Source organism: Bidens hawaiensis, unplaced genomic scaffold, assembly GCF_021521415.1.
Source record: "Bidens hawaiensis isolate Kalapana, Puna unplaced genomic scaffold, B.hawaiensis_p1.1 tig00030915_1, whole genome shotgun sequence".
NCBI lineage: Eukaryota > Viridiplantae > Streptophyta > Magnoliopsida > Asterales > Asteraceae > Bidens > Bidens hawaiensis.
In genome coordinates this window covers 211,338-271,839 of record NW_027495183.1, presented here as the reverse complement: position 1 = coordinate 271,839, position 60,502 = coordinate 211,338, and the positions used below count along the sequence as shown (strand labels likewise).

The 60,502-nt window shown below is 37.5% G+C and overlaps 2 protein-coding genes and 1 pseudogene across 4 annotated transcripts; all 3 read left to right on the top strand.

Annotated features, from left to right (window-relative positions):
• Positions 1 to 3,742: 3,742 nt before the first annotated feature.
• Positions 3,743 to 9,314, top strand: LOC143581413 (protease Do-like 7). Of its 2 annotated transcripts, none has more exons than XM_077064207.1 (22): positions 3,743 to 4,114; positions 4,226 to 4,296; positions 4,409 to 4,602; positions 5,126 to 5,162; positions 5,259 to 5,384; positions 5,468 to 5,557; positions 5,646 to 5,711; positions 5,795 to 5,851; positions 5,938 to 6,003; positions 6,079 to 6,186; positions 6,277 to 6,407; positions 6,504 to 6,669; positions 6,747 to 7,028; positions 7,133 to 7,315; positions 7,385 to 7,490; positions 7,556 to 7,726; positions 7,815 to 7,894; positions 8,004 to 8,228; positions 8,306 to 8,521; positions 8,595 to 8,752; positions 8,841 to 8,952; positions 9,044 to 9,314. In XM_077064207.1, the coding sequence occupies exons 1-22, from the start codon at positions 3,832 to 3,834 to the stop codon at positions 9,221 to 9,223; spliced, it is 3,108 nt and encodes a 1,035-aa protein (XP_076920322.1). In that variant the 5' UTR covers positions 3,743 to 3,831; the 3' UTR covers positions 9,224 to 9,314. The 2 variants fall into 2 exon arrangements, with proteins under 2 accessions (XP_076920322.1, XP_076920321.1); XM_077064206.1 differs by having other exon boundaries at positions 7,815 to 7,930.
• Positions 9,315 to 30,270: 20,956 nt separating this feature from the next.
• LOC143581414 (protease Do-like 7) lies at positions 30,271 to 37,176 on the top strand (annotated as a pseudogene). The gene is made up of 22 exons (XR_013143815.1): positions 30,271 to 30,581; positions 30,689 to 30,759; positions 32,205 to 32,405; positions 33,066 to 33,095; positions 33,198 to 33,323; positions 33,407 to 33,500; positions 33,590 to 33,654; positions 33,745 to 33,800; positions 33,888 to 33,957; positions 34,018 to 34,136; positions 34,227 to 34,357; positions 34,453 to 34,618; positions 34,695 to 34,976; positions 35,079 to 35,261; positions 35,331 to 35,436; positions 35,503 to 35,673; positions 35,759 to 35,838; positions 35,946 to 36,170; positions 36,249 to 36,464; positions 36,538 to 36,695; positions 36,791 to 36,902; positions 36,997 to 37,176. The product of XR_013143815.1 is annotated as a protease Do-like 7 (transcript).
• Positions 37,177 to 46,596: 9,420 nt separating this feature from the next.
• On the top strand, positions 46,597 to 47,807 carry LOC143581422 (uncharacterized). The gene is made up of 4 exons (XM_077064214.1): positions 46,597 to 46,650; positions 46,964 to 47,085; positions 47,290 to 47,366; positions 47,623 to 47,807. Exons 2-4 carry the CDS (start codon positions 46,985 to 46,987, stop codon positions 47,748 to 47,750), a joined length of 306 nt encoding a protein of 101 aa, XP_076920329.1. The 5' UTR covers positions 46,597 to 46,650; positions 46,964 to 46,984; the 3' UTR covers positions 47,751 to 47,807.
• Positions 47,808 to 60,502: the final 12,695 nt, after the last annotated feature.

Here is a 60,502-nt window from a genome sequence, read left to right as displayed (position 1 = left end):
AACGGCGGAAAGAAAGAGAGAGAAAGAGGCGGAAAGGAAAATATATTATTATTATTAAAAGTAAAATATTAGTATAAATAAATATTAAATCATAAAAGAAAGAGATCGGGTCAGAGAAACGGGTACCTGGGTCGGGTCGGATCGGGCAGATGTCACATGACATTATTTGATGAAACGCAATTAGTGATTCTTTTTGTTGGATGGCTTTCTCAAACATATCACAAGTCGAGTTCCATCTTGTTGGACAATCCCAATTGGGCCCCAACCATTGACAATTAGCTTCATCACAAAATTTTTTGTATCTTGAAAATGTTTTATTGTTGCTAAAAAACATCTCGTAACATTCTTTTAAAATTGTTTCTTTGCGTTTCGATCACGTTTAAACCCATCTTGCACGGCCAAGTTGATAATATGTGCAATGCATCGGCTATGAAAAAACGCTCCATCACAAATAGGTTTATACTTTAATTTTAAATGGCCAACCGCGGCCGTATTGTTGGACGCGTTATCAAACGAAATTGAAAAGATTTTATCTTCAATCTTGTATTGTCGAATGACTTTATCCAAGAGTTTAAAAATATTTCTACCCGTGTGCGGGTAATCAAACAATTGAAACGCAACGGTTCGTTTCATCATTTGCCACGACCCGGGGTCAACCCTATGAGCCGTCACACAAATGTATGAGTCGGGCGAACCATTAGGTACCGACCACACATCCGTTGTTAAGTTTACCACCAGTTTGTAAGTTTGAAAAGTATGAAATTAGTTCGGATTTAGCGTTTTTCCAAGCTTTAAGACAATCTCTTCTAAGGGTCGAACGACTTACGTGTTGGTAGCGTGGTTGAACATACTTTTGCATCATCTCCGTGAATTGAGGGTTGTCGAAGTGGTTGAAAAGGAAGTGTATTTTGAATCACAAAGTTTGAAAACTTTTGACGTACCGCTTCAAGGTCGTACGTAAACACCATTCCTTGATTCGTCATCTCCGGCTGCGAACTACTTCCCGATTCGTCCTTCAAGGCCTTGCAAAAGGGCCTTTGTACATGCGCTCTTAAAGTGGAGTTTGCATCTTTGCCATAAAACTTCAAACAATGTTTGCATCGAGCTTTTTGGGTACCGTTAGACATTTCGCATAGGTCGAAATGTTGCCAAACATCTTGGTTTCGTTTCGTGGGGATGACCCGAACGACCGTTTCTCTCCCGTGTTCGAGGCACCCATGTTGACGGATGAAGTAGCACTTTGGGAGGCCATGATAATCGACTACGAAATAAGAGCGTATGGAGTGGTAATGTGGTATAATTGAGCGTGAGATAACAAAATAATCGCGTATGTAATAAACGTTTAGAGCGTTTGGAGTTGTATAATCGAGTGTGATCTAACCAATACCCAACCTAAGCTATATATAGATGTTTGTGGGGGTAAAATGGGGAAAAAAAAAAACGGTCAAAAATTATAAAAAAACGGCTATATGGCCGTTACTCAACGGGAAAAAACCGGTTTTTAACCGGTTAACAACCGGTTTTTTTATAACGGTCAAAAACCGGTTTATAAAAAAAACCGGTTATTAAAAAAAACCGGTTTTTTAATAACCGGTTATTAAAAAAAACCAGTTTTTTTTATAACCGGTTATAAAACCGGTTTTGGCTCCAAATTGTGTAACCGATATATAAACCGCCGGTTTGTAAACCGGTCAAACCGGTTTACAAAAAACCGGTTTTCTTAAAAACCGGTTTCCGGTTTAAAACCGGCAAAACCGGTTCGAGGACCGGTTTTTTTGACCACCTCTAGCGCCAGACTCAAGTTCTGGTCTTTTCGAGAGGGCGTGGGTTCAAATCCCACTTCTGACAATGTTTTTTTTATTTCCGGTTAGCCAATGATGTTTGCCAAATTTCACTTCTGCCCCTCGTATTGCAAAACTTAATGGTAGTTACGTAAACATTCTGATTCATATAACATACTTTAAAATCAAAGAGGGACTATTTTTGTTTATTTAAAATTTATTTTTTCATTTGTGATAAATTATATATTCATTTCATAAGTAGTATTAAAATGCTTTTCAAAACAAAGATTGTGTGAGTATTTGCTTTCTTATAAACTTTGTAACACTTCATTATAATATAATACCATAAACAATAATTAAAGGTTGCTACAAACAAAATTCAATATGTTTGTAAAACGATCTTGTTAACGGAATGAATGCAATAATCATCTATTCTCGTCTTAGTGGTCGTCCATAATATAATATATGTTCATACGTATATAAAGTAATAACGAACACGTAGGACAGTCGTTACCAAATTCATATATATATATATATATATCCAACGAATTATGCTAGTTGAATAAAATAATATTCTTTGTCGGCTATGTAGGCCAATTGGGATTTTGTTTATTCATCCGTATTCAAACTACTCGGACCATATTTTGAATCAATGGTGGGACCAAACCAAACCACACTCCATCCACGACCCACCCACCTAGAAAACAAAGAAGCAAACAAACTTTCATGTAATTTCAATTAAAGATCTTTATATCTTTTATCAAATACTAAAAGGCACACATTTCTTGGCAGTTTTGCTTTTACCTAATTTTGTTTTAATAACCGGACTGCTGTCGAATTTTCAACTTAACATTTTATTCTTTCTTCTTAAAAAGTCTCATATTTAGCACTCTAGTAGTGTTTTATAATATACGAAGTAAATTATATTAAATCAACTAATTTATATGATATTATCTAGCACCGGTTTCATAAATAAATCAATAAAAACACTACCTTTTTATCCAATTTGGTATCATGAATTAACTCATGTGACTAGGGGTTTTTCGCTAATAGATTTCCTTTTGAGGAGGTTCCCGTACAGTTCCTACTAAGTGTAAATTCTATAAATATGGGCAAGCATCACAGAGAAAGATTCGAACTTTGGTTAAGGAGAGTTTGACAAGTGTTATAACACTTTGGAAAAGATATCACTGCCATTAAGTTAACACCGTTAAGAAAAATGGTACCAAGCGAACATTTGTTATATATGTTTTGTAATTATAATTTGTCTTTTTCATATGTATCTTCTAGTCTATTAGCAAACATGTTGTATTTATATTGTATGGTTGTTAATATAAAAGTATCAAATATTGTATGGCTTTTTAATAGAAAAGTATTACATAATCCTAAGATACATGTGTATTTTGTAACTATAATTTGTATCTTTTCATATTTATTTTCTGAACAACTAATATTGAACCCACAACATTTAAAAAGTTTTGATTAAAAGTCATACACATTTACTACCAGATCAAGCAATGATTCCGCTCCATATTTAAAATACAGTTCGTGAAAAAATCTTTTTTATATTATAGTATAGTATATATAATATTGTCTTTTTTATATTATAGTATAGTATATATAATATTGACAGGCATGACAGGTGCCGCAAGCTATTTTTCAGTTTCTGGTTTCTTTTATTTGGTTTTTACATTTTTGAAATTTTTATTATTTTTTTTTATCCATAACAAACCAAATTAATACCGATCAAATTTAGGTAGATGTTTCGACTCAACATGATACATCTATTTCGCATGATTCTAAAGTAGAAAAGGAAAGTAGAATTTTGAAATATACTACTGGTAAAAGGATCGGTTACACCAACTTCACATAAAAAGCTCACACCTAATTGTCAATAACTTTAACAGTTGACCAATAGTTTGACTCCAACAGCCATTTGTAACTGTTTATAACTATTTTACTCTTCACCTTCGATCTCTCAAAAACCTCTGTAATCACCACCGTAACCGTCACCGGAGTTTCATTTCACCACCATACACAGTCACCGGATATGGACGACTCACTGGAAGCATCACAATCGGAGTCATTGGATGTTATTAATCCTCCCGATGATGATCTGTCCATGGAAATCGATCCTCCGTCAGGAGACAACCACGCGACGGCTGAGGATTGGCGTAAAGCGCTGCACAAGGTCGTTCCGGCGGTGGTTGTGCTCCGTACGACGGCGTGTAGAGCCTTTGATACCGAGTCCGCTGCTGCAAGCCACGCCACGGGGTTCGTTGTTGATAAGCGTCGTGGAATTATTTTAACTAATCGCCACGTCGTTAAACCAGGTAATTATGTTTCCGTTTCGATGTAAAAACATTACTTTTTAACTGTGATAATATAAGTTGACTTTTATAGTAATTGAGTTGACTTTTAATTTGAGTGTGTGTGTTTTGTAGGTCCGGTGACAGCTGAAGCTATGTTTGTGAACCGGGAAGAGATTCCGGTGTATCCGATATACCGAGACCCTGTGAGTTGGTTTGTTAATACTTGATAAGATAATTGATGTGTGTGAGTGTGTGACAGTTTGTGGTGATATATAAATTATAATATTGTGATTGACTGATTGTGCAATTTTTTAGGTTCATGATTTTGGATTCTTTCGGTATGATCCTGCCGCGGTGAAGTTTCTGAGCTATGAGGAGATACCTTTGGCTCCTGAAGCGGCTTCTGTTGGACTGGAAATTAGAGTTGTTGGGAATGATAGTGGAGAGAAGATCTCTATTTTGGCGGGTACTCTTGCGCGTCTAGACAGAGATGCACCGCATTATAGGAAGTATGCTGCTTCACAGTGTTTTCTTTGTTTATATTCTTGGTTTGATAAAGTTGTAACAAGAATGCTCTTGATAAGAAAATTGATATAATATTGAATCTTAAAACTGGAAATAACTAAAGATTTATGCGTATTTACAATGTAAAGTAAGTTATTCTAGTTTGCTAAAACTGGGGAAACTTGTTAAGAGATTGAAATCCGGGGCCCATTGAGATTTTTCATCCATTAGTAATGGGTCCCGTAACTCTAAAGGAGCAAAAGTTATGCCATTTCGAACCTTTTCTAGCACATTTTGAATTGGTCCAAGTATGAGTATGCTAGCTCTTGGATTAACTTCGTGCCAAAGATGATTAAAATCCTTGCAGCTTACATTATATTTGGTTGATTTACTACACCTATATGCCTGATTTGTTCTGCTTTCATATGTGTTCTTTGAATTATATCATATGTAATAATAGTGAAAAAGATGAATAAAAGATCACCGCTATGCATCACTTGTTAACAATGAGATATTTTCTTGCTGCAGAGATGGCTACAATGATTTCAATACATTCTACATACAGGTGAACTTCCAACTACTAATGCTACTATTTTTGGGTTATTCTAGACTTTGACCAAGTAGCTTGTATTTCTTATATTATTTTGATTTCCCACAACAGGCAGCTTCAGGTACTAAAGGCGGTTCGAGTGGGTCCCCAGTCGTTGATTGGAAAGGACGTGCGGTTGCATTAAACGCTGGCAGCAACTCTTCTAGTGCCTCGGCATTTTACTTTCCTTTAGAACGAGTAAGTACAATATTATATGTTGGAACAAGAAATGTTATGTTTTCTAAGGAATCATGCATAAACTCTGAAGTTTGCATTTGCAGGTTGTTAGGGCATTAAATTTCTTGCAAGAAGGAAGAGATTCTAGTCAAGATAAGTGGCAGGCTGTTACAGTACCTCGCGGTACATTCCAGGTTTGTTGGTTACATTAGCTGAAAGTTAATTTCATTATTAAACTTAATGTTGTTATTATAATTATTATCAGTCTCTTGTTTCTGTTAGGCAACCTTTGTCCACAAAGGATTTGATGAAACACGCAGGCTCGGTTTACAAAGTGAAACAGAGCAGGTCTGTTAGTTTTTATTCAACTTTATTTGTTGATTTGTAAAACAATTTTGAATGTTCTGGTATTTGATTTGTTTTTGGGTTAGTTGGTTCGCCATGCATCTCCACTAACTGAAACCGGGATGCTTGTAGTTGACTCTGTGGTAAGTTTTTCAGATTCTGTTGTGAAATTGCTATCTACAGATTCAGCTGAGCAAATATGTCTGACATCGTCACGGGTATGCTGTAGGTGCCAGGTGGCCCAGCTTGTAAACATTTGGAACCGGGTGATGTTCTTGTTCGCATGAATGGGGAGGTATGTGCTATATGAATATAGTTTCTTAAACTATCATTTGTAAAACTATGCTTAAATGAACTAGAGTTTACGCAGGTGATTACTCAGTTTCTGAAGATGGAGACTTTACTTGATGACAGTGTGGGCCAAAATGTTGAGCTAGAGTTTGAAAGGGGTGGCACATCTTTGACCGTTCAGTTAGTGGTGAGTGATGGTTGACCGGTCTCTTACATCCATGTTTTGTGCTTTACAAAAATTTAGTGTTGGAAAATTCAATATTGTGTTTTGTTTCAGGTTGAGGATTTACACTCCATAACTCCAAACTACTTTTTGGAAGTTAGTGGGGGGATTATACACCCGCTCTCATATCAACAAGCTAGGAATTTTCGTTTTAAATGTGGTCTTGTATATGTAGCAGAACCCGGGTAAATATGTGTGCAGTTAACATGGTTTCTCTTTGGTCTACTTCTGAAAATGAAATGTTCAAACCATTTGTTTTTGTATCTTTTTTTCATTTGCAGTTACATGCTTTATCGAGCCGGGGTCCCACGGCATGCCATTATCAAAAGATTAGCCAATGAAGACATTTCAAATGTTGAAGACTTCATTAATGTTCTATCCAATCTCTCTAAAGGAGCTCGGGTTCCATTAGAATACATAAACTACAAAGATCGACACAGGAGGAAGGTATTTTAATAATAATATTGCTAAAGTATATTTTTTGGATGTTTTGGTGGATAATATTGACTTTCTTTTGTTCGCAGTCTGTTCTTGTTACAGTTAACCGCCAAGAGTGGTATGCTTCACCTAGCATATATACACGCAACGACACTTCTGGTATTTGGATAAGAAAGACGGCTTTGCCCTCAAATTCCCAAGTACCTAATGGTGTTGCCAGCATGGACACTAGTAGCTCCGCACATGTTCAAGAGGAATCCACCGATAAAGATTCATCTGCGGATATGGAAGATCAAGACACATCAGCAGGCTCTGGTAATGCTTCTGTTGCTGAGCGTGTGATAGAGCCTACTCTGGTCATGTTTTCGGTAACATCTTCAAAATCAAATCATCGTTCATTTATTATTACTATTTGATGGGATTTGTGTACAACTTTTGGAATATTTATATTTACTGGTGTATGACGTGTCAGGTTCATGTACCATCATCATGTATGGTTGATGGTGTTTATGCACAGCATTTTTTTGGAACTGGTGTCATTATCTATCATTCAGAAGAAATGGGGTTAGTTGCAGTTGACAAGAATACTGTTGCCGTATCAGCATCTGACGTCATGCTTTCTTTTGCCGCCTTTCCAATCGAAATTCCTGGGGAGGTATGAAACAGATATTAAAAAAATTAAGAAGCCGGCCGTTTATTTTTGTCACAAGTTTTGATTTTTCAGGTGGTCTTTCTCCATCCTGTTCATAACTATGCAATTATTGCATATGACCCTTCTGCCCTTGGACCCGCTGGTAGTTCAGTAGTCCGAGCTGCCCAACTTCTTCCAGGTAGAAAAACTTGTACCAGATCAATGGTTGAGATGTTTTCTCATTTTTATTTCATTTTGTGATAGAACCTGCATTGAGGCGTGGAGAGGATGTGTATCTTGTGGGATTAAATAAGAGTTTACAAGCAACATCTAGAAAATCTGTTGTAACCAATCCGTATGCACCTCTAAAGATAAGTTCAGCTGATTCACCGCGTTATAGAGCAACCAACATGGAAGTTATAGAGCTTGATACTGGTAAATACCATTATCCATTTTTTTAATGAATTTTAAAAACATATTTAGATACATCAATTAGTTAATGATGTTGGTTGCTTTTTTGTAGATTTTGGTAGCAGTTTTTCAGGAGTACTAACTGATGAGAATGGAAGAGTTAAAGCTATATGGGGAAGTTTTTCAACTCAGGTTTGTACTAATCATCGATCAAAAAAGAAAAGGAAGGTTGGTTCTCTTAGTTCTTTATTAGTCAACCGTACGGTTGACTAAGATTCTGATGATGAAATCTTGGTTGCAGATCAAATATGGTGCGAATTCATCTGAAGATCATTTTGCAAGAGGCATTCATATACATTCAATCAGTCAAGTTCTTGACAAAATAATATTAGGTGTGAAAGGACCGTCACTTCTAATAAATGGTGTTAAAAGACCAATGCCTCTAGTTAGGGTTTTAGAGGTCGAGTTTACTCGTACTTTACTCTCCAAAGCGAGAAGTTTTGGGCTCAGCAACAACTGGATCCAGGTATGCAATATGTTTCTCACTTTCTTTATGTGTAATATATGCAGGAATTGATATTTTTATAAATTGTTGTTTTGCAGGCTCTTGTAAAGAAAGATCCTGTTAGACGTCAGGTCCTACGAGTTAAAGGTTGTTTAGCAGGATCTAAAGCTGAGAATCTATTAGAACAAGGTGATATGGTTCTTGCAATTAATAAGAAGCCGGTTACATGTTTTAATGATATTGAAGATGCATGCCATGCCTTGGATATGTATGATGACATGGTTGCAAAACTTGAATTCACCGTCTTTCGACAGGTTAATCATATTAATGAATCTTCGTTTAATGTGAGAAATATTAATGAATCTTGTTTTATGGTTTGCTCTTCAGGGGCGAGAAATGGATGTTCAAGTGGGAACAGATATAAGAGATGGAAACGGCACAACACGTGTAATTAACTGGTGTGGATGTTTAGTACAAGATCCTCATCCGGAAGTACGTGCTCTCGGGTTTCTTCCGCAAGAGGGCCATGGTGTATATGTCACAAGGTACGGATTTGACCTGTTTTTGTCCAGTCAGCATCGGTGTCTACTTGATGTGTGTAAAGGCTAAAGAATATAATTTACACTGTTGCAGGTGTTCCTCTGGGAGCCCGGTGCATAGATACGGTTTATATGCTCAACAATGGATTGTGGAAGTTAATGGAAAACCAACTCCTGATTTGGATGCTTTTGTTAATGTCACAAAGGTACAAATGTTCATTTATTCTTTGTTTGTGTTTTTCAATAAATTACACTTTCGTTTATTAAACTTAAAACAATGCATGCTACTGCATACAGGAAATTGAAGACGAAGAATTTGTTCGTGTACGGACAGTGCACTTGAATGGGAAGCCACGGGTCCTGACACTGAAACAGGACCTGCACTACTGGCCTACATGGGAGCTCAGGTTCGATCCTGAAACCGCCATGTGGCACAGAAAGATTATTAAATCATTGGAAGCTAGAGATAGCATATGAACACTGAATTCGTATCAAATCATTGTGATATATTTATTTCTTAGATATATACATTGTAGCATGTACATGTAACTTCATATATTTGGCGCAGAATAAATGTTTTGTATTTTGAGGTTTTCTGGCATTTTATAATCGAAAGACTGAACTATGAACTATAGAACTATGTATCATAAAATTGCATTATAAACATTTAAAACAATCCAGTTATTTCACACTAATCAATAAACTGATAAGTGATAACAGACATTTGTAATACATCATATATGTAATCTGAGCTTTAACAAAAATTACACTTGCAAGAACTCCGAAGGTGAATTAGCATCTTATCATGATCATCCAATCCACCTGGAACCGGATGCTGCAAAACCTGCAGAACCAAAGCACCCAACCCATCACTCGTTGACCCAAAAAACTGACAAAAACCCGTGCCATAACTCCAAGAATCTGCATCTGGTTCTGACACGCGTTTGCATGCAGCTGCATCATCTGTTACTGATGCTCAATCTGCATCCGCACCATCTTCTCCCGCCACTTCATCTCCTCCTCCTCCCACCTCTCCTCCACCGCCATCCTTCGCCTCCTCTCCTCATCAAACTCCATTTCCAACCTCATCCTGCTCTCAGCCTCCCGTTTCGCCATCACCATCCGCCTCTCTTCAAACTCCAACTCGTTCCGAGAATCACTCTCGGCCTTCTTCTCTTCTCATTTCCACTCCCTCTCCTTCCGCTTCTCCTCTCTCCTCATCATAACATCTCTCAGCTCCAACATTTGAGCTCCCACCAACCCCAACATCCTCCCATTCACCCCCTTCCTCGATTTCTTCACACGAACCGAACCCGAATCATCCGTTTCCTCATTCTGATCACTCCCATCCTCCTCCTCATGTTTTGAATCTATGGTGGGACCAAACCAAACGACACTTCATCCATGACCCACCCACCTAGAAAACAAAGAAGCGTAATTTCAATGGTTCTTTATACCTTTTATCAAATATAGGGGTTATGTTGGACACCCCCATACGCCCCTTAATATGGGGGCGTATAGTGCAAGACGTCTCATATTAAGAGGTGTTTGTCCTATATGATGTACCTTATATGCGACGTATTGTATAATACGCCCCATACTAAGGGATATACGCCGCGTATTGTACAATACGCGGTGTAAGGGTACGACTGACAACCTAGGACTACTTTGACAGTCATAGGTTGTTATATTGTACCCTATATGCCGCGTATAGCACAATACAGAGCATATAGGTTCAGTTTGAATAATTGAGTCATCCGACTCCCCCTTTCTTCTCTTTATTATATATATATATATATATATATATCTATCTGTGTGTGTGTTACCATACACAAATACATGCACACACAATTCACTATCCCCTTTCGAGAATCGAAACCAAAAAAATAAAATGTGGTGGTTCGACAATATGTTTCTTGACAACGAGGAGGAGTCGGGATACGCGCCTAACGATCAGCCTAACGCGTTGGGATTACCTGATTTGAACCAGGTTTCGTTGTATATTGATATAATATAAATTTGTTAGTTTGTTTATAGTTAAAATATGTTGCCATTACGTTTGTTAGGAGTATCACCGTTACGATAGGCGGGCTGAATAGTCTTATGATCAGCCTAGCACGCTCGGGTTACCAAATTTAAACCAGGTAATATATGTTAAATATAAAGTCGTTATTTGATTTTTAACTAATACATGTTACCATCACGTTTTTCAGGAGTACTTCGCTTACGAGAGTCAACCTGAACAATTTTACAGTTAGCCAATATACGCGAGCCGATGGTTTCGTATAAAACAAATAATGTAAGACACCATTATTTTTTGTTATAATATTTATTATGATTATTTAAATATTATATTTATTATTATTATTTAATTATTATATTTATTAATATAAATATTAGATTTATTATTGTAGTATTATTGTTAGGATTATTAATTTAATTTTATTATTATCATTATTTAATTATTATATTTATTACTAGTTTTTATCCCCGTATTACGGAGGTTGTGTTTGATTTTCGTGTCTATTATTTATATTTTTTGGATTTTATTTTTTTTTATTTTAATAAAGTTAATAATATACTTAGAGTACAAATAAATGAGATGTTATAACCCATTTAAAAGTTATGTGTTTGGTAAGACCCATGACCCGCTTATTTTTTTTACTATAAAATTGTTAATATAAATAATATTTTTTTCTAAGAAAAATTGGATACTAATTTTCAGTTTATCTTTATTTTATAAGATTTCATATCAAGGTGAGATTATTTTTTAATATAATGAGATGTTATAACGAGTTTAATGTTATCTGGGTTTAGCGAGACCCATACCCGTGAATTGGGGTCAAATGGCATGAGAAACTTTTATTTATAAATAAAACAATCTGGTGGCTTAAGAGAATGTAAGAAGCAACCATAGAGCTTTTAAGGATTTCGTTTATATATATATTTAAGATTAAGATTCTTTGTTCTATAGTTTTTCTTTCATTTTCCTTTTTTTATTTGCGCGCAACATGTATTGTAATTTATTTTCATCCTCGTATGTTGTTTTACATTATTCGTTTATAATACTTATATATATTTTTTAATTTTATTTTTATTTATTGTAAGAAAGTTAATAATATATTGATGATAAAAGGGTTTCACAAATAAATGAGCATTATTTATTGTAAGAAAGTTAATGATATACTTATGATTTGATGATAAAAGGGTTTCACAAATAAATAAGATGTTATACCCGGTTTAAAAGTTATATGGGTTTAGTGAGACCCATGACCCACTTATTTTTTTTTCATCATAAAATTGTTTCTTAATTATAAATATTTTTTTTAAATGGATATTGGTTTTTAGTTCCCTGTTTTATATGATTTTTCATATCAAATATTTGATGAGATTAATTTTTAATAATGAGATGTTATAACCCGTTTAAGGGCTATATGGATTTGGTGAGACCCATACCCATTAATTCGGGTCGAATGCATGAGAAACATTCATTTAAGAATAAAGCAATCTGATGGCTTGAGAGTATTTAGGGAGTTTTCGTTTATATATATTTAAGATTATTATTTATTATATTTATTTGTAACTGGTTTTAGATTTTTGAGTCCCGTAAAGAGTTTGAGGAATGGGCCAAAAAGAGAGGACGAGATCATGGGTGTGTTATTGTGGTCCGACGGTCAAGGACAAATGGTATGGACCTTGCATGCAATCATGGAGGATAACCCAAACTGAGGGCCACCATCGTACCGGTAGTATAAAAAATTAAAATAGAAAACATAATAAGGCAAAATTAATGGAGTCAATATGCTCCGTATTGGACTATACATGGTATATTTAAGGGTGGTTGGTGAAGAGGTAGGTCCCAGCAGAGCCCTGTTGGACCCGCACGACTCACCCTGAAAAGAGACGTCTGCGCAGAAACCAACTGGATCCGCAAGACCCACCATGCTCAGAGACGTGACGTCCTTACGCGCAGTACGCAAGCTGTTCCCGCAGGAAATGCCTCCCAATGGTGAAATACTCTGCCTGTTCCCGCAGCTGCGGATACAAGCCATCAGGGAAGGCCACCCGCGCAGCAAGGCTACACGCACAAGGCACTTAGCTCTCAAATACAGTTGTCACCTGAAGGAATGAGCAAGGCGGGAATACTCCCGCCCAAATGAGCCAGTCCGTATGCTTCTGGAAGATCTTTTGTACTATACCTACCAAGGTGTGGGCAAAACAGACGATCTGACCAGAGCAGCCCATGAACCAATCACAGGGTGACAGCTCACCGACAACAGTACGAGGAGGAGCACCCTCTAGTACTGTTTCACTATTAGCTGCTGCCTACTCACCAACCCTTACTGTGGGACGTGCGCAGCCTACAGTTGGTGGAACAGTGCATAGCCGGCAGTAAAGGAACAGTATACAGCCGACCTTGTCACTGTCGGCCGCAGCCTATCCACCAACCAGCATGGCTCGTGCGTAACCCACTGTTGGTAGAACAGGAATACCATTCAGCCGGCTGTACCTTCTAGGAAACCTACCTTCGGCTATAAATACTCTAACACCTTGGAATGGTAAGGACATCATCTGATATCTCATTATCTTATCTTATCTAGCAATCTCTTAATATACACTTATATTCAGAGCAATCTAGTCTGATTCTCACGCCGGAGGGTGGTCACAAGGAGGAACCCCCCCCCCCCCTTCTCAGTGACGAGCTTACGGTGTCTGTTTTGCAGGTCACCTGAAGAACAACCTTCTCTGCTGGACCTCATCCTCGTGGGAAACATTACTCGACCCCCAGATTATCCGTAATCTACCCCGGGTCACTTAGTGTTTCTTCATTGGCGCCATCCGTGCATAAAAGCTAGAACTAATTCTTAGTTTTTTCAAAATTTCTGAAAAATGGTTAACGTTACTCCGGTCCCAAGGCCAGTAAGTGACCAAGAAACCCCGGTGACCACAACCCCAGCAACTGGGAACACCGGCGGTTATACAAATTTTAAGAACACTACCCCGGTTACCCAAGCCGGGACAAGTGCAGTAAACAATATTTCACTGGGGTTCACTGATACCCAGTTAGAGAAACGGACGAGGGTCCCTCGCCAAACACTAGATCAAGTTAAGGCGTGGGCCGAAGCACGTCAGAAAGAGTTCCAAGCTGAGTTGGATGAACGCTTGCGTTCACTTCAACAGGCTGACGAATTCGGCAGTACTCGCCAACATCTCAATATGAACAGTGAGTGCGAGTACTCAGACGATGAGCGGGAAAAATCTGATACCGACGCAAACCCTCGCCATAAGGCAAAAGGGAAGCGTAAGGAAACGGACTTCCAACCGACAAGGAATTTTGGAGAAGCCTTTAAACCAACGAATGCGGAGAGAAACCCGCGTGACTTCTCCAAAACCTTTAGACCAACTGCTGCAAATGCAGGAAAGTCAAAGTTTGCAAGGGACATTGCGGAAGCAATCGCCCCGAGAAGTGCCAAACAAATGTCCAACATCGGCACTTATGATGGTCTATCCGACCCAGACGACCACTTGAACAGATTCATTGCGGGGGCAACCGTCAGTAACTGGACGGAACCCACGTGGTGTTACATGTTCCAGATGACTCTGGTTGGAGCGGCCAGGGCATGGTTCGATCGTTTACCGGTCCACCACATCTATGATTGGGCGGAATTTCAGAACAAGTTCAGCCAACACTTCAGCCAACAAAGGAAATATACTGAAGAACAGTGGACGATCCTCAACTGCGTTAGAGAGGAGGATGAATCTTTACTAGACTTCATCACTCGCTTCAACTCCAAAAAGCTAAGTCTGGGCAACATAAGTGAAGATCTTGTTCGCGCCGCTTTCATCCAGGGCGCCGAATACCCAGAGCTTATCCGCACATTGACGGGTAAGGACGGCATGCCATCCACATGGGATGCCATCATGACGGCGGCCAAGCGCTTTGCCGAGATGGAGAAGCAACTGGGAAGGGATCTTCCCCAGAGTACACACCTCTACACGCAAAGGACTAGAGAAAACAATGTTCGGATCGCCCGGCAGAACAAAAAGAGGAAGCTAGGTATTTGGCAGTCAAGGGTAAACTTTGACACCTCATCCAGCTCTCACCCTCTTGTTGGCGGAAGAGATAACACACACCCTTCAAGCCGAAAACACCGGTGGACGCCACTCACCAAAAGCGTCACGGAAATATTTGCCACCGAAAAACTACCATGGCCAAAAGCTCCAATGATCCGGCAGCGACCTAATGCGTATCAGAGCAAATCCTCTGACTTCCACGGGACAAAAGGTCATAGTACGGAAGAGTGTACATCCTTGAAGGATATTGTTGAAACATTCGTCAAGGATGGAAGACTTGCACACCTTGTGGCATCAATCAAGAAGGGAGGAAGGAATGATAACCGGTACAGAGGCAACGGACGAAAGCCCGTTGACATCAGCATCAACATGGTTCATGGTAAGATGAGAGGAAGAAAAAGGCGAGCGACAGAACCATGCGCGTGGAAGGAAGCTGAGGTGCGCTTCCCACGAGTGCCAGGAGGACCCAGCAAAGAAGGCCCTATCGTCATCAAAAGCCAGCTGGGGCACTACATCACTTCTCGCACTCTTGCTGACAACGGCGCCTCGTCAACGGTGATGTACAGGCAGTTCTTCAACAAGCTAGATGACGAAGACAAGGAACGCCTGGAAACGATCTACGCCTCGATGGAAGGGTTCGACGGCAGCACAAACACCCCCTGGGTATCCTATCTTTCCCCGTCACTCTTACGGACGGGAATCACTCACGCACAGAAGACGTGGATTTTGTCGTAATGAGGAAGCCACACCACACATACGACATTCTCTTCGGAAGAGACGGGATGGCAAGATTCAACGCCGTGGTATCTTCAGTCCACGGCATGATGGGATGGCCAACAGCTGAGGGTGTAGCGATGATCACCGGCATTCCCCAGGTATGCATCGCATCTGTCTCATCTAAACCCAAACCAAAGATGGCTAAACCAACCATCACCGAACCGGAAAGATGGGCCTTCAACGGCAAATACCCCGACCAGGCCGTTTCCATTGGACCAACAGTTGTTGATCCCACACGCACCTTACTCAAGCGCTTATTACAGAAAAACGCTGACATCTTCGCGTGGACACCAGCTGACATGACTGGTGTACCCTGAAGTAAGGCAGAGCATAAGCTCAAATGCGATCAGGCTGTTACGCCAGTCGTACAAAAGCGCAGAGTAATGGGGCCAGAACAAACTAACGCGTGTAGAACCCAAGTCAAGGAACTCCTTGACGCAGGCATCGTACGCGTTAGTAAATATCAAACATGGGTTGCAAATCCCGTTATGGTACCGAAGAATAACAAACAATGGCGCATGTGCATAGATTTCAAAGACTTAAACAAAGCATGCCCCAAAGATTGTTATCCGTTACCCGAAATTGATCTTAAGGTGGATTCGTTAGCACCGTTTCGCCTTAAATGCTTCCTGGATGCGTATAAGGGGTACCATCAAATCCACATGGCCGTTGATGATCAGGACAAAACCGCTTTTCGGATGCCCGATGGCACATTTTGTTACCAAATGATGCCATTCGGACTTAAGAATGCTGGGTCCACATACCAACGCCTGATGGACAACCAGTTTCATGCCCAAATTGGGAGGAACTTGGAAGTCTACATGGATGACTTGGTCATCAAAAGCCCTGACGCAGAAGCGATGTTGAAAGACATCGAAGAAACTTTCAACACGCTTAGGAAGATAAACATGAAACTCAACCCGGGCAAGTGTGCCTTTGGAATGGAAGAAGGGAAGTTCTTGGGGGTCATCGTCACTAAAGATGGCTTCAGAGCGAACCCTGAAAAGGTCGAAGCCATTATCAAAATGGAATCACCTACTACCATCAAACAGGCTCAGACACTGAATGGACGACTAGTGGCACTTAATCGCTTTTTGGCAAACCACGCGGATAAGTCGTTTCCTTTCGTGTCAACGTTGAGAAACTGTTTAAAGAAAACGCACTTCCGCTGGACACCAGAAGCGGAAGCAGCTTTTCAGGAGATTCGGTCACGCTTGATCGAACTCCCAACGCTCACAGCACCAAAAGCGGGAGAGGAGTTAATCCTATACCTTTCCGCAACAGATAGAGCAACCGGGGCAGTCCTGCTAGTAGAGCGAAAAGGCATCCAGATGCCAATCTATTATGTCAGCCGTATCCTAACAGACGTAGAAACCCGGTACTCTACCCTCGAAAAATTAGTCTTAGCACTTATACACGCTTCACGCAGGTTAAGACGATATTTCCAGGGTCACCCAATCACCATTCTCTCCAACTTCAAACTTGCAAACGTTCTAGGCAAACCCGAGTTATCGGGACGCCTAGCCAAATGGGCAATTGAGTTGGGGGAGTATGCGATAAAGTATAAGCCAAGACCAGCCATAAAAGGCCAGGTTTTGGCCGACTTTATTGCAGAAGTGCCTGCATCGCGGGAAAAAGAGTGCCAGGAAGAGGCTCAACCCTCTCCAGCACAAGACATCAATGATGTCTGGCGACTCTACACTGATGGAGCAGCCAGTAACGAGGGTTCAGGCGCAGGGCTGAAACTAACCAACCCAGCAGGCCAAGAATACACTTACGCTATTCGACTGGATTTTCCAAGTACGAATAACGAAGCCGAGTATGAGGCATTCTTGGCTGGGCTAAGAATTGCGCGTAAGATGGGAGTGAATTACTTGGAAGCCCACGTGGATTCCATGTTAGTAGCCAATCAAATCAACGGGACGTACACGGCCGTGAACGACACAATGGCCCTGTACCTCGCACAAGCAAAAACCCTTATGCGCGATTTCAACGACTGCAAAGTCATACACGTCAAGCGTAGTGAAAACAAATCTGCGGATGCGTTAAGTAAGCTTGCATCATTAGCCTTCACCCACTTGGGAAAGGACATCCGCATTGAACTCCTCGAGGCACCTTCGGTCCCGCACAAGGAAATTTGTGTCATTCAAACCGGCACAGAAACGTGGATGACACCAATAATAAAATACCTCGCGGCAGGTACACTACCAGAGTCAAAAACACAGGCAAGAAAACTACGCTGTAAAGCATTGAATTATCAACTCATCGATGACATCCTTTACAGACGTAACTTTCTTGGCCCACTCTTAAGATGCGTGGACAACCAAGATGCTGACTACCTCCTAAGGGAAGTACACGAAGGCATCTGTGGAGTACACGCAGGTCCACGCGCTGTTGTAGCTAAGCTAAACAACGCGGGATACTTTTGGCCGGGGATGCATACGGATGCGCTGGCATACATCAGAAAATGCAGGTCTTGCCAGCTCTATGCACCCAACACGCACCGCCCGAAGAATGAACTTGTTCCAGTCACCTCTTCATGGCCATTTCAGAAGTGGGCCATCGATGTGACAGGCCCATTTCCTACAGCAGCAGGAAATGTTCAGTTCCTAGTGGTAGCCATCGACTACTTCACCAAGTGGATAGAAGCAAAACCCTTAGCCCAAACAACCGCGAAACATATCAAAAAATTTATTTGGGAATTTATTATTTGTCGTTTTGGACTTCCACAGAATTTGGTGAGCGATAACGGCACCAACTTTGCTGACAAGAAGCTACAACAGTGGCTGAAAGAACTTCAAAGCACCCACACCTTTACCTCAGTGGCACACCCGCAAGGTAATGGTGAGGTGGAAAGAGCAAATAAGAGCATCGTCGAAGGCATAAAGAAAAGACTCTTGGAACACAGATCCGGCTGGGTGGACGAGCTTTCGCACGTCCTTTGGGCAAACAGAACGCTGAAGAAGGCTAGTACGGGAGAAACCCCGTTCAGTCTCACTTATGGCACTGAAGCCATGGTCCCGGTCGAAATTGGCTTACCCTCACCAAGGGTCTTGATTCAGCCAGAAGACAATGATGCGGAAAGACGGTTAGACCTTATGCTAACCGAGGAACGCAGAGACTTAGCCGCAGTGCGTGAAGAGAACTACAAGCGACAAATGCAAAAGTACTACAACATGCGGGTAAAACTCTGCAACTTCAATGTAGGAGACTACATACTGCGTAACAACGAGGCTTCGAACCAAGAACGCCCAGGAAAGCTGGCCCCGGTCTGGGAAGGGCCATACATTATCAAAGAAGTTCTGGGAAAGGGCGCACACCGGCTCGAAAGGCTCGATGGCACTCCCATCCCAAGAACATGGAATGGAGCTCAATTACGCAAATGTTATATGTAGATCAATTCCAAACTTGTAAAGAAAAGGCCTAGAGCCACTTCTAATGGAAATGATTCTCCTTTCACAATGTGTTGATAGCCTTACCTTTATACTTATGAACTTCCCACACTGATGTGCCGGTATTCACCGCATAAATAGGGGAAGAAGTAAGTCGTTACGTGTGGAAGGCGGCAAAACCCGCATAAACACAACGGTAAAAATTTCAAGTTTTAAGGAAAACCTCCACGCAGGTTAGATGTAAGTAAAGTTTAGTCATCCTTGTAAGTGCAAGTGACGGTCTTACCCGCACAATCACGAACAAGGAGGCAAAACTTCAACCTATTATCTACCACGTCCAAAGGTTAACTTATTCTGAACACTTAGAAAATTTCAAAGGAAAAGATGAGGAAAACTTCCACGCAGGTCAGATATAAGTAAAGTTAAGCCATCCTACTAAGTGTAAGTGACGGTCATACCCGCACAATCATGAAAGAGGAAGCGAAACAAACTTATAATTTGCCACGTTAAAAAGTTAACTTATCTAAGTACTAAAGAAATTGCTAAGTTAGATCAAAACATGCGTAAAATAAACAAGGCAAGGAATTAACACAATCTTTATTCCATCAAATTCAAATATTACAAAGATTGCTGGGTGCATACCCGCATACAAAAGAAGCTATACAAAAACAAAATCTACGCTAATGGTGGAAAGGGATCTTCACGATCATGCTTCAGGACCACTTCCACTTGGACCCGCACCATCAGTAGAGCGTGGCGGTTCAAGGAAAGCTTTAAGAATAGCTAGCCCATCATCAGCAGCAGCGACTTCGTTTACCTTCTCCACCACCGGATGCGGGAAGGCGGCATACTGATTCACTGCTTGGTCATAAACAGCTTCAGTATCCACATCATACAAAGGGAAGTTGGAAGGCGGGATGCCTTTCTCAACAAACCCTAGACCAAGCAGGAAGCCGGCCTTTTCCCCATCCTCATGAGAAGCGTTGAGGGCTGTGCTCATAGCATCGTCATAAGACGTCTCCGTGAAGACCCGATGCACAACCTACAAAAAGAAAAAAAAAATACAAGTATCAAAACCTTTTCTATTTACAAAGAAAAGCGTATAGACATGAAAAGCTTACCTGAGACAACGCTTCTTGAAGAAGCCATTCCTTGGCAACCAGAGCTTCTTGGAGGGCGGCTTGAGCTTGGTTACAGGCGCGTTCGGCTTCACTTTTATTGAGGTTGGCAAGCAACACTTCCTTTGCAGCAACCTCTTCGACGCCCTTTAGCTTCCGCTCAGTGTGGTCAAGCACGCCCCTCTGGTCCAGGATCTCTTGGAGCTTCTTCGCGTCCTCCATCGCCAAGGCATCATGAGCCTGTTGGAGCACCTCTAATTTAGCTTTAAGTTCCTCATTCTCGAGGCGTAGAGGCTCAGCAACAGCTTCAGCCTTGGTGGCCCTTTCAGTTGCGTTCCTAGCAGTTTCCTTAGCCAGCCTAAGCTGTTCGTTAACAGCTTGGGTAGCCTTGGAACGGGCCTCGAGACGGGCCTGAACCTCAACTTCAAGGGCCTTGAACGCCTTCTCCTTCTCCGCAGCCGCGGCGGAGAGCCTCCTATTCTCCTCCCGGACAGCCCGCGCCTGAGCTACTTCTTGAATGCGAGCTGCTTTTAACTTGTCGTTTTCACGACAAAGCAGCTCGACGCGCGGCTGCATCCGGGCCAGGAGAACCCGAAGCTCATTGGTTAGCCTACCCTCCTGGTAGCTAGCCATGGCTTCCCCCAACGCACCACTGGGAGCTGCGTGACGAGCCCACTCCACGCACTCCACAGGTGTGCGATGGTTGTTCCATCGTGGAACATACACTTCATTGGAATCCGACACTGCAAGAAACAAAAAGCAGTTAGGAAAAGATGATATAAAAAAAAAAAATAGGCCAAAAGAACCCTACGCACCTGTAGGGTCAATAACAGGCCGATAGCCGCCAAACCCATCACCTGAACCCAAGGGAAATCCGTCCAAGAGGTCAGGTAGATGGGAAGGAGGCAGAGGTTGGCGAGAAGCCCCATGCATACCTGAAGGATCGGCCGTCGTTGCCGATGACGGAGGAGGCATGGTGAAGGCCGCCGTTGCCGCCGCGGTCGCCGCTGCGGAGTCCGCAGCAGAAGTAACCGCCGGCTCAGTGAAAGATGCGGTAAATATGGCACTGACAGCCGGCGGTGATGTCATCACAGCTGGAACAGTTGGCTCAACGGAGTGAGCAACTGAACCAGCGGAAGCAGGCGAAGGCGCAGCCGCCTGGGTCGTCGCCTCAGGTAGGCTGACCAAGCCTACCGTCATGGGCGGGGAGGTACTCCTCCCTGCTCCACCCTGGAATGCGTCAACATCCACGCCTGCACAAAGAAGATAAGTATTAATGATGGAAAGCTATGAAGTTAAAAATAAAGTTTGTACTTACGGGTTTTCTTGAGCCTAAAAGTGCGGACAGGCGGGGATGAACCCGATGGAGCCGGCCTCTTCACGCCGCTCACCGTTGTCATCCTGGGCTCTCCGGAGGTGACAGTCGTCGCAGCCTCCGGAGCGGTGGTCTTATCACCACCGGGGTTCCCCGCCACCTCCTCGCTCTCGGCCTCTGAGTCAGACCGAGGCACCGGATCGGCAGTGGAGGCCACCTTCTCCTTCCCCTTCCCGCCGGCAGCCTTCTTCTTCCGCACCAACGGAGGACCATCTGCGGATTCCTCATCAGAACATAAGATTAGAGGAATTCCAGCAGAGGTTTCAGCATTGAGGGGTCGAGGGTTGAATAACGCCTTACCTGGCCGCCTGGCGCTCAGGATCTCGTGGCCTAGCGGGTAGACCTCCACGAACCGATCAGCCTTTTGTTCAAGGATGGGCAACTCGTTCTCATCTAGAGCACGAGTACCCATCTGAGTGGGACTGTCAGCCTCCCGCGGATACAGGAGCGACTGCAAGTCGTTCCCCTCTGAAATAAAAGAAAAGCAGTTAGAAGACAAACCTATATAAACAAAGTAAACAGAGCATACCGTAAGGAACAGAGTTCAAACCGTATTCGAGGACGATCGGGATCTTTTGCGCATCCGCATCCTTCCATACCCGGCTCATCCCGAGCATCACCATCCCGGACTCCGCAAAGCGGTAAACCGGAGATTGGACTCGGGATATCTTCGAGAACCATTCCGCCTCCTGGTAGTTGGAGGCGTGAAGGCTGGGAAGTGCTTGCCCATTCTTGAACTTCATGGCAAGGGGGATGGCGCGAGCGGAGATGAAAAAGAACTCCCGCTTCCACGAGCGAAGACTGCGCTCGGTTGCGCAAATCTTCAAACCCATGATCCGGGTTATCAGGGTATACCACCCCTGGATGCACCTCCAAGAGTAGAAGGTCATCAGGCGGTCGACAAAGGGCTCAATGCCCAGAATCCGGCACACCCACTCGAAGTGGCGAATCTTCACGATCGCCATCGGGTGCACCTCGGTCAGGTGTACACCGTGCCTCTCTAGGACACGGTACACAAACTTTGTCAGTGGGAACCTAAGATTCCCATAGACAAAGAATGCAGCATATACCCCGATCTTGCCTCTGGGGGCATCATACACCGTCTGATGGGGTTCAGGAAACTCAGGCTCGAGAGACTCGAGCATGAACTTCCTGACGATGTACTGATATAGATCGACAGGCAGAGCACACTGGCACTCGCCAGCAGTACTCTTGTCATCGGCGTACACCCCAGCCTCCTGGGCTGTAGCCTCAAGATCGTGAGACGACATCTTGCAGATATGAAAGAAGAAAACGATTTCAAGAGAATGCTCGACTGAATAGATGAGTATTCGCCGGAAATCGTTTTGAAGATGAAAAGTGAGTGTGGATTACAAAGAACCCTCTCCCCCTTTATATACTAATCGCAATTAATGCGATGAATTTATTGCGGAAGAGAGAGAAATCGAAGGTGCAATGAAACTATGACACGTGGCAAAAAGCAAGCTGGCAACAGCTGTTGAAAGGACGCGTACCATTAATTTCGCGGCCACGCGCCCGAAAAATCGCGCCCACGCGCCTGAAAAAGCGTCTGGAATGACCAGGTACTGTCACGTCACCATAACTTCCTGCACGTCCTGACACAGTCAGAAGAAACCGTCGCACGACGTTTCAGCAGTTTGGACTGTTCTTATCCTTTCACCAACTCTTCGAATTTCAAAAAATTTCAAAAAGATTCAAAAGTAAGCGGGAAAATACCCCTTACCTTGGCAACCAAGTAACTATAAGACGGGTGCGGGTACAGTGTTAAGGCAAAACCCTTCACATACTTAGCACCCGCAGGGAATTGACGCCAGGAACACCTTGGAAGTAAAGTAACCGTAAGACGAGTGCGGGTACAGTGTTAAGGCAAAACCCTTCACATACCTAGCGCTCCGCAGGGAATTGAAACCAAGAAGGATCTTCTGGGCAATGCTTGCGGAAACGGGAATAACATCCCCGCATAGCGGGAACGTCGAGAACTACATTGTTTGAAGCTCCAGGATGGAATTGGTGGTTTTAACATAATTGATCACTATGTTCAAAACTACCAAAACCTCATGGAGAATCCACACGTGGGACTCAACGCTCCTGACTTGCGAGGAGGTTACAGACCTACCCGCATCATACCCAAAGATTAAGCAGGAAAGTCGGGAATTTCTGCAAGTGACAAGGACTTCCGCGGGAAGAATCCCCATGGAAAACCTTAAAACTAAACCCTTTTCAAAACCCTTTGCTTAAGTCCAAAAGTTCACCTCACTTTATTAAACATTCATGAGAAGAACATTGGACTGGGGGGACTTGAAGAGGTAGGTCCCAGCAGAGCCCAGTTGGACCCGCAAGACTCACCCTGAAAAGAGACGTCTGCGTAGAAACCAACTGGATCCGCAGGACCCACCATGCTCAGAGACGTGACGTCCTTACGCGCAGTACGCAAGCTGTTCCCGCAGGAAATGCCTCCCAATGAAGTACTCTGCCTGTTCCCGCAGCTGCGGATACAAGCCATCAGGGAAGGCCACCCGCGCAGCAAGGCTACACGCACAAGGCACTTAGCTCTCAAATACAGTTGTCACCTGAAGGAATGAGCAAGGCGGGAATACTCCCGCCCAAATGAGCCAGTCCGTATGCTTCTGGAAGATCTTTTGTACTATACCTACCAAGGTATGGGCAAAACAGACGATCTGACCAGAGCAGCCCATGAACCAATCACAGGGTGACAGCTCACCAACAACAGTACGAGGAGGAGCACCCTCTAGTACTGTTTCACTATTAGCCGCTGCCTACTCACCAACCCTTACTGTGGGACGTGCGCAGCCTACAGTTGGTGGAACAGTGCATAGCCGGCAGTAAATGAACAGTATACAGCCGACCTTGTCACTGTCGGCCGCAGCCTATCCACCAACCAGCATGGCTCGTGCGTAACCCACTGTTGGTAGAATAGGAATACCATTCAGCCGGCTGTACCTTCTAGGAAACCTACCTTCGGCTATAAATACTCCAACACCTTGGAATGGTAAGGACATCATCTGATATCTCATTATCTTATCTTATCTAGCAATCTCTTAATATACACTTATATTCAGAGTAATCTAGTCTGATTCTCACGCCGGAGGGTGGTCACAAGGAGGAACCCCCCCCCCCTTCTCAGTGACGAGCTTACGGTGTCTGTTTTGCAGGTCACCTGAAGAACAACCTTCTCTGCTGGACCTCATCCTCGTGGGAAACATTACTCGACCCCCAGATTATCCGTAATCTACCCCGGGTCACTTAGTGTTTCTTCAGTTGGGTAAAAGGCAAACAATAGAAAAACACTATACTTTATTTTCTTTCTTGGCAGCTTTGCATTTTACCTAGTTTTGTTTTATTATAAGGTATAACCAACATTTTATTCTTTATTCTTAAAAAGTTTCGTATTTAGCACTATAGTAGTCTAGTGTTTTATAATTTAAATCGTTCGTGTGTATGGATACAAAGTAAATTATATTAAATCAACTAATTTATATGATATTATCTAGCACCAGTTACATAAATAATCCAAAAAGAACACTAAGTTCAAACCCCACTAATAGCACATTGAAAGGGTATGGGTGACTCAATGAAGGAAGAATAAAATTTTGTGATCCCTAGTTCGATCTTGAGTGTGTTCGAGTATTACCACCAGTGGGCCTTCGGGCGGGTGAGTTTTCCCCGGAACTGGAGATAACTTTGAGGCGCTTAAGGGCTCCGTACGGTTGGGTTGAGCCAACTGGAGGTGACCTTTTTCCATTGTTCATCCCATACGGAGTACCCAGACAATTCTGTTTGTTGGTTGTTCAAAAAAAACATAAACAAATATTAAGATACTAGTTTGAGGTCCGTGTATTACACGAGTAGTTCTTGAAAATACAATATTTAATAGATAACCAGTATACAAGAAAACAATAAACCCGTTAAACATTATTAATACAATCGTTGTATAATAGTCATTAAAACAATTTTAAAGTAAAAGATTATTATAAATATCAAATATTTGAAAAAAAAATATGAAGCAAATATTAAATTAACAAATTTTAAGAATGATAACTATTATTTTACTATTATAAATTTGTTAAAAATGTGAGGTTTAATGTATGAGTGACAAGTGGCAAAACTTGTAGCCTTTTATTAGAGAGTATAGATATTATGGGTAAAGTTAAAATACAAAGGACAACAAAAATAAGAAGGGTGAGAATGAATCTGGTCCATTGATCTTAGATTTGAATTTGAATGGCTGAGATAAATTTTAATAAATAAAAATTGATGAAAAGGGCATTAAGGTAATAACCCACGTTTGTTGACTTTCTCTCTCCACATGCAAGGCACATGTCAATTCCCCCATCATTTTAAAATGTCCATAACTTTTTCATACGACATTATTTTAAAAAAAAATTCACCATAATAATAAGGGTTTTTTTATCTTTAATATGAGTATCATATTGCTATATAAAAAAAATAGTGGGTTTTTTTTAATTGTGTTTTTTTGTTGTTCATTGTGTCATTGTGTAATATGTTGTCTCCATTGTGTTATATTTACCAGACTGTGTTTCCATTGTGTTATATTTACCAGACTCTGTATCCATTGTGTTATATTTACCAGACTCTGTTTCCATTGTGTCATATTCACATGACTCATCTTATGCACAATAACACAATAGTTTAACTGCACAATGACACAATAATGCTGTTTCACTCTGTCTCCATTGTGTTATATTTACCACACTCTGTTTTCATTGTGTTATATTTACCAGACTCTGTTTCCATTGTATTATAATTACCAGACTGTGTTTCCATTGTGTTATATTTACCTCTGTTTCCATTGTATTATATTTACCAGACTTTGTTTCCATTGTGTCATATTCACATGACTCATCTTATGCACAATAACACAATAGTCTAACTGCACAATGACACAATAATGTTGTTTCAGACTCTGTCTTCATTGTGTTATATTTACCACACTATGTCTCCATTGTGTTATATTTACCAGACTCTGTTTCCATTGTGTTATATTTACCAGAATGTGTTTCCATTGTGTTATATTTACCATATATTTACCATACTCTGTTTCCATTGTGTCATATTCACATGACTCATCTTATGCACAATAACACAATAGTCTAACTGCATAATGACACAATAATGTTGTTTCAGACTCTATCTCCATTGTGTTATATTTACCAGACTCTGTTTCCATTGTGTTATATTTACCTAACTCTGTTTCCATTGTATTATATTTACCAGACTGTGTTTCCACTATGTTATATTTACCAGACTCTGTTTCCATTGTGTCATATTCACACAATAGTCTAGCCGCACAATGGCACAATAATGCTTATACACTCACATAAATATCTTATATGACACAATAACACAATAGTCTAACTGCATAATGACACGATAATGTTTATACACTCACACAAATGATCTTATATCACACAATAACACAATAGTCTAACTGCATAATGACACAATAATGTTTATACACTCACACAAATGATCTTATATCACACAATAACACAATAGTCTAACTGAACAATGACATAATAATGTTTATACACTCACACAAATGATTTTTTTATTACACAATAACACAATAAGACACGTTAGACACAATGAAAAATAAAACCTAAAATGTATCGTCGTTGTTTGAAGTTGTATTTCGCTTCTTTGGAACATTTTTGCTTGTTTCCTTTCTCTTTTTAGTGTCAATAGGTTGTTCTTCAAGCAACGAATTCTGAAGTGTCGCCTCCGATGACGGTGATTCAGTCGGAGGTTCGATTGGCGCCGTCGGAGATGAAGCCATTGATTCATGAAGGAGGTTCAGTTGAGATTTCAATCGGAGAATTGAGATGGAACAGTTTATGTTCAGAGGAAAAGATGAAGAAAATGGTAGAAGAAGTGATGAAGAACGATGGATGGAACCTTTTGTATTCTGATTTTGAGGTTTAAGCGTTTGCCCTTGTTTTTCTCTAATATTACAAAATTGCCACCGCCCTTTTCTAAACCATTGATTTTGTTTGAGATTTGATCCAATGGTTGATAATCCTTCTCACACTTCTTATTTTTATCCCCTTTGTAGAATAACTTGACCCTAGATATTATATGGTAGAATAATTTACACAATACATAATATGGAAATAAAAAGTTGATACAAAATTCATAAATCTCAAAATATTTCTTTGTACACATATTTGTAGTTTTATTTGTAATTTTATTTTCTATATCAAAACTTAGTAGTTTCACATTGTTTTCGCTTTTAACTTTAGATCATGCAACACATAACTGACTATAAGCTAAAATAAATTGTCTAAAAAACAAACCAACTATCTATAATGATTGACCTTAGCTTTTATTAATCTTCATTGTAAAACAAAAATAAAGTGAAAATTTTATTATTTGAAATTAATTATCTTATCTAAAGGTGTAGGATTTTTTTTAAGAATAAGAAGTATGAGTTCCAATATTACTTCTGAATATGGTTTCGGCTTCTATAGCACGGTTATCATATTATATTTCATATTTAGTTTAGTTTTATTGCATAGATCAACTTTCTAGTTAATATTCTAAGCAACATCACTTCAAGATCGGCTTTTAGGACTAACCTATGACTTAACAACCTTAGATTCTGAGGCCATTTAATACATCAGGAAACGAATACTTTCTTGTAACGTATCATTTTATGTCTGATAGATACCATCTGAAAAATGGTAATATTTTCATCTCCCAAAAACACGAATAACAAACGTTTGCTAATTTCTTGAACAACCTCATTTTTTGATGCAAGTACAACTCATTCACTTAAGAAATTTATATTTTTGAAATCTTCAGTAATAGAAGGATATACAAAGTCAAGTTGTCATCTGATAACAGTGTGCTAATGTCTAACATTTGTATTCCAAAGATAAGAAGTTGTCTTATCCACCTGAAAACCAAAACATGTTGTATAGTGTTTATATTTATACGAATTTTTAAGATGATGAATTTAACATAAATGATGAGTTGGTTAAATAATTAACTGAAAAAAGAAGTTGTAAATGCTTACTTTTTAAACCAACCCGTGACCGAAACTCATTCTAATCATAAACTGTTTTGACCTGAATCATTTTTGATACTTTAACCAATTAAATAAGCCCACACGTTTAAATTAACATAAACACTTTGAATACATCAATAGTGAATTTGTCTTTTAAGGGCTTGAAAGAAAAAAACTTGTAATTTAGTAAACAATTATATATATTTAATAAGTTAAATTTATTAAATTTAAATTTAAGTTAATCTTGTCTCTTCATCTAATAAGATCATTTCTTATAAAACCTTAGTATTAATTAACTAATATATAATAGATTTACAACCATAATTTTTGCAATCATTGTTCAAAATTAACGTGAAAATTAGTTACCTATACAAACCTAATATAATAACTAATACAATATATTTATATAAAACAAAATAGCTTATTTATTCTGGTATTTAATTTTTCAAATCAAGAAAAAAAATATTAAAAAGAGAAAATGAAATATTAAAAAGAAATAAAATGAATACAAAACTATTAATAAGAAAAATAAATGCATTTAATATGAGAGAGAGAGAAAAGAAAATTTTGTAAAAAACATTTTGATGATATGCGACATTATAAAACGTTATTTATTATATAGTTTAGATGGTTGTTAATAGATAAGTATCAAATAATCTTAAGATACTTGTATATTTTGTAACTATAATTTGTATCTTTCCATATTTATTTCTTTTCCTGAACAACTAATATTTCCATAATGTTTTAAGGTTGAGTGAAACTATCTGAAGTTTGGTTAAATGTCATACACATTTATCACTAGACGGGTTTTGTTACCCGGTTAGACCGTTCATAGTCGCTTCGTTTTGTAGGCGTTATAGCCTATAACGTCGGGGCACACCGCCCCCCTGGCGTTTTGGCTTTTTTTAAACGTTATACATACAACGCGATTATATGGCTCCAATATTAAAAAAAAGAGCCGTTATGTTACCGTTGGATTGGAGAGCTGGGGAATAAAAATAAAATAAAATTATTTCTTATATATTAAACCAACTCATCGCTAATCAAAACTCATCAAACTTATAAAAAATCTCTTTCAACTCTATATTTCCTCACACAAAATTCACTATATAAATGGATCCTCCATCTACATATAAACGGTTTTTCGGTCCCGACCAACAAGCCGACGACGAGGCAGAGGAACAGGTTACGGTTACGAGTGTATCGGCCTTTGCCTGGTGAAAACGATGATCAAGACGACGAGGACGAAGACGACGAGGACGAAGAGGGCGAAGACGACGACGAGTAGTTTTTTTTATTTTAATGTAATATTTATGTAATAAAATATTATTGTTATTTGATTTTTATTAAAAAGTAAAAAAAAACGAAAAGTGTAAAAGTGACTGGGCGCCACGTGACGCATAACGTCTGGGGGTGGAGAGTTATAACCACACATTGTTTTTGTAAAAAACCATAACTCTAACTGGGCTCCACATAATGCATAATGCCAGGGTTGAATAGTTATGACTAGTCATAGTTTTATAGTTACATTTATATCGCGTGATTCTATGGTAAAAGGATTGGTTACACCAACTTCACATAAAAGCTCACACCAAACTCATTGTCAATAACTTTAAAATTTGACCAGTAGTTTGACTCCAACAGCCATTTATAGTAAGTATTTTACGCTTCGCCTTCGATCTCTCAAAAACCTCTGTAATTAATCACCGTAAACTTCACCACCATACACAGTCACCGGAGATGGATGACTCTTTGGAAGCATCACAATCGGAGCCATTGGATATTATTAATCCTCACGATGATGATGATGATCTGTCCATGGAAATCGATCCTCCGTCGGGAGACAACCACGCCACTGCCGAGGATTGGCGGAAACCGCTGCACAAGGTCGTTCCGGCGGTGGTTGTGCTCCGTACGACGGCGTGTAGAGCCTTTGACACCGAGTCCGCTGCTGCAAGCCACGCCACCGGGTTTGTTGTTGATAAGCGTTGTGGAATTATTTTAACTAATCGCCACGTCGTTAAACCGGGTAATTATATGTTCATTTGGATGTAAACACTACTTTTTAATTGTTGATAAAAAAATATATATAATAAGTTGACTTAGTTGACCTTTTAATTTGAGTGTGTTTTGTAGGTCCGGTGACAGCTGAAGCTATGTTTGTGAACCGTGAAGAGATTCCGGTGTATCCGATATACCGAGACCCTGTAAGTGACAGCTTGTGGTGATATATAAATTATAACCAGACGTGGGCCCGCGCGATGCGGCGGGAAACAAAAATTATAGTAATCATGTAACAATTGTGGATGTTCAAGGTTCATTTGAAACCTTGAAATCGCTTGGACCAATCATCACTTTTGGTTACCCGGCTTACGAATGTTCAAACCATAGCAAAGGGTTTGGTTTATGGTTTACACAGAAAATTGGCCATATAAAACCGGATGGAACAGTAAATTCACTATTGAAGCTCAATAAGTGAAACCAAACCATCAGTAACGATTCAATTTAAAGTTTCAATGGTTCCGTTTCGGTTCTCAATAACAAAAAATCGAACCAACGGTTTGGCTCACGATATAACTTAGAAACCGTGAAAACCAAATTGTGAATACTCATATGTAGTATCTTAACTTTTTCTATTTGAAAAATTATAGCATAACCATACCAAAATTAAAGACATTAAAATGCTTATTTTTATGGTGTAATTTTTTATAAAAAAATATTAACGTATGAAAAAGTTATGCCCGTTGGAAAATCGTTGGTGGGAAGTTATTTACAATTAAAATTAAAAGAAATATATGAGTAAAGATAAAGGTCCAAAGTAGTAGCTATTTCTTAAATTTACAAAAGTTGAGTAAAGTTGAGGGGGCTATGTTGTGACAAGTTTGTCCATATCTTGCATGCTATATAAGACCATGTGTAAGCTCCACTACCAGGCATTATGCGCCACGTGGCGCCCAGTCAGAGTTATGGTTTTTTACAAAAACAGGTTGTAGTCATAACTCTCCACCCCCAGGCATTATGCGCCACGTGGCGCCCAGTCACTATTATTTTTTTTTGTTTTCTTAAATAATAATTAATAATAATAATATTGCTGCCATATGCCATAGAAGAAGAATAGCAGCAGCAGTGAGTAATAATCATCATCATCTTCTATTTCTATAACCCACCGGAATAAACCGCCAGAAAATATGTCGGAATAAACGGGACGGTCAATCTCATCCTCTGATCAACACCAAAAATCAATCCATCCCTTCCATCCAACATCCATCCCTTCCATCCATGTGATCAACTCGCCAGAAAAATTGCCGGAAAACATAAACTCCGGCCACCGTCAATGGCTACACCACCACGGAACCACCTCCTCCTCCATAAACCCTTCCAACAGTTATATACCACGCACCACTTTGAAAAGAGTGCCATTTCTTGCGTTTTATACAAAACGCCGGAAAAAATCAACACCCCAAAACGGGGGGGGGGGGGGGGGTGCCCCCGGCGTTATACCTCAAAACGCCATCGAAAACGTGCCATTACGGATGGTCTAAGATGTACATTAGCCATTAAAAATTGTAAATTACTTAAAAATGGGATGTCTCATGTATTATATATAGTATAGATATAGATACTGTGATTGACTGATTGTGCAATATTTTAGGTTCATGATTTTGGATTCTTTCGGTATGATCCTGCCGCGGTGAAGTTTCTGAGCTATGAGGAGATACCTTTGGCTCCTGAAGCGGCTTCTGTTGGACTGGAAATTAGAGTTGTTGGGAATGATAGTGGAGAGAAGATCTCTATTTTGGCGGGTACTCTTGCGCGTCTCGATAGGGATGCACCGCATTATAGGAAGTATGCTGCTTCACAATCTTTTCCTTTGTTTATATTCTTGGTTTGATGGAGTTGTGTAGACAAAGAGATATTTAGCCACTTGCTTAATTGGTAAAGAGAATGCTGTTGATAAGAAAATTGATAAGTATTGAATCTTATAACTGTTTTAACTTTTAAATGAAGCCTTACTTTACAGGGAAAATCATATTTGGTTTTCGAAAACTGGAAATAACTAAAGATTTATGCGTATTTACAATGGAAAGGAAATAAATCTATTTTGCTAAAACTGGGGAAACCTGTTAAGAGATTGAAATCAGGGTTCTGGGTGATGGAATCTGGAGCAAGTCGCCTTTGGTGATTTGTCACATGATCTGGCCCGTTGAGATGTTTTCATCTGTTACTAATGGGCCACGTAACTCCAAACGCAACAAAAGTTGTCATTTTAAATAATTTTATAGTTGGTATAAGTATGAGTATGCTAACTCTTGGATCAACTTCGTGTCAAAGCTGTTTAAATCCTTGCATTTGGTTAATTTAATGCACCTATATGTCTTATATATGTGATTGTTTGCTTCCATGTGTGTTTTTTTTTTATTTTACATTATTTAATAATAGTGAAAAAAGAAATGATATAAAGATTGCTGCCATTCATCACATCTTAACAATAAGAAATTTTCTTGCTGCAGAGATGAACGATTTCAATACATTCTACATACAGGTGAGCTTCCTGCTTCTAATGCTACTATTTTTGGGTTATTCTTGACTTTGACCAAGTAGTTTGGATTTCTTTTATTAAATTTAATTTTTCCATCCACAACAGGCAGCTTCAGGTACTAAAGGTGGTTCAAGTGGGTCCCCAGTCATTGATTGGCAAGGACGTGCGGTTGCATTAAACGCTGGCTGCGATTTTTCTAGTTCCTCGGCATTTTACTTTCCTTTAGAACGAGTAAGTACAATGTAATATGTTGGAACAAGAAATGTTATGTTTTCTAAGGAATCATACATAAACCCTGAAGTTTGCATTTGCAGGTTGTTAGGGCATTAAATTTCTTGCAAAATGGAAGAGATTCTAGTCAAGATAAGTGGCAAGCTGTTACAGTACCTCGTGGTACAATCCAGGTTTGTTGCTTACATTTACATTTTCTTAAAGTTAATTCTTTGTTATTAAACTTAAAAAGTTTTTTTTATTATGGGTTTCTTGTTGCTGTTAAGCAACCTTTGTCCACAAAGGATTTGATGAAACACGCAGGCTCGGTTTACAAAGTGAAACAGAGCAGGTCTGTTAGTTTTTATTCAACTTTATGTGTTGATTCATAAACAAAACGTTAAGTTCTCATGTTCTGGTATTTGATTTGTTTTTGGGTTAGTTGGTTCGCCATGAATCTCCACTAACTGAAACTGGATGCTTGTAGTTGATTCTGTGGTAAGTCTTTCAGATTCTGTTGTGAAATTGCTATCTGCAGATTCAGCTGAACATTTACGTCTGACATCAATCACGTGTATGCTGTAGGTGCCAGGTGGCCCGGCTTGTAAACATTTGGAACCGGGTGATGTTCTTGTTCGCATGAATGGAGAGATACGTGCTATATGAATATAGTTTCTTAAACTATCATTTGTAAAACTATGCTTAAATGAACTAGAGTTTACGCAGGTGATTACTCAGTTTCTGAAGATGGAGACTTTACTTGATGACAGTGTGGCCCAAAATGTTGAGTTAGAGTTTGAAAGGGGTGGCACATCTTTGACCGTTCAGTTAGTGGTGAGTGATGGTTGACTGGTCTCTTACATCCATGTTTTGTGCTTTATAAATATTTAGTGTTGGAAAATTCAATATTGTGTTTTGTTTCAGGTTGAGGATTTACACTCCATAACTCCAAACTACTTTTTGGAAGTTAGTGGGGGGATTATACACCCGCTCTCATATCAACAAGCTAGGAATTTTCTTTTTAAATGCGGTCTTGTATATGTAGCAGAACCCGGGTAAATATGTGTTCAGATAACAAGGTTTCTCTTTAGTCTATTTCTGAAAATGAAATGTTCAACCATTTGTTTTTGTATCTTTTTTTCATTTGCAGTTACATGCTTTATCGAGCTGGGGTCCCACGGCATGCCATTATCAAAAGATTAGCCAATGAACGCATTTCAAACGTTGAAAACTTCATTAATGTTCTATCCAAGCTCTCTAAAGGAGCCCGGGTTCCATTAGAATACATAAACTACAAAGATCGCCACAGGAGGAAGGTATATTAATATTGTATTGGTAAAGTATATTTTTCAGATATTTTTGTGGATAATATTGACTTTCTTGTGGTCGCAGTCTGTTCTTGTTACAGTTGACCGCCATGAGTGGTATGCCTCACCTAACATATATACACGCGACGACACTTCTGGTATTTGGATAAGAAAGACGGCGTTGCCCTCAAATTCCCAAGTACCTCATGGTGTTTCCAGCATGGACACTAGTAGCTCCGCACATGTTCAAGAGGAATCTATCGATAAAGATTCATCTGCTGATATTGAAGATCATGACACATCAGCAGACTCTGGTAGTGCTTCTGTTGCTGAGCGTGTGATAGAGCCTACTCTTGCCATGTTTACGGTAACATCTTCAAAATCAAATCATTGTTCATTTATTATTATTTGATGGGATTTGGGTACAACTTTTGGAATATTTATATTTACTGGTGTATGATCGTGTCAGTTTTATGGACCATCATCATGTATGGTTGATGGTGTTTATGCACAGAATTCTTTTGGAACTGGTGTCATTATATATCATTCAGAAGAAATGGGGTTAGTTGCAGTTGACAAGAAAACCGTTGTTGTATCAGCATGTGATGTCATGCTTTCTTTTGCTGCCATTCCAATCGAAATTCCTGGGGAGGTATGAAACAGCTTTTAAAAAATTTAAGAAGCCGACCGCTTGTTTTTGTTACAAGGTTTGATTTTTCAGGTGGTCTTTCTCCATCCAGTTCATAACTATGCAATTATTGCATATGACCCTTCTGCCCTTGGACCCGATGGTAGTTCAGTAGTCCGAGCTGCCCAACTTCTTCCAGGTAGGACAACTTGTACCAGATCAATGGTTGAGATGTTTTCTCATTTTTGTTTTCATTTTGTGACAGAACCTGCATTGAGGCGTGGTGAGAGTGTGTATCTTGTGGGATTAAATAGGAGTTTGCAAGCAACATCTAGAAAATCTGTTGTAACCAATCCGTACGCACCTCTAAAGATAAGTTCAGCTGATACACCGCGTTATAGAGCAACGAACATGGAAGTTATACAGCTTGATACTGGTAAATATCATTATCCATTTTTATATGAATTTTAAAGCATATTTATATACACTAATTAGTGAATGATGTTGGTTGATGTATGCAGATTTTGGTAGCAATTTTTCAGGAGTACTAACTGATGAACATGGAAGAGTTAAAGCTATATGGGGAAGTTTTTCAACTCAGGTTCGTACTAATCATCGATCAAAAAAGAAAAGGAAGGTTGGTTCTCTTAGTTCTTTGTTAGTCAACCTACTGTTGACTAAAATCTGACGATGAAATCTTGGTTGTAGATCAAATATGGTGCGAATTCATCTAAAGATGATTTTGCAAGAGGTATTCATATACATTCAATCAGCCAAGTTCTTGACAAAATAATATCAGGCGTGAAAGGACCGTCACTTCTAATAAATGGTGTTAAAAGACCAATGCCTCTTGTAAGGGTTTTAGAGGTCGAGTTTAATCGTGCTTTACTTTCCAAGGCTAGAAGTTTTGGGCTCAGCAACAACTGGATCCAGGTATGCAGTATGTTTCACACTTTTTTTATATGTAATATATGCAGGAATTGCTATTTTTATAAATTTGCTGTTTTGCAGGCTCTTGTAAAGAAAGATCCTGTTAGGCGTCAGGTCCTACAGGTCAAAGGTTGTTTAGCAGGATCTAAAGCTGAGAATCTATTAGAACAAGGTGATATGGTTCTTGCAATCAATAAGAAGCCGGTTACATGTTTTAATGATCTTGAAGATGCATGCCATACCTTGGATATGTATGATGACATGGATGCAAAACTTGAATTCACCATCTTTCGACAGGTTAATCATATTAATGAATCTTCGTTTAATGTGAGAAATATTAATGAATCTTGTTTTATGGTTTGCTCTTCAGGGGCGTGAAATGGATGTTCAAGTGGGAACAGATATAAGAGATGGAAATGGCACCACACGCGTAGCTAACTGGTGTGGATGCTTAGTACAAGATCCTCACCCAGAAGTGCGTGCTCTCGGGTTTCTTCCGCAAGAGGGACATGGTGTATATGTCACAAGGTATGGGTTTGAGTGTTCGACCTGTTTTTGCCAATCAGCATCACTGTCAGCTTGATGTGTCAAAAGACTAAAGAATATAATTTACGCTGTTGCAGGTGGTATTCCGGGAGCCCGGTGCATAGATACGGTTTATATGCTCAACAATGGATTGTGGAAGTTAATGGAAAACCGACTCCTGATTTGGATGCTTTTGTTAATGTCACAAAGGTACAAATGCTCATTTATTCTTTGTTTTGTGTTTTCAATAAAAATTACCCTGCCATTTATTTAATTTAAAGTAATGCATGTATACTGCATACAGGAAATTGAAGAGGAAGAATTTGTTCGTGTACGGACTGTCCACTTGAACGGGAAACCATGGGTCCTGACACTGAAACAGGACCTGCACTACTGGCCTACATGGGAGCTCAGGTTTGATCTTGAAACCGCCATGTGGCGCAGAAAGATTATTAAATCATTGGAAGCTAGAGATAGCATATGAACACTGTATTCGTATCAAATCATTGGGCTATATTTCTTAGATATACACCTCTAAACTTTAACAACTTTCTTATCTAAACGATTTACGTTACCGATTTCCACCTGGTTCGAAGCTATCCCACATTTTCTTTTTTCTTTTTCAGCTTCTTCTTGTATATTTAAAAAAAAATAAAAATTCCTAGGATTATTTTTGTCGACCTTTTTTTATTCGTCTAACAATCCTGACCGAATTCTCGCGTCCATGTTTCTTGACAGCAACACACAGGTTCACTACCAGTTATTAATATTTACAATCTAGTGCTATTAATGAGAATTAGTAGGAGAACATGTAGTGGGAAGTTAAGCGAATAACCGTCATTAGAAGTAGTACTAGTAGATCGTTTGTTGTTTATTCAGATGTCGAATGTTTATTTATCAAAATTAGGGTTTGTTACCTTTGTTTGGAGATCAAGCCTATCTCGAATGTGGCTAATCATCTTAATTTAAGTAATTTAATTTTCTGGTTTCTATCATACACATTGTAGCACGTACATGTAACTTCATATATATGATGCCATAATAAATGTTTGTATTTTGAGGTTTTCTGGCATTTTTTAATCGAAAGACTGAACTATGAACTATCATAGAACTATATATCATAAAATTGCATTGATAATAAACATTTAAAACATTCCAATTATTTGCCACTAGGTAATAAACTGATAACAGACATATAATATATCATATATGTAATCTGAGCTTTAACAAAACTACACTTACAAGAACTCCTAAGGTGAATTTGCATCTGGCTTATCATGATCATCCAATCCACCTGGAACCGGATGCTGCAAAACCTGCAGAACCAAAGCACCCAACCCATCACTCGTCGACCCAAAAAACTGACAAAAAACCCGCGCCATAACTCCAAGAATCTGCATCTGGTTCTGACACGCATTTGCATGCAACTGCATCATCTGCTTCTCATGCTCAACCTGCATCCGCACCATCTTCTCCCGCCACTTCATCTCCTCCTCCTCCCACCTCTCCTCCACCGCCATCCTTCGCCTCCTCTCCTCATCAACCTCCATTTCCAACCTCATCCTGCTCTCAGCCTCCCGTTTCGCCATCACCATCCGCCTCTCTTCAAACTCCAACTCGTTCCGAGAATCTCTCTCGGCCTTCTTCTCTTCTCGTTTCCACTCCCTCTCCTTCCGCTTCTCCTCTCTCCTCATCATAACATCTCTCAGCTCCAACATTTGAGCTCCCACCAACCCCAGCATCCTCCCATTCACCCCCTTCCTCGACTTCTTCACACGAACCGAACCCGAATCATCCGTTTCCTCATTCTGATCATTCCCACTCCCATCCTCCTCCTCTTCATCATCATTTTGTAACTCATCAAACCCTAACCCAAAAAACTCATCAAACCCATCAACTACCCTCTTACTATCACTCGCTTCAACCTCGACATCACCGAACACCTCCTTATACCTCATGAAATTCTCCCAATGATTCTCGCCGTCCTCCCAATTGTACTCCGTATCAGAAACCCTAATCTTCTGCTTCACTCCTAAATACTGATGACGCATGTTCTGGACCTTGATGCATACGTCACGCCATGACCACCTGAAGGGGAAGCTGACGGGGTCACGGAGGTGGTGGACGGAGTTGACGTGTTCGGCGATTGGTTTGAACTTCTTTTCTCTGGTTTTAAGCTTGGCTAGGGTTCCGGAGGTCAGTAGGTCGGAATATTTGGTGAGGACTGTTTGTTCTTCCACCTCTGACCACTTCTTTCGCTTCATGTTCTACCGGCGGTTAATCGGAAAACTGACTGCCGGCCGGAGAAAGAGGAGAGAGGATTAAACCGGATTAATTAATAAAGGACTAGAAACTGAATCGGGGCGGTTGTATTCAAGAACCGGTTTATTACGGACTTGGTCTTAAGGGTGTGTAAGAAATCGAAAAATCGATTTGAAACCGAAAAAACCGAACCCAAACAACAACCGACGGTTTGGTTTGATGTTTTTGTAAAAACTGAACTGAACCGAATTCCGAAATTTTTGTTTTTTTTTTATATTTTATATTAAGTAACTTATAAGAATTAATAAATATGTAACTCAAATATTTTTGTTTAAATGTATAATAGTCTATTATTTTACAATTAACAAATTATATATACCTAAATTCACAATTTTTTGCAAACTTTTTTTCAGCCTAAAATTTTCAAGCTCAAATGACGAAAACCGAAAAAATCGAAACTGAACCGAAACCAAAACCAAAACGAAAAACCGATACGAACAGTTTCAAAAACTCCAAAAACCGAAGTTTTGGTTTGCGGTTTGGTTTTAGCCAAAAACTGCACCGAACGCACCACACACAACCCTAGACTGGACCAGAAAACAAATTATTCATTGAATGAATATAAAATGATTTTTTAATAATATAATGACTAAAACCAGGATTCCCTCGTGATGAATTTTTCACAAGAATGAGTGAATGACCCCTATGGTGGTCCTTTTTTGGCAATTGCAATGAATCTTGCGTTTTGTGGTTCACTGCAGGAATCAAAACTGTAATTAAGTCTAATATAATATTTCTTTGATCAAATTAAAGTTTTATATCTAGTCTAAGTGGTTATGGCGAGGCATTCAAAAACTTCAAATTAACAAGGGGGCTCAAGTTGGGCCAGAGGGTTTTCACGCATATTGGTGGGTTTCCTCCTGAGGGTGGAATAGAGATATTGGGTTGCCTTTGGGATTGCTTATTTTTGCCGACTTATAAATTATTAATTTTTTTAAAAGTAATAAGATGTTTGAGATGCTTGTTGTGTGAGGGAGAAAAGTTAACACGTCATACTTTTGTGACTTATTAACTTTTTGAATAGTAATAATGTAACACCCTTGGCAAACACAACATTGTCCCACTCTTAGGCTATCCCACATCGGTCGTGGACAAGAGAGATCACTAGTTCATAAGTAATGTCCTGCCTCATCAATCACCAACGCGTTTTGGGCAACCAAAAACAAATCCGTGAGCTCTTCCTGGGCAGAGCGGACAATATTGGTGGTGCGAGGAGCCGGATGTTACAAATAAGGTGGCATCATAAGGAATTCCAAAATCATTATCAAAAGTGATTTATTGTTAACTAGCATATGAGCCCGCGCGTTGCGGCGGGTATGCTTGTTTAAAAGCAAATATCTAATTCGGTTGATATGGGTTCGGTTCATTATAATTTTTTCATAACATTGCTCTAAACTTGTAAGCATAGATAAGGGTAAGTTCGCGTCCAAGTAGTGTTCGGGCTCGTTTTAAGTTTTCAAGTTTGTCTCAGGTCGGACCGTGATCGCGACCCATTTTACACCCAAACTATTAATTGCATTGATGAAAAGCGCAAGACCAAATCACCAGCTGGTTAACTCATTCTTTTAAGAACAAAAAATATCAAAATTTCTTTGAAAGTAAGAAACATGTTCATTATGAAACATGAATCATTGTGTTCATTGTAATAAATTTGCTTTGAAAGTAACTTAACATGCAACAATTGTTGCAATAAAGGACATATGGAAATTGAATGAATAACTTATAACCGTTTTAGGCCGAACCAAAACTTTTAAACTCGAACCAAACGTCCAAAATGATTTTTTTCTAGTACCCGAACTCATTTTGCTTATAACTTGATTTAACCAGAACCAAAATTGATGTTTTTTTTAAATGAATCGAAACATTTTGCTTACATTTTGTTATAACCTGAACTCGCTTTGACTGGTCGAAGACCCCGACCCCTAACCCGAACCAAAACGGTTACCTTTTGATGACCGAAACTCATGTTGCTTGAAACCAGTTTTGACTGAGCCAAAATTGATAATTCTTTAAATGACCAAACTCACTTGCTTATAGAACGTTTTGACCGGAATCAAAACTGATACTTTTTTAGGTAACTCGAACTCATTTTTCCTTGTAAGCAGTTTTTAGTCGAACCAAAAATACCCATTTTAACTAACCCAGACTCATTTGTCGTTATAACTCGTTTGTGCTCATTCGACTTTTTCTAGTGCTTCCTAATGCTTTTAAATTCACATTAGGTGATTTAACGACATAACATGATATGCGACATGATAAAATTGACAACCATATTATTATTTACATGCAACTTTTGACATAATTATAGATTTATAAACATGAACTACATATAAATAATGCATAAAATTGCATAAGGAACCTGCAGAACTCCACTGATCAGCAATAAACAATCACAAATATAAATGAAAAGGGCTTGTATTTACATAACAAGATATGTAGTGTCATAATACAGTTCGTAACGAATGCCATGGTCACAGAGCATGTATTATTTATATTATTTACGAAAATACTCTCCTTTGCTATATTTAATTACTAATCAAATGTTTGAGCTACCTTTTAATAACGACATATGATATGCGTATTGAATAGCGATGACAGTTTTAATGTAGTGTACTTTTTGAAACATTTGCCTGATAATTAACCAATTTTTCAAATATAAATTCTACATAATGTTATATAACATTTCCAAATTTTCCAAAACATATGATGGAAAATATAAAATAAGAAAATGAAAATACCTCACTTTGAATAAATGAAAGGATGGATTCATCCCACATTGAAAGATGGAAAAATATGGAAGTTCCCACATGGGTATAAGTATGGAAGAGAATTTGATCCCACATGGAAACTTGAAAAAAATGGAAGCTCTTTATAAGGGAATGAGTTTCCATAACAATATTCTTATGATAGGTCACTCTCAAGTGGTCCTAGCGACGCACCCGAACGTGCATGGGCACGGGCTCGGGCGAAGTGCGATGGGCGCAATGTAGCGCTTTGATTGGCTCCCAAAGTGACCCGTCGCGATACGCGACGTGGAAGTTACGCAGACGTGCTATGTCACCTGACACGCGTAAAAAATGGGGATGACTCATCAACCCATCGCGATACGCGATGTCGTCTTATTGAACCCATCACGATACGCGATGGGCTCCGGAATCAGCTATAAATAGATTAAGTTTGAGACATTTCCTCCTCGCTCAAACTCTCTTTTCTCTCTGAATACACACACATATATTAATATATATTAAGAGTATAATACCCGAGTGTCGTAACGATATCCTATCCGATCAAAAGAAGCTTTTTATGCACGAATCCAAAAGCTCTACCTGAATAAGGTAAGACATTGTGCCACCGTGTAAAGTTTCTAATCTCGTGATTATCGTTATGATTATGGGTTTATATTAACTTAGCTATACTACATGGTATTTAACCTAGGTGCTTAATACCATGAAGCTCATAAACAGTAAACTTGCAAGGTGAGACATTCGAGTTTTTGTACCACTCACATTTGTGTGAGACAACTATTTTTCCGACACTGTCATGATGATTTCAAAACCTATTAAACTCATGGCAGATAGTCTAAATGGTTTCAAATATATTTTTAAAGTGTTTTAAATACATTACAGTGATTAAGTCTCTGTAGACTTACAGGATGGTTACTACTGGTATTGTGGGGTTTTGTATACAAGGCTTGCCTACTGGGCTATTACACGTTACTTATTGGACAAGTGTTAGCCAATAAGTAATATGACCACAGTCATAGATAGGGTCGAGTGACAAGTACCTTTCGGTAATTTGCAAGCGGGCAGATGTAAAAACATCTTAATGCTGTAATTGTATATGTGTCATTATAAATGAATGTACTCACCAGTATTTTCCGCTGATCAAATATTTTAAAACATGTTTTAGGTGAGATGATAAAGATAAAGGGATTGTGCCTGCGGGCCTTCCAGCTTAAATAAATGGCTTATCACCAGAATAAAGAAACATGTTTTTGTTGTAAAACAGGGTTTATCCCTATAAAACATTTGTAAGGATATAAATGGGTTTTATCCAACCAGATGAAATAAAAATCATGGTGTTTTACACTCTGATAATTTTTTCTAACTACGGTCCTGATAAATTTTCCGCTGCTAAATAATAAACACCGATACCACCACTCGCGTTCACGGCTCCCCTCCCGGGGTATGGGTTTGGGGGTTGTGACATGTTAAAATTCCGAAACCAAACAAGCAAACTCAAAACGCCATTGTCATTACGTGATCCAGATTATCAACTACACGTTGCCTTGCCAGTTCATTGAACTCACGACTCGCGAGCAACATCACGCAACACCAACATATCCACCCGCCGAGCATAATCTTCCAGCCCCTGCAATTTTCACAAATTACATGTACATGCATTCTAGACAAGCGTATGGACTTTTCCTAAAACATAAGAAAAATATTGGTTTTTATGATATTGAACTTAAAATAAATAATATTTTTTAGAAATCTAGTTAACATTGTAATGATATTTACTTCAAACACAAAATCCATCCCTAATGATTACATATAGATAAGCATTCGATTCACAAAACGGTGCACGAAGCATGAAATAAGAGTGTGTTAAAACATATTTGTTACAAATCATTACCAGATTGGAGATTAAAAAGCAACAAAAGTACCAAATGGATACGTATACATAGATATGAATGATTTGAACAATACGCATATAGATAACTACTTTAAATGTCACTTAATTGCTTCAAGTCTTGACTACCTTACTAAAGCAGTTTAGGTGGCTAGGATTCCAAGACTGTAAACCTTTTAGTGACAGTAACACAAGTTCAAATATATTAATATTCGTTCAATAACATTCAAAAGGATTAGCACAATTGCCAGAAAAACATGTTCCATCACAGCACTAAATTCAGCTCTCCTTTGTTGTAACAAGTTGAAGAACCGCACATTTCAAGGTTAAGTTGAGAAGTCTAATCAGTAACCATTGATATATTGCAATCGTTTGATTTGTTATTGAAATCTAATGTTTCATGTTGTCACATCTAACCTTGTATGATTAACATCATTTTTACAAAAGAAGATACCAATAGCATGCTCCAATCACTCAATTGGATAACATGAACAGAGAAGCTGCACATATAAGCGAGAATGTGCATTCCCAAAGGGTAAATTGGTAAATTTCAAGACACACCCAGCCCGTGTTAACTGCTTATATCTGTATTGGTATTGCAATAAGATGATGATTTTCAGTAATATTTGAAACACGGTACTTGAAAGAAGCAAAACTTCCATACCTGCAATTTAGCATACTTCAATCTGTTGAATTGTTTAAGACGGATCAATCAACTACAGCATAATAAACTGGAAAAGGGAATAAATCACAAAACAAAGAAAGTTAATTAGGAAAAACTTACACGGGATTTTAAACAAACATGTGGTGTGCAAACATAGTGCTCTTGATACCCATAGCAATTGAATCCGTGAAATGCTTTGATAAACTTCACAAAATGCACACAAACAAAAAATCGATAGTTATTCGCAATTGTTGGGGGCTGACGGAATTGCAATCAACCATAGACCATATATTTATACGACAGAAGATAACTGCCGATCATTGATTGAATAGTTATTACAGGGGTTCGTTATGGTTGATTGGAATTCTTTATGGTGATAATTTGATCCAGGGGTTTCGATGATGCTTGATTGCGGGGGAGTTATTAGGGGTTTCAATAGGAGAGTTAATAACCCTAATTAAACCTAGCTATGTTGCCTGAGAATTGGAATGTTGCCGGAGCTTTAAATTTAGCGGTGTCTCCCATTTAGTGTTAGCGGCATCTTTTAAATGGTTAAATTACTATTTTGTCCATCTAATATGTTTTATATGTAATATAGATATAGATAATAATTTTATATAATCATAGCTTATAATCTCATATGTGATGCTGGATTTTGAAGCCAATGAATTTCACCGTTTTCTATTTGAAGACTAAGACTCCTTGTTGAAAAGCATGACTTACACTATTTTGATGGATGAGAAAGTGAGAAATAGATTCTCACATTCTAATTATGTTGCATGTTGGGTTTTGAAGTTTCATATCTTTTATGTTTGTATACATTTTTTAATTTTTAAACTTTAACTTAACTTTTGGGTGTTCTCATGTACTTTGAAACTGATTAAACTGAAAACCAAAACAATCCGAAACCAAAAACGAAAAAAACCAAACTAAATAACAGATTTAGTTATCAGTATGGTTTGTGACCGAACCAAATAAACCATGTAAACCGATTAAAACTTGAATAGGCAGATCCATTTTCATATTATTAGCCCAATAAAATGCTTTTGTACGTGTCTTTGTATAACTTATTTTAAAACATTAAATTAATTTGGATTAGCGTCAAGACTAGTTTATGACTTTCTTCGATATAGCTTATCAACTACAAATAGAGGTGCATAAACCTGGGTTTTTCAACCCCAAATATGATCGGGTATGGAGAATTCATGTATTGGCCATAACTGGATCGAGTATGGAACCGATTATTGGTTTGAAAAACCATGACTGGTCTCACTAGTTCGTGGTAGGGTATGAAACCAGGTACCCTATACCTGTGTAATTTAATTCTCTATTTTTGGGTCGGGAAAACACTATATTTTCAGGTATAGATCGGGAGTTTTAAGTGATTGTACTTTTATTTTTGTTCTAAGTCTGTTTTTTATTCTTCCATAAAACTTCAAAATCACTTTGGTAAATATAAACAAATAACATAAAAGTACATGTATAATAGAAAGTAAAACGATTACAATTAAATAAAATGGACTTATATATTAGGTATCGGAAAAACCTAGTTTCAGGTATGGATCCGAAACTGGCTGGTTTTTAGGTGTTTTTTAGTATTGAAATGTATACCATATTAGTACCCAGCGGGCGGGCCTGGTTAGGTCAATATTCATGTCCTAAAATCCGACTATAAGAAAACCCAGTTCTGGGTAGTTTTTCCGGGTTCGGGTTTTTTTTTCACCTCTAACTACAAATCAGTCGCCGTTAGAGGTCCACAAGCCAAAAATTTTCGGAACCAGAACCATGTAGGAAGTGGTTCCAGGCATGGTCAACAAAAGACAAGAACGAATTGGGTAGGAACTAGTTCCGGGTATGGTCGGTTATTTGACAAGGTTTTGACCTGGTGGTGCCGGGTTTTATCGAGTAGGGTCGGGTTCTGACCATGTATAGGTGAAACCAGTTCCACCAGGTCTGGGTTGGTTTCGGGGAGAAACCCAAAACCCAGTACATACCCACGGTTCGGCTAGGCTTGGGTCCGGTTCCGAGTGTTAAACATACTATGGAAACAGTTTTTTTTTTTTTTTTGCTCACCTCTTGTGGTCGTTATAAAAAAAAAAAAAAAAAAAAAAAAAAAGAAGCTACAAATTATAAGAGTGAATTTGCCCAATTCTTTCATGACCAAAGGCCACTCTTTTAACATAAAGCCCAAATATTTGAAGCTTAATCCAACTTCTTTTAACATAAATATAAAGCCCAGTTCTGGTTCAAGTTTTTATTGCGTACCCTTGTTCTAACCTTCGCTCACATTCGAACTAACGGCTGCAACACCACCGTCACCACTAGAACGGCCGTCTACCAGTAAGTATAATAACTTCACCTTCTACTTTACATTCAAACTCTTATATTGAATATTGTTTTAAGGGTTTGTGTTGTATCAATATTTTCTTGTTATTTAATTTGTGTTTTTTTTAGCTATGCCTTCCAACTGTTTGATGTAATGTCTCAACTAATTGCTGCATTATTTACCCCCTTCATATTTGTCTGAGTTAAACATTGAGTTTTGGTGTTTCTTATTGGATTAAACCTCCTTAGTTTGTTTACTGATGCTTGTGACTTTAAATTTTAATTTTATCCGTTGTTGTTTCGCACTAATATAAATTTTGCTCTAAAGTTTTCAGATTTTTAGTCCAAAATGGAGCACGGGTCGTATGCCGATCAATCAAATTCAACGTTTACTTTGCCCAATGAGGATCATACACTCGCTAACGCTCTAAGATTCACTCTTAACCAAGAGTCAGTAACTTTCGAATTCTTTACATTCGTTTATTTTTTTTATAATTTAGTTTAATATTTGGTAGTCTGTATTGTTTACGTTTTAAGCTGCGTTATCCTATCACAAAAACGAAACAAGTTTCCGCCTTTTTCATATGCTTTGACCCCAAACTTAAAACTTAACTGTTTCTTGATGTTTTATATTGTAATTATATGTCATTGCAGTCCAAGAGTTACCGTCTGCGGGTACAGCATTCCTCATCCTTCGGAGGAGCGGGTCAACATAAGAGTCCAGACAACTGGTATCGTCTCTTTTTTTATTCTGTTAATTATTTATTGGCGGCGTTATTATGTATTTGTAATTACATTTATGATTAGGTTGATACATGCATCTTAATATCGTTTATTACATTTTTTGTGTATTAATTTATAAATAGTTAGTGATTAAAAAACTGTGGTTTTTCTAAGTTATAATAAACTTATATTGTTTCAAAACTAAAATCATAACTCGAATAAACACATTCATAAATTACTCGGTTATATGATTTGGTTTTGTAGGTGATCCAGCAAAGGAAGTAATTAAAGACTCGTGTCAAGATCTAATGATGATAGGCCAGCATGTCCGGAGCACCTTTGACCAAGCTGTTGCTGATTTTAAAAACAATAATGGTTCTGGAAGCAAGTAAATTAACAACTCTTTTATATCTTTATCTACTTATGGATTGTGTGGTTTGATTTATATTTGCTTTTGCGGGAATTGTGTCCATTGTATTAAATCATTTTGTTTTATATCGAGCATTGATAGCGCTTATGTGATCCAACATCCAATTCATACACAACAATTTGTTACAAGTTGTTTGACTAAACTGGACCAACTGCGAATTTTATGTTTCTATAACTGGAACTTGACGATGTGTGACGTAATATTTGAGTAGTCAAATTTCATGGACTGAGTTGTAACGTTTACATTAGTTAAGGATCAAGTTTGTGAAGTTGTTTTTGTTGTAACCTGAAGTTGATATTTTAAAAGATAGGTTATATAAAATGCTTATTAAATATTCGTGTGAATTGGTTTTTGTTGTCAAATTTAACACTTTACCTAGTGGGAATGAGGTGTACAAATCGGTTAACAGGTCCAAACCGATTTGGGTTATAAACCGGAACAGTTTAGTCAATGACTGATCATAACTGGTTTGGCTCGAACCAGTTCGGGTTATAAACCGGCTTAGGATGAAACATGTTTGAACCTATCAAATCAATTTGGTCAAGTTATAAACCAGTTTGGGGAAAAGAACCTTTTTTCTTCCAGAACAGGTTGGGTCTTAAAGCGGTTTAAATCTCTGTAGTGAACCTATACGAACCGCCGGTCTGGGTCGGGCCCGAAACCAGTTTGGTATTGGGGCGGTTCAGGAATCAGATTACTGGTTTGGAACCGTTTTTTTAGCCATCACAGGCTGGGAGGCTAAAAGTTGATAAGCCATTGTAAAGTAAGGCATTAAAACCTTATAGCTGGTTATTTTTCTTAGAATAGAACTGTATGTAATTATTTAAAACAACTCATTGTATCCAAACTGATTTTGTATCATCTTGATATCTTTTCAAATTGCAAACTAACCATTGTACTTACTAATATGCCAAAAAGAAAACTACCATTCATGTTCTTGTTACATTTATGTTGGTAATTTGATTTATAAATTTTTTTTCTTATCCTTCTTATAAGTAGTTTATTTCTCACACAAAATTCGTTGTGTTGATTAATAAAGAACCAATTTTAAGTTGAACACTGTAAAGGTGTACTAATAATATGGTACATAAGGCTGTCAATACGTATAAGTGGTTATACGATATCTTTTATTATTCAAAATTCCTCTACCCTAATATGTACTCTTCCAATATTCTCATTTTTGGGTTCAAAAAATTTACAAGAAATTAATTACTGAAATTTGTAAACATGTAAATGCATCTATTAGAATCCAAAATGCAAACCCGACCCACTGACTCGCTGAGCACTGATCCTTTTCTTTAGTGACCTGTTTCATCGAAACACCCGAGTACCCGAGCTTTAGTTACTAGTTACAGCTGAGCATACAAAGGGGCCCGCGTTATGATAAGTCATGTTATATGCTTCTTGTTGATTTTATTTATTATGCTACTAAATGAGATTATAGAAGTATATCAAGATTAATGCGCGTCTAAATTGAGTAATAAAAACTTATACCATATATGTATCAATATCCATACATTTTTTCATAAAAACTTACCAATGGTACTATAAAGTTCAAAACAACCTAATCATAAAACAATATGGTATGAGATTAGTAGTAACCAACATAAGGGGCATGATGAACCATGGGGAACACATAATTTGGCACATGAGGTTGATGCATGTACATGTTATCATGCATCATAACATTCCCCATACCACCATGCATGTTCTTGTTCATGTTCATGTTCATGTTCATGTTCATGTTCATCATCATAGGCGATGGATAGCTTTGTTGATACATGTGCATCATCATAGGTGATGGGTAGCTTTGCTGATACATGTTCATCATCATAGGTGATGGATAGCTTTGCTGATACATGTTCATCATGGGCATTCTTGGTTGATGAAGATGATGATCATGATAAGTTTGCAATCCACCAAGTTGACTTCCTTGTAAGTCAACAAAACCAGACTCGTTTTCGCCAATCGAACTCCTATCGATATCATCCCATCCCATATTCTTCATATTCATACTCTGTTTCAAACACCTTTCAAAAGACATCTGGTCTTCAAGGCTTCTAGGAGTCAACAAAGGTAGTCTTTTTGGAGGAGCATTGATCAGATTTTGAATCTGATTTTGGTCATTTTCACCATCCATGAAACTTGGAAACTGTTGGTCACTTGTTGGCCAAAGCTGTGCATACTTACCTGATTTAACCAGCTTCTTGATCAATGTGGTAGAGTCAACATCTCCATACACTTTGACCTTCTGTTGCTCTGCATCAACCTCTACATAATAAACTCCTGCACTCATAATACCATCTCAGTAATCATGGTAAAATTATGTTTTGAAGATGATTAATTTATGAGAAGGAAGATTATTACCTTCAATTGTTTTGAGTATTTTTTTAACCTTTTTCTTGCATCCATCACAGTGAATGTGGACTTTGAGTGCAAGTTCCTGTTATGCAAGAAAGAGTAAAAGGGTAAGTAATAATAATAATAATCAGAACAGCAAGAAACACATTATTTATTAGTATTTGTGAAGAAAATAATTGAAACCTTAATCTGTAAGATTTGAAACTGTTCCATGTTTGTTGAGAGTAAAATGTTGTTGTTGGTTGTTTTGTTTTCTAGTTTGATAAAGATAAAGAAAGGATTGTTGAGAAGGGATGTAATGGGATCATTATACCTGCAAAAAAGAAGAGTACTGGACACGGTAAAAGTGTGTGATTTGACTGCAAAATGATGTGTACTTTTTTATCCTCTGATTTTATTTGTTAGCTGTCCAGGTAAAACAAAAATCATTCTTCGCAAACATAAAAAACCCACTCAGTTAGAAACCTAAAAATGTTGTCACATAAACTTTTAACTACTGATTTCTTACTCGCATATTTTATAGATACTAGAAGGGTGTCCAAGTGATTTCACGGAAAAAATAGACACCGGTAATCACATAACATGTTAATTTTTTATAATAACAATATCATACTCAAATTAAATAAAATAAAATGCTCATTTTTATACTGTATTTTTTTATAAAAAATATTAAGTATGGAAAGGTTATTACGGGGAATGTTGGTTTAAAAGCGAAACTAAAAGAAACATATGGATAAAAATAATGGAGTAAAAATGTAAGTAGTCGTAAAATAACTAATGTCGGGTAAAAATGAATGTGTAAAAGTGCATGTATGTGCATAAAAAGTTAAAAACTATTTTGTCCTCTTAAACACATGCAATAAGTGTTGTGCCATTACTAATAAATGTTGTATTAGTTAAATTTTAAATGTTATGGGTGCTCTATTATAAATTTATAATATAGTATGGTGAGCACGGTTCGGTGTAGTTTTGGGCTTTCACTGTAACCGAAACCGATAATTCAGTTATGGTCGGCTTGGTTAACCGTCGGTTATGGATCACTTCTTAATTTACTTGTGTATTTTGCTTTGGCTTTTAAAAGAAAATTTGAACTTACAAGTTTTTGTTGGGTTAGGTAACATAGGATAATATGAATGGGGAAAAGTTAAAATATGAGAGATTCTTAAAATAGTCAAAAAGTTATTAAAATTCTCATAATAGTCCGTACAAACTTATCTCCAACGTGATATTGATGATCGTGACGTGAGATTTGGTTAATCACCCACAGGGTGACACGTGTAAAGGTAACGTAAAAGTTGCTATCAAATCTGTCTGCGCCGATAGTTTTCTGGCCAAAATCATTTTCTGAAAAACCATGGTTTTCGAATTAAAGTTATCGGCCCCGTGAGTTTTCAAAAATGACGAAATTCGCGTTTTTTTGAAATTCATCGCCCCCGACGCATTTCAGGTGAATTTCTTCTCCTACGTGAAATTTCCAAAAAGTTGCAAAAAAAAAGATACTTTTGCAGTGAAGTTAGTCTTGTCCAATGATTTTCAAAAAAGTGTAAACGAAACCGATAAAGTTTTAAAATAGTTTAAACAAAACCGATAAATTTACAAATAATTTCAAAAAAATTTCAAAAAAACGATAATTTACGTCTGAATTTTATCTCCTCCGTTGATTTTCATTAAAGTTTTATAAATCCGAATAATGTGTATTTTAACCTTGTTATATTATGTTTCCCTTACATCTTCTTCCATTTCAACAAAAATATCTTATAAAACAATGAAATTTAAGAGAGGTGATATGATTGAAGTTGTTGATATGGGTTCTGGGTTCGTCGGTTCGTTTTATGATGGCAACATAGTGTCACGGGTTCCGGGTTCGTCGGTTCGTTTAATGTTTCCCTACATCGTTCAGTTTCGTACCCTGCTGGAAGATGATCAGTCTGGGTTTCTTAGAGAGTTTGTGATGGCCGATAAAATAAGGTCAAAGCCTGCTGATGTTGTTGTTAGTGAGTTTATTCTCGTCCAGAAGGTGGATGTTTTTGCAAACGATGGTTGGTGGGTTGGTCGAATTGCTAGCAAAATAAGTTTCATATTAAAACCATCGAAGAAGAATAGTTTCATATCAAAACTCAACGAAAAAAGATTAGCTTCATATCAAAACTCATCGAATTTGACAACTCTAATTCCAATGCAAAAAAACATGAGTTTTATATCAAAATTAATATTTTTTGACAACTATTCTTTTTACGCAAAAAAAGTTAATTTTCATCTAAAAACCTTCGAATTTAAATACTTTGTATAAAAGTCTATCTTTTCTGACAACTCTTCTTTTTATGCAAAAAAAGATGAAATTCATCTTAAATGCGTCGGAGGCGATGAGTTTCAAAAAAACCCGAATACCGATAGCTTTTGAAACTCACGGGGCCGATAACTTTAATTCAAAAACCATTGTTTTTCATAAAAGGATTTTGGCCAGAAAATTATCGGCGCAGAAAGATTTGGTAGTAAATTTCACGTTACCTTTACATGTGTCACCCTGTGGGTGGTTAACCAAATCTCACGTCACGATTACCAATGTCACGTTGGAGATACGTTTGTATGGACTATTTTGGGAATTTTAGCAACTTTCGGACTATTTTGGGAACCTCTCTCTTCAAATTGACTATTTTGGGAATTCTTGTGGCCACACAAAAAACTCTTTAAATATAAATTTAGAAAAATAATAAAAAAATCATAACTTAAAATATAAATAAAAAACAGAAAAATTTAAAAAACTAAAATGTTTCCGCTATCATTCCTGTTAAAAAAAATAAAAAAAAATGACGAAAAGACACAATGCCAAGATCAAAGACACAATGACGAAAATGAACAAAAGACACAGTTACAACTAAAAAAAGACACAATAGATCGCAAAATATACCACAATGCTGAACAAAATATATCATAATGTTGAGTAATATAAAACAATATAAAGAAAAAAAAGACACAACGTAAGGAAAAAAGACACAATCAATGACGAAAACAAACCAAAATATAAACAAAAAGACACGACGACTTTTTTCACTCACCATTGTGTTTTTTTTAGAACGAAAAAGACGGTGGAAACATTTTTGTGTTTTTACTTTTTTTTGTTTTTTATTAAATTTTGAGTTATGATTTTTTTATTAGTTTTTTAAAAAGTTTTTTGTGTGACTAGAAATTCTTTTCGTCCTTCTTATTTTTGTTCTCCTTTGTTAAATAACATGACCCTAAATTAAAAACCATATGTTCATATAGTTTGAATAACATTACTAACTTTTTAAAAAAATTATAAGTTATAAGTTAATGGAAATAAGTAATCCCAAACACCTCCCTTAGACCATGCGTAGACATAACTAGGTACACCTGGACATTTTACGTCATGTGGCGCATAGTCAGTTTTTTGACATTTTGCAAAAAGTGGGTGCAGTAAGAAAATGTCCAAAAATGCTTCTCTCTCTCTCTCTCTCATCCCCTCTGTCTATTTCTCTCTCACAAGACCCTCAAAATCTGTGCCTTCCTTGCGTTATGTACAAAACGCCAGAGGGGGCGGTGTATCTCGGCATTTTGGAGTGAAAATGCCTAAAAAAACGCCATGAGTACGCATGGTCTTAAGCTATGTGTAGTGGAGGGACTACAAATTGGGCGAATTGCAACATGTGGCGCCCAACCACTTAATAGTAGGAAATTTGTTTTTAGGGTGTAATGGTATTGTAGCCCTTCTTCAGTGCTACGTCACCATTTTTTTATTATTTTCTTTTAATAATTAAACTAAACAAATAAAAACATATTGAATTAAATAATTAAATAAAAATACATAAAATAAAAAAAGAAACATTAAAAAAATACATAACAAAAAAAAAACTAATAGTCATAATATTCATGCATTTTTTGAACTCGTCGTTGTTGCGATAATGTTGCCTCTTCGTGTAACCCATTCGCTTTGAGAGATCGTAGTCTTCTTTCATTTGTCGTAGTTGAAGCGTCTAGGCTAGCATTCCGTGATATTCGTTGGTTGCTTTCATGTCGTTTCCCATATGGACTATTTTGGGAATTTTAGCAACTTTCGGACTATTTTGGGAACCTCTCTCTTCAAATTGACTATTTTGGGAATTCTTGTGGCCACACAAAAAACTCTTTAAATATAAATTTAGAAAAATAATAAAAAAATCATAACTTAAAATATAAATAAAAAACAGAAAAATTTAAAAAACTAAAATGTTTCCGCTATCATTCCTGTTAAAAAAAATAAAAAAAAATGACGAAAAGACACAATGCCAAGATCAAAGACACAATGACGAAAATGAACAAAAGACACAGTTACAACTAAAAAAAGACACAATAGATCGCAAAATATACCACAATGCTGAACAAAATATATCATAATGTTGAGTAATATAAAACAATATAAAGAAAAAAAAGACACAACGTAAGGAAAAAAGACACAATCAATGACGAAAACAAACCAAAATATAAACAAAAAGACACGACGACTTTTTTCACTCACCATTGTGTTTTTTTTAGAACGAAAAAGACGGTGGAAACATTTTTGTGTTTTTACTTTTTTTTGTTTTTTATTAAATTTTGAGTTATGATTTTTTTATTAGTTTTTTAAAAAGTTTTTTGTGTGACTAGAAATTCTTTTCGTCCTTCTTATTTTTGTTCTCCTTTGTTAAATAACATGACCCTAAATTAAAAACCATATGTTCATATAGTTTGAATAACATTACTAACTTTTTAAAAAAATTATAAGTTATAAGTTAATGGAAATAAGTAATCCCAAACACCTCCCTTAGACCATGCGTAGACATAACTAGGTACACCTGGACATTTTACGTCATGTGGCGCATAGTCAGTTTTTTGACATTTTGCAAAAAGTGGGTGCAGTAAGAAAATGTCCAAAAATGCTTCTCTCTCTCTCTCTCTCATCCCCTCTGTCTATTTCTCTCTCACAAGACCCTCAAAATCTGTGCCTTCCTTGCGTTATGTACAAAACGCCAGAGGGGGCGGTGTATCTCGGCATTTTGGAGTGAAAATGCCTAAAAAAAACGCCATGAGTACGCATGGTCTTAAGCTATGTGTAGTGGAGGGACTACAAATTGGGCGAATTGCAACATGTGGCGCCCAACCACTTAATAGTAGGAAATTTGTTTTTAGGGTGTAATGGTATTGTAGCCCTTCTTCAGTGCTACGTCACCATTTTTTTATTATTTTCTTTTAATAATTAAACTAAACAAATAAAAACATATTGAATTAAATAATTAAATAAAAATACATAAAATAAAAAAAGAAACATTAAAAAAATACATAACAAAAAAAAAACTAATAGTCATAATATTCATGCATTTTTTGAACTCGTCGTTGTTGCGATAATGTTGCCTCTTCGTGTAACCCATTCGCTTTGAGAGATCGTAGTCTTCTTTCATTTGTCGTAGTTGAAGCGTCTAGGCTAGCATTCCGTGATATTCGTTGGTTGCTTTCATGCCGTTTCCCATATGGACTATTTTGGGAATTTTAGCAACTTTCGGACTATTTTGGGAACCTCTCTCTTCAAATTGACTATTTTGGGAATTCTTGTGGCCACACAAAAAACTCTTTAAATATAAATTTAGAAAAATAATAAAAAAATCATAACTTAAAATATAAATAAAAAACAGAAAAATTTAAAAAACTAAAATGTTTCCGCTATCATTCCTGTTAAAAAAAATAAAAAAAAATGACGAAAAGACACAATGCCAAGATCAAAGACACAATGACGAAAATGAACAAAAGACACAGTTACAACTAAAAAAAGACACAATAGATCGCAAAATATACCACAATGCTGAACAAAATATATCATAATGTTGAGTAATATAAAACAATATAAAGAAAAAAAAGACACAACGTAAGGAAAAAAGACACAATCAATGACGAAAACAAACCAAAATATAAACAAAAAGACACGACGACTTTTTTCACTCACCATTGTGTTTTTTTTAGAACGAAAAAGACGGTGGAAACATTTTTGTGTTTTTACTTTTTTTTGTTTTTTATTAAATTTTGAGTTATGATTTTTTTATTAGTTTTTTAAAAAGTTTTTTGTGTGACTAGAAATTCTTTTCGTCCTTCTTATTTTTGTTCTCCTTTGTTAAATAACATGACCCTAAATTAAAAACCATATGTTCATATAGTTTGAATAACATTACTAACTTTTTAAAAAAATTATAAGTTATAAGTTAATGGAAATAAGTAATCCCAAACACCTCCCTTAGACCATGCGTAGACATAACTAGGTACACCTGGACATTTTACGTCATGTGGCGCATAGTCAGTTTTTTGACATTTTGCAAAAAGTGGGTGCAGTAAGAAAATGTCCAAAAATGCTTCTCTCTCTCTCTCTCTCATCCCCTCTGTCTATTTCTCTCTCACAAGACCCTCAAAATCTGTGCCTTCCTTGCGTTATGTACAAAACGCCAGAGGGGGCGGTGTATCTCGGCATTTTGGAGTGAAAATGCCTAAAAAAACGCCATGAGTACGCATGGTCTTAAGCTATGTGTAGTGGAGGGACTACAAATTGGGCGAATTGCAACATGTGGCGCCCAACCACTTAATAGTAGGAAATTTGTTTTTAGGGTGTAATGGTATTGTAGCCCTTCTTCAGTGCTACGTCACCATTTTTTTATTATTTTCTTTTAATAATTAAACTAAACAAATAAAAACATATTGAATTAAATAATTAAATAAAAATACATAAAATAAAAAAAGAAACATTAAAAAAATACATAACAAAAAAAAAACTAATAGTCATAATATTCATGCATTTTTTGAACTCGTCGTTGTTGCGATAATGTTGCCTCTTCGTGTAACCCATTCGCTTTGAGAGATCGTAGTCTTCTTTCATTTGTCGTAGTTGAAGCGTCTAGGCTAGCATTCCGTGATATTCGTTGGTTGCTTTCATGTCGTTTCCCATATGGACTATTTTGGGAATTTTAGCAACTTTCGGACTATTTTGGGAACCTCTCTCTTCAAATTGACTATTTTGGGAATTCTTGTGGCCACACAAAAAACTCTTTAAATATAAATTTAGAAAAATAATAAAAAAATCATAACTTAAAATATAAATAAAAAACAGAAAAATTTAAAAAACTAAAATGTTTCCGCTATCATTCCTGTTAAAAAAAATAAAAAAAAATGACGAAAAGACACAATGCCAAGATCAAAGACACAATGACGAAAATGAACAAAAGACACAGTTACAACTAAAAAAAGACACAATAGATCGCAAAATATACCACAATGCTGAACAAAATATATCATAATGTTGAGTAATATAAAACAATATAAAGAAAAAAAAGACACAACGTAAGGAAAAAAGACACAATCAATGACGAAAACAAACCAAAATATAAACAAAAAGACACGACGACTTTTTTCACTCACCATTGTGTTTTTTTTAGAACGAAAAAGACGGTGGAAACATTTTTGTGTTTTTACTTTTTTTTGTTTTTTATTAAATTTTGAGTTATGATTTTTTTATTAGTTTTTTAAAAAGTTTTTTGTGTGACTAGAAATTCTTTTCGTCCTTCTTATTTTTGTTCTCCTTTGTTAAATAACATGACCCTAAATTAAAAACCATATGTTCATATAGTTTGAATAACATTACTAACTTTTTAAAAAAATTATAAGTTATAAGTTAATGGAAATAAGTAATCCCAAACACCTCCCTTAGACCATGCGTAGACATAACTAGGTACACCTGGACATTTTACGTCATGTGGCGCATAGTCAGTTTTTTGACATTTTGCAAAAAGTGGGTGCAGTAAGAAAATGTCCAAAAATGCTTCTCTCTCTCTCTCTCTCTCTCATCCCCTCTGTCTATTTCTCTCTCACAAGACCCTCAAAATCTGTGCCTTCCTTGCGTTATGTACAAAACGCCAGAGGGGGCGGTGTATCTCGGCATTTTGGAGTGAAAATGCCTAAAAAAACGCCATGAGTACGCATGGTCTTAAGCTATGTGTAGTGGAGGGACTACAAATTGGGCGAATTGCAACATGTGGCGCCCAACCACTTAATAGTAGGAAATTTGTTTTTAGGGTGTAATGGTATTGTAGCCCTTCTTCAGTGCTACGTCACCATTTTTTTATTATTTTCTTTTAATAATTAAACTAAACAAATAAAAACATATTGAATTAAATAATTAAATAAAAATACATAAAATAAAAAAAGAAACATTAAAAAAATACATAACAAAAAAAAAACTAATAGTCATAATATTCATGCATTTTTTGAACTCGTCGTTGTTGCGATAATGTTGCCTCTTCGTGTAACCCATTCGCTTTGAGAGATCGTAGTCTTCTTTCATTTGTCGTAGTTGAAGCGTCTAGGCTAGCATTCCGTGATATTCGTTGGTTGCTTTCATGCCGTTTCCCATATGGACTATTTTGGGAATTTTAGCAACTTTCGGACTATTTTGGGAACCTCTCTCTTCAAATTGACTATTTTGGGAATTCTTGTGGCCACACAAAAAACTCTTTAAATATAAATTTAGAAAAATAATAAAAAAATCATAACTTAAAATATAAATAAAAAACAGAAAAATTTAAAAAACTAAAATGTTTCCGCTATCATTCCTGTTAAAAAAAATAAAAAAAAATGACGAAAAGACACAATGCCAAGATCAAAGACACAATGACGAAAATGAACAAAAGACACAGTTACAACTAAAAAAAGACACAATAGATCGCAAAATATACCACAATGCTGAACAAAATATATCATAATGTTGAGTAATATAAAACAATATAAAGAAAAAAAAGACACAACGTAAGGAAAAAAGACACAATCAATGACGAAAACAAACCAAAATATAAACAAAAAGACACGACGACTTTTTTCACTCACCATTGTGTTTTTTTTAGAACGAAAAAGACGGTGGAAACATTTTTGTGTTTTTACTTTTTTTTGTTTTTTATTAAATTTTGAGTTATGATTTTTTTATTAGTTTTTTAAAAAGTTTTTTGTGTGACTAGAAATTCTTTTCGTCCTTCTTATTTTTGTTCTCCTTTGTTAAATAACATGACCCTAAATTAAAAACCATATGTTCATATAGTTTGAATAACATTACTAACTTTTTAAAAAAATTATAAGTTATAAGTTAATGGAAATAAGTAATCCCAAACACCTCCCTTAGACCATGCGTAGACATAACTAGGTACACCTGGACATTTTACGTCATGTGGCGCATAGTCAGTTTTTTGACATTTTGCAAAAAGTGGGTGCAGTAAGAAAATGTCCAAAAATGCTTCTCTCTCTCTCTCTCTCATCCCCTCTGTCTATTTCTCTCTCACAAGACCCTCAAAATCTGTGCCTTCCTTGCGTTATGTACAAAACGCCAGAGGGGGCGGTGTATCTCGGCATTTTGGAGTGAAAATGCCTAAAAAAACGCCATGAGTACGCATGGTCTTAAGCTATGTGTAGTGGAGGGACTACAAATTGGGCGAATTGCAACATGTGGCGCCCAACCACTTAATAGTAGGAAATTTGTTTTTAGGGTGTAATGGTATTGTAGCCCTTCTTCAGTGCTACGTCACCATTTTTTTATTATTTTCTTTTAATAATTAAACTAAACAAATAAAAACATATTGAATTAAATAATTAAATAAAAATACATAAAATAAAAAAAGAAACATTAAAAAAATACATAACAAAAAAAAAACTAATAGTCATAATATTCATGCATTTTTTGAACTCGTCGTTGTTGCGATAATGTTGCCTCTTCGTGTAACCCATTCGCTTTGAGAGATCGTAGTCTTCTTTCATTTGTCGTAGTTGAAGCGTCTAGGCTAGCATTCCGTGATATTCGTTGGTTGCTTTCATGTCGTTTCCCATATGGACTATTTTGGGAATTTTAGCAACTTTCGGACTATTTTGGGAACCTCTCTCTTCAAATTGACTATTTTGGGAATTCTTGTGGCCACACAAAAAACTCTTTAAATATAAATTTAGAAAAATAATAAAAAAATCATAACTTAAAATATAAATAAAAAACAGAAAAATTTAAAAAACTAAAATGTTTCCGCTATCATTCCTGTTAAAAAAAATAAAAAAAAATGACGAAAAGACACAATGCCAAGATCAAAGACACAATGACGAAAATGAACAAAAGACACAGTTACAACTAAAAAAAGACACAATAGATCGCAAAATATACCACAATGCTGAACAAAATATATCATAATGTTGAGTAATATAAAACAATATAAAGAAAAAAAAGACACAACGTAAGGAAAAAAGACACAATCAATGACGAAAACAAACCAAAATATAAACAAAAAGACACGACGACTTTTTTCACTCACCATTGTG

Bases quoted from the DNA above. Each gene is read 5' to 3' on its own strand.
- LOC143581422 (XM_077064214.1), top strand. From the start codon at position 46,985: ATGGAGCACGGGTCGTATGCCGATCAATCAAATTCAACGTTTACTTTG. The intron at 47,086-47,289 runs GTCAGTAACTTT...ATGTCATTGCAG, and splicing joins AGATTCACTCTTAACCAAGA to TCCAAGAGTTACCGTCTGCG. The intron at 47,367-47,622 runs GTATCGTCTCTT...TTGGTTTTGTAG, and splicing joins CATAAGAGTCCAGACAACTG to GTGATCCAGCAAAGGAAGTA.
- LOC143581413 (XM_077064206.1), top strand. From the start codon at position 3,832: ATGGACGACTCACTGGAAGCATCACAATCGGAGTCATTGGATGTTATT. The intron at 5,558-5,645 runs GTTTGTTGGTTA...TGTTTCTGTTAG, and splicing joins TACCTCGCGGTACATTCCAG to GCAACCTTTGTCCACAAAGG. The intron at 6,187-6,276 runs GTGAGTGATGGT...GTTTTGTTTCAG, and splicing joins CTTTGACCGTTCAGTTAGTG to GTTGAGGATTTACACTCCAT.